The sequence below is a fragment of the Nuphar pumila genome, chromosome 15, assembly GCF_984573655.1.
Source record: "Nuphar pumila chromosome 15, dmNupPumi1.hap1.1, whole genome shotgun sequence".
In the NCBI taxonomy this organism is placed as follows: Eukaryota; Viridiplantae; Streptophyta; class Magnoliopsida; order Nymphaeales; family Nymphaeaceae; genus Nuphar; species Nuphar pumila.
This window is the reverse complement of record NC_143263.1, coordinates 38,004,059-38,076,147: the sequence shown is the minus strand read 5'-3', so window position 1 is coordinate 38,076,147 and position 72,089 is coordinate 38,004,059.

The window sequence follows — 72,089 nt, the reverse complement described above, 5'->3', positions numbered from 1 at the left end:
AGTCGTTTTTATGTTTTTGTCTTAAACAATATTTCTTTAAAGAGGGAAACTAGAGTCTTTTCAAAAACATATTTTATTTGTTTTCTCCATATAGTCGATGTTATGTTTTTTGTCTTTTTCCTACATTCCTTTTTTCATGTTGTCTTGTATATAGTGTAAGGTACAATGACAAAATGTCTTTTTCATAAAAGGTTGTAAGAAGGTACAATTATTATATGACAAAATATCTCTTTCATAAAAGGTTGTAAGAAGGTACACTTATTGGTTTTCAAAAAAGGAACTTTTTGAAACTATCGTATACTTTTATGATATAGTTTTTATGAATGAGTATGTAATATGCAATATGCAAGTTCCTGAAGGTTCTGTTACATATGACTCTAAAGAAGAAAAAAATCTTCAGCTTGAGGTAGCCGATTTCTTCATTTGAACTTTAGGAAAGCATGGCTCATCAAGCTTTTTCTTCAAGGAGTATGATTGCACCATAGTTGTACTTGAAGAGGAAGTCTCCATTCTTATTGGGTGAGATATCCTTGCATCAAATACTCGTTAGATTTAAGGCAAAACATATTCAGTCATAATATAACATTATTTCAAGAGAACATATTATCATATCATATAAAATCAAATGAGACAGTGTATCATATTATGTGACATCAAAACCGAGTTTCTCAACAGTTTTGACATCCAACCTACAAATTGAAGCATCACAGGGGATTAGGGTCAGTCTAGACCCTGACAAGGAAAAATTAAGATTTTTACAGGTTTCGGGAAAATTCAATTTTTAGCAGAGACCAAACTTTATTGGAAAAATCTGGGAAAATACTTAAAAACAATAGATTTTAACAGGTATCCACTGTATTTTTTTGAGGAGGATTTGAATCATCCATCTAGGAGATCTCAGATATTCTTGTCTGCTAAATGAAGATCCAAAATCTTCACAGGATTAAAAATCAGGTCCAGTTTTGGATTTTTAAAATGGAGTTACCGAACCTAAATTGCTCTAGGTTTTTGGCAGAAGATCATAGACACATATAGGTGTCCATAACAAAAATTTTAGGATTTATTTAACAAAAAACTAATCATGAACTAATAACTGGACTGTTCATAGATTAAAAACTTACCAACTAACCATCTAATTTTAATGAAGCTAACTAGATAAATGAAATACATGCAAAATGATAAAGCAAAACTAAAAACAATGCCTAGAACCTGAAATCTATATGTCAATGATAATAAAATATGAAAACCCTCGGGGAGGTATGATACACTTTTGCTTTTTGCTCTTTAAAAGAGAGATTTCAATCCATTGCGTGGATGAATCTCCTCTTTGGTGTAGCATACATACATAGGATAAAAGAGAAGAACCTTACCTTGGGGTTTTGATGCAATTTGGTCTTGCTCTTCGCTGCTGTGACTACTACTCAAGCTGGAGCTGCCGTGGTGGAGGAGGATGCTGAAGATGGCGGCAATGGAAGTCGATTGAAGAGAAGCTGGTACTGTCCCTAATGGAGGTTGCAGCAACAGGTGGTAGGCGTCCCCTTTGGTCTACTAGGCATCAGCTTGGAGATGGTTGGGCTATACCTTATTGAAGGGGGCTTGAAAAGGACTGCAGCAATGTGAGAGAGAATAGGAGAGAAGGGCTCAAAAGTGCCCAGCCGTGTGGTGTTAGGGTTGACAAGAGAGAGGCTTTCAAGCCTTCACCGTATGGTGTTGTTGAAAATTAAAAAAAAGAAACTTAGGTTTTAATGATGTCTAAACTTAAAGATTGAGAAGGGTTAATCAAATCATCCCAAGAGACCCAGCCGTATGGAGTAACGTGGATTAGAAAAGGAAAAAGAAGAAAGGGGGAAAGAAGGAAGGGAAGAAAAAGGAAAGAAAAGGGGAAGAAGGAAAAGGAAAGAAGGGAGATACGTGAATGAGAAGGAGAGAGAGGAAAGAGAAGGAAGAAAAAGAAAAGAAGGAGAAAGAAAGAAAGAAGAAGGAAAAGGGAAAGAAAAGAAAAAAGGAGAAGGAAAGAAAAGGAAAATGGAAAGAAAAGGAGAAAAATAAAAGGAAAGAGGGGGAGAGGGTTGGTCGACCCCTCTTGTGGGTCCCACCACTTATAAAAAAAATGTAATAAAATAAAAAATAAAATAAAATAAAAAGGGAATAGAAGAAACAAAATGTTTTTTTTTATTAAAAGGAAATGCAAATGGATAAGCCATCTCAGAGTGAGCCCATTTTTCAATTTGGAAATTCATTTTGAAGATCATAGGGGTAGAATGGTCTTTTAGAAAAATTTTGGATGAAATGAGCTATTTTTGGCAGTTTTTGAAATAAGTTTCGAATTTGAAGTTTCATACCTTGTTGTGAAGCAAATCCAATTTAGAATTTGAAAATTTGAGTTTGAAAGAAATCCAGATTATTTTTCTCGAGAGAATATTTCCAAATTTAGAATCCTGAGGGTAAAAATGTCAATTTTGGAAACACAGGGTTTGAAATTGATTTCTGAAAACTTTTAAAACTCAATCTGAATTAGAATTTATAAAACTGGAGTTCTGGATCTCGAAAATAAAATGGAATGTGATGAAATGTTATGAAATGATATGAAATGCCATGCAAAATGCAGACCCTGAATGAAGAATTTTAGATATCGGACCTTGATTGACACTTGTACCAGTTCAAAAAGTGACAATTTTGATAAAAATCACAAAATGTATTAAGAAATGGTTTTCGGGCTCTACCGGGCTAGAGTGACACTAAAAATTGGGGTTTAAACTGATTTAAACTAGAATAAACTAGATTGAGCTGGGTTTTAAGGTTTCAGAACTCAAGTGAATTGACAAGACACTGACTCAACTGAACTCCCGGACTGAATTGTCAAGAAAAGTTTCCATTTTTAGAGAAATGGTGAGAAATGGTCACTGGAGTGAAGTAAATTGCAAACCAGAGATGGGTTTAACCTGAAACAAAGATCAGTAATACTGAGATGAACTAAAATTGAAGCTCGAACACTAGCTCAACTGACTGGACTTAGCTCAATTTCAGCTAAATGAGCTGAAATGGGCTCCTGGGCACTTGGAAATGGTTTTGAATTGAAACTGGAGCACTTGAACTTCTAGTGAGTTCAAGCTAGACTCTGGGGAATATGACTGACTGAGAATGACTGACTCGGAGACAATTGGCTTGGATTTGAGTGAGAAATGAGCTCATTTTTGAAGAAATGATCCCATTTTGGCAGGAATGATCAGAAATGGAACCGGTTTGTTCATTGTGAGCTCAGATGAGTTTGAAATGACTGATATTCTAACTGTTTTGAACTGACCAATGAGCTTAGTTGACTCCAACTGATTGGGGTTCGAGTTGACCTAGGGGTAAAATGGTAATTTTTCTAATAAAAGTGGGTAAAATGGTAGTTTTCTGACACAAACTTGGGGTTTGACTCCTACACTGACCTACCAGAGTTGGCACTGCACAAGGGGTGTGTTCGAGAATGGATGAGGAAAATTTGGGGTATTTACAATGGTGCATGGCATTATCGCTCAGTGTATCGAATAAGGCTCATGCCTTGTCCTCGCTCTTGAGCATGAGCGTGCCTTCACACGAAGAATCAATCATTTTCTTATCATTCTCGGTCAGGCCATCGTAAAAGTACTACACCAGTTGTCAATGGAGCACCTGGTGGTAGGGGCACTTTCGAAGAAGATCTTTCATCCTCTCTCAGGTCTCATGGAATTGTTCTCCCTCAATCTGAGAGAAATTGGTAATGGTTTTACGAAACTGGTTTGTCTTACCAATTGGAAAATACTTATTAAGGAACTCACGTTGCATGCATTCTCAAGTGGTAATCTGAACAGTATCGAGGGCCTTCAGACAGTGCTTGGCTTTATCCTTGAGAGAGAACGAAAACAACGTCAACCTCAATGCGTCATCTCTAAAATTATTGATCCGCATAATGGAGCAGATTTTGAGAAACTCATCGAGATGACGGTAGGGGTCTTTGTTGTTTAAGCCATAAAAAGATGGAAGCATTTGGATTATGATGGCCTTGATTTCAAATTATGGCGCTCGTATAATGAGTCTAGTGATGCAGGAGGTGAGAGTATATTCATTGGGAATAAAATACTTCCTCAGAGGATGGGTCAATTGTTAATCTTGAGCCATGGGGCCGGATCGACAGGCTCTCCTAATAAGGGACCCAGGGTCCGCAACTAACTCAACAAGCTCAGGGTCAAGCGAGCGTCGCCCTTGCATGCACCTGAGGGTAGATCAGTGTAGCAATCGTCCTAAAAAATTGGTTTTCTAACTGCCTAACATGCAAAGTAGCCAAACCACAGCAAACCACAAAGCAGGTAAAAGAAAAATAATACTAAAAAGCAATAAACAAGCATCACACAATTGTACTCAACAGATATCCTGTAGAAAATAAACTAAGAGCACGGTACCAATCATGTGCAGTCACATCTAAGGGTATCCTAATAGGTGGGCCGTGCAAGAAAGGTAAGCTGATATGTAGGATGTGAAAACACGTGGTTTTAAACCTAAATACTGAAAAGAAGCTAAACAATCCTAAATAATGAGCAAAAAAAGTAAACTAAACAGTCCTAAATAATGAACAGAAAGTAAACTAACAACCTAACAAAATGTGAACAAACAATGGTAATAAAGTGAATACTCATATTAATTATCTTTTCTAGGCAACAACGCTAAGAATTTGATGCAACTTTTTCAATGGAGTATTTTAAAACAATATATTTTCAATGAAAATGGTTGTTCAAACCGTGCATCAAATAATAAAAACCGAATTGCATGAGTGGTGGAGTCCGGGTCGAACTCAGAGAATGAGAAATACTTTGTATTCAAGCATACAACTAACTACTCTTTATTGCCAAAAATAAAAATCAATTAATTGAGTAAATAAGGAAGACAGTGCAGCCCTCTGCGGAGGACTTTAAACAATAAAATAAATGGCCTTATTACAAACCCAATTAATTGAATAAAATAAAACCTAATCTATAAAGAAGAGAAAAGTCTTCAGTATTTTGAGTCTTTAGTCCCTTATTCGATTCTTTGTTCACTTTTGTATGCATTTGATTAATTGCTTTCTGAGGGATCCCAGAGGGCCTGAAGGGCCTCAGAGGAGACTTTCGAGAGCTCAAAAAAGGGCTCACCGCACATGTAAAACCTGAGATTTTTTTTTATAATTAAAATAAATAAATGATGAATTATTTCTATATTCATGACTATAATCATAAATTCTTGATTTTCTTGATTTTTTTATTTTCTTGATATTCTTGATTTTCTTGATTTCGATTAATTATGAACTTTTGTCTCAAGTTATGAAGATTATTTCAAGAATAATTAAAAATGCTAAAATATGTGTATTAAACAAGAAAGTAAATGATTTGTATATTTTTAGATTATGGATTTTAGAATTTGAATTTAAATTTAATAAATATGTCTAAAATGTTATAATTAGAGTTGAGCTTGATTCAAATCTAAATTAAGACTTAATTGAGTGTTAAATTAAGGTTAAAAAAAATATAATAAATTATATTTTTGTTGAAATTAAATCTATGATTTTAAATTTAGTTCAAAAGTCGTACATGTGATTTTTTAGGGCATTTCTAATAAATAAATAATAATTTTTACAACAAAGAAGCTTAAAAATATAAATTAGCCAGTCGATTTAACTAATGATATTTAAATCAATATTGAATATAATCCATAACATTTAGATCAATTAAAGGATAGATTATATGGGATATAATTCAGTATATCTTGAATCATATATCATTGGATTTGACCCATAGAGTTGGACGCTTAAAAAAATTTGTTAGTATTGTTTCAATAAAAATTTCAGCCAATCAGTTACTCATCTATTAAATCAAAGTTGATCTTGACGTTTCTCATTTCGAGGGCATCAAAATCGACTATTTACATGCCCAAATTGGTGTTGATTTGAGCATTTTATTAGTGACCGAAGTTCATGCCTAATTATAGGTAAAAAATTAACATGTTTTGATATTGATTAAATTTTCTTGCTAATTCGTATATGCAAGATTAAATCTAAGACTACCATGATAATCTATGTTTCAAGGGCTATCAAATTGATTATTTAAACATCCAATTCTGATGAGTCTTTGGGTCTGTAAGCCTCTTGGAAGGTTACCATGTCACTAGAGCCCAAGCCAAGGTAAAACGACCCTACTTTTCTTTTATAACTTAAGTAATTTTAAAATTTAATTAATTAGGTCTCATAATTTATTTTTCTATTTTATTAATAATTTTTTTTAATAAATATTAACCTCTTATATTAGAGATGAAACTATTGTCTAAGCCCATCTATAAATAAAGGCTCTCATGAGAAGGGTTAATAAGGTTAGTTTTCTCTTCTTCTTCCCTTCTCTTTCTTAAGCTCCTTTTTCTCTTTTTTGGGTTTAATATCAACCTTCACGTAATTCCAGGGGATGTATTAGATCTTTTTCAAGCTAGTAGAAGGTGCGGATCATCCGGATTGTGCAAAAAGACCCACCAGAATCTTCAAAAAATGTTTTTGCGATAAAAAGTAGAGTTTTTATGCTTTTCTTGCAAAAATGGAGTTCTTGGCCTGGATTTTAATGCTTTTTCATGAGTTTAGACCATGATCAGACCCTTCTAACCATGAGTTTGACTTAGATCTAAAGATTCATGGAAAAAGAACATTTTTTCCAAAGGAAAACCCTCTTTGAAATAAGGTTTTTCATAAAAAACCAGTTTCTTAGAAAAGAAATTTATAAAATTTATAAATACTTGAATTGTGCTATACTTTTCTTGCAAGTATCAATTTGTATTGATAGGATATGTTATTGTAGACCTTTTGTAAAAAAAATTGAATTTCTATAGTCAAAATCTTAAGATAATGCGATTTTGGCATTATTGGTTTTTTTAGAAAAAAATCGATAAATTTAGAAAGAAAGTAGATTTTTGTGGTTGGATTCATGCAAGATTTGATGGTTTCTGATATATTATGATTTGTTAGATATTTTGTGAATTTTTTGGATTTTTTTGAATTTTATTTCATGAATATTGCATATTTTAGTTAATTTATTATGTATTTTATCAAAATTATTCTTAAGAAAATAAAGCATATGTGTATCGGGTATATGTTTCTGGCCAAAAGGCTGAGAAAAAATATGATCTATCTCAGATAAAATATATTTGATTTAGCTATGTATTTTATTCTAGTTTTTATTTAAAATATGCAAGAAAATTATGTGTGTACGAATTCGGATGACTCGGTTTAGTCCAACCCGAATGCATAGACCCGAAATTAAAGTTTTCAGGTCTGACCTCCCTCGTCCTGTATCTCCCTCGTTTAGAGAAGTTTTGATGAACGGTTTATTGCGTTGGAAAGTTAACAAAATTTTGGGCTCTGTTCATAGACTGAGCACGACCATATGACAGTCGAAACAGAATATGGTATGTCTGCAGTAAAATATTCATAACTTCCTCATACGGAGGAATTTTCATGAACAATTTACTACTATGAAAATCTAACAAAATTTTATTTATAATGTGGGAATATCAGCTCTGTTTACTGAACATAACATTTTCTGTAAATTCTATAACAGTCTGACAGAGTTACTGGTTTCATAAATCAAGACTGGTCTTTGGACTGAGGGTCGACCTATGCATAGTTCACATATTTTTATGTAAATTTCTTTGTTTCGAATAGCATGCAATATGTGAATAAGTATGCAGATCTGATCCTATGCTAAAGCTTATATGAATATGCCTATGACCTGAATAGTTAATAAAATTTACATATTAAGATCAAGGATCAAAGGGTCCAATGAATGCAAGTTTATGTTTTAAATTCTGAATATGTGTTGTCTGCAAGTATGCTTATGTTATGATGGTGACATGAATGTTTCACTGAGATGGATGCTTATATTCATATTCTTTATTGCATTGGCCATGTACATGCATATGTGTTAGCTAAAGTATGAAAATGAATATGATTTTTATTTACGCATATGCTCAAGTTTATGTTACAAGTATGATTAAGTTAATTTTCCAATGCTTTATAAGAATGCATTCATGGCCCATAAAGAGACTCAAGTTTTGATATTGCATGAAAAATGTGTATGTAATCAAGTAATCATGTGATATTAAAACTCAAAAATACTTGCTGAGAGAGTGGCAGGTGGTACAAAACTTCATGGGGCAAGTATGTTTCGAGCACGAAAGGTTTCTCCTTCCCTCCTACAATTTTATGGAGAAACATCTGCATTAGACTGCAACATAGAGGATATAAGGTAGTCATGAGGAAAACTGGTGCATCGGTTGAAAGGTGTTGAGAATCTCTCTCATATTAACGTCCCTCATCCTGTCCTAGTGAATGGACCTGGCCAGGCTAAAGCAACCCCTATATGAAAAATACGTCCTGAGCCATAATTCTAATATGAGAATATAAGTTTGTGTCGTATCAGCAAGGCTAATAAGTGATAACTTAAGATGTATGTGCATTAGTTAGGCATTGCATGCATCATTTAAGAAAGAAAATGTAATTAAAGATAAGAATATATGCACGCATTGAAGGGTTTCTCCATATGGTAAGTCATGCATATTAACTGCTCATGCATTTTAATTCTTGAATGTATGAATTGATGCGCTTTTATTAAAATTATAAATTTTGAACATGCAAGATTAGTTGTGTAATTGTTTCAGTTAATTCCAAATGCTAAAGTATGAAATTTCTATTAAAATTTCTGCTTTGAATTTCTATCTTACAAGCTTAGGATATTTCACTCTACTGAGACATGTTTTGTCTGACCCTATATGGTTTAACATTTTTCAGGTAATGAGGAATAACTTACATGTGAAGGTGGGAGGTTGCGACGGGAACCGAGTCTACCTTTCCTTTAAATTTACAAGATTTTCAAACTCTGATTTATTATTTGATTTTTATGGCAATGAACAATTTAATTAATATTTTGCATGATTATGGACATTGATTTATTTTATGCAAGATGAAATCTATTTATTTTAAGTTCCCACAATCGTATGGTTATGTATGAATTTGAAAAGTAGCACACCAACTTTTAGAACCTATGAGTTTTTCCGCTGCTATTTGTTAAAAACTTTTAAAAGCATTTAAAAAAAAATCACCATTTTTTGGGTTATAAAAATTGGGGTGTTACAAAATTGGTATCAAAGCTTAAGGAAAGAATGACTCGAAGCTCGTCCATCTGACCACCATCGTTGTAAGTATGTTCTATGTTAGTTTCAGTTTGATGATATGTTATGCTTAAAAATTATTTTATTTATTGATGATTGTAAGATTTACATAGTTGATGTTTTTACACCCTTAGAGCATGTACGATTGAAGTATTTTGATTTTTAGTAACTTTTAATATGTCCTTGATCTGTTCTACTTATTTTCTTGGTGAAAGAAATCGTTTCTTGAATAAAAAATATAAATATTGCATTTTTAAAAAAAAAAATTTGAGAAACATGCAAAATTAGGGCATTGTTATTATTTCAGATTAGATCTAATCATATTATAATTCTTTTTTATGTTATTCATGTATTAACCTATGTTAAGTTAGATCAAACAAAACATAATCAGATTCTAAAGGTTTTATAATCTTAAAAAGGGTTTTTACAAAATCATTTTTTGAGAAACCTAAAGCTGTGATGTCTGATAAATTTTTTTGACCATTTAAAAAACAAATTTGATAACTCTATGAATACTAATATGAAAAATCCAAATAAAAATACTACGATCATCTACACACCTTGATCTTGAATTTAGAATCTTGTTTCGCTCATTTTGGATTTGTATTGATGTAGATATGCCCGTTTTAACAGAGCCCAATTTCTAGCTCTGTTTATAGGATGATTTCAACCCATCTTTGATAAACATTGTAAACGCCTATGAAAAAAAACTCTAAATATTTTATAAAAAGCTTAGGTGAATGGCACATCATGCCTACAAATAACTAGGTTGACTTATTAGGTGAATGACACATCGCGCCTATATAGTTTTGTTGCAAATGATTGCATTATGATTGTTTGATTTGAATATATCACAACCACTCAGTAATCTGGTATATCACTGTAAGTATTTTCTATTTAAATTATTTGCTTTCGATAGTTGTATTAAAAAAAAAGTAATTGAATTATATTGTGAGACATCACACAATAGTCTTGACTATAGGGCCTTGGAACTCATATAGATTTTATTTTTGAAGTTAAATTATTTAATTAGAGTGCGCAGTGGAAGCATGACGAACTATATTTGGGTAGTTCTTTTGTTTTATGCTTATATCAAATTTTGAGGATGATTTTTTTTAAGGGGGGTAAGATGTAAAACCTGATATTGTTTTTTGATAATTAAAATGAATAAATGATGAATTATTGGTGTATTCATGACTATAATCATAAATTCTTGATTTCGATTAATTATGAACCTTTGTCTCAAGTTATGAAGATTATTTCAAGAATAATTTAAAAAGCTAAAATATATGGACTAACAAAAAAGTAAATGATTTGTATATTTTTAGATTATGGATTTTAGAATTTGAATTCAAATTAAATAAATATATCTAAAATGTTATAATTAGATTTGATTTTGATTCAAATATAAATTAAGACTTAATTGAGTGTTAAATTAAGGTTGAAAAAAATATAATAAATTATATTTTTGTTAAAATTAAATCTATAATTTTAAATTTAGTTCAAAAGTCATACATGTGATTCTTTAGGGTATTTTTAATAAATAAATAATAATATTTACAAGAAATAATTTTGAGAAACATGCAAAATTAGGGCATTGTTATTATTTCAGATTAGATCTAATCATATTATGATTCTTTTTTATGTTATTCATGTATTAACCTATATTAAGTTAGATCAAACAAAAAATAATCAGATTCTAAAGGTTTTATAATCTTAAAAAGGGTTTTTACAAAATCATTTTTTGAGAAACCTAAAGCTGTGATGTCTGATAAATTTTTTTTGACCATTTTCGAAAAAAAAATTGATAACTCTATGAATACTAATATGAAAAATTCAAATAAAAATACTACGATCATCTACACACCTTGATCTTGAATTTAGAATCTTGTTTCGCTCATTTTGGATTTGTATTGATGTAGATATGCCCGTTTTAACAGAGCCCAATTTCTAGCTCTGTTTATAGGATGATTTCGACCCATCTTTGATAAACATTGTAAACGCCTATGGAAAAAAACTCTAAATATTTTATAAAAAGCTTAGGTGAATGGCACATCATGCCTACAAATGACTAGGTTGACTTATTAGGTGAATGACACATCACGCCTACATAGTTTTGTTGCAAATGATTGCATTATGATTGTTTGATTTGAATATATCACAACCACTCAGTAATCTGGTATATCACTGTAAGTATTTTCTATTTAAATTATTTACTTTTGATAGTTGCATTAAAAAAAAAGTAATTGAATTATATTGTGAGACATCACACAATAGTCTTGACTATAGGGCTTTGGAACTCATATAGATTTTATTTTTGAAGTTAAATTATTTAATTAGAGTACGCAGTGGAAGCATTACGAACTATATTTGGGTAGTTCTTTTGTTTTATTCTTATATCAAATTTTGAGGATGATTTTTTTTAAGGGGGGTAAGATGTAAAACCTGATATTGTTTTTTGATAATTAAAATGAATAAATGATGAATTATTGGTGTATTCATGACTATAATCATAAATTCTTGATATTCTTGATATTCTTGATTTTCTTGATATTGTTGATTTTCTTGATTTGGATTAATTATGAACCTTTGTCTCAAGTTATGAAGATTATTTCAAGAATAATTAAAAAAGCTAAAATATATGGACTAACAAAAAAGTAAATGATTTGTATATTTTTAGATTATGGATTTTAGAATTTGAATTCAAATTTAATAAATATATCTAAAATGTTATAATTAGATTTGATTTTGATTCAAATATAAATTAAGACTTAATTGAGTATTAAATTAATGTTGAAAAAATATAATAAATTATATTTTTGTTGAAATTAAATCTATAATTTTAAATTTAGTTCAAAAGTCATACATGTGATTCTTTAGGGTATTTTTAATAAATAAATAATAATATTTACAAGAAATAATTTTGAGAAACATGCAAAATTAGGGCATTGTTATTATTTTAGATTAGATCTAATCATATTATGATTCTTTTTTATGTTATTCATGTATTAACCTATATTAAGTTAGATCAAACAAAAAATAATTAGATTCTAAGGGTTTTATAATCTTAAAAAGGGTTTTTACAAAATCATTTTTTGAGAAACCTAAAGCTGTGATGTCTGACAAATTTTTTTTGACCATTTTTGAAAATTTTTTTGATAACTCTATGAATACTAATATAAAAAATCCAAATAAAAATACTACGATCATCTACACACCTTGATCTTGAATTTAGAATCTTGTTTCGCTCATTTTGGATTTGTATTGATGTAGATATGCCTGTTTTAACAGAGCCCAATTTCTAGCTCTGTTTATAGGATGATTTCGACTCATCTTTGATAAACATTGTAAACGCCTACGAAAAAAAAACTCTAAATATTTTATAAAAAGCTTAGGTGAATGGCACATCATGCCTACAAATGACTAGGTTGACTTATTAGGTGAATGACACATCACGCCTACATAGTTTTGTTGCAAATGATTGCATTATGATTGTCTGATTTGAGTATATCACAACCACTCAGTAATCTGGTATATTACTGTAAGTATTTTCTATTTAAATTATTTGCTTTTGATAGTTGCATTAAAAAAAAAGTAATTGAATTATATTGTGAGACATCACACAATAGTCTTGACTATAGGGCCTTGGAACTCATATAGATTTTATTTTTGAAGTTAAATTATTTAATTAGAGTGCGCAGTGGAAGCATGACGAACTATATTTGGGTAGTTCTTTTGTTTTATGCTTATATCAAATTTTGAGGATGATTTTTTTTAAGGGGGGTAAGATGTAAAACCTGATATTGTTTTTTGATAATTAAAATGAATAAATGATGAATTATTGGTGTATTCATGACTATAATCATAAATTCTTGATATTCTTGATTTTCTTGATATTGTTGATTTTCTTGATTTCGATTAATTATGAACCTTTGTCTCAAGTTATGAAGATTATTTCAAGAATAATTAAAAAAGCTAAAATATATGGACTAACAAAAAAGTAAATGATTTGTATATTTTTAGATTATGGATTTTAGAATTTGAATTCAAATTTAATAAATATATCTAAAATGTTATAATTAGATTTGATTTTGATTCAAATATAAATTAAGACTTAATTTAGTGTTAAATTAAGGTTGAAAAAAAATATAATAAATTATATTTTTGTTGAAATTAAATCTATAATTTTAAATTTAGTTCAAAAGTCATACATGTGATTCTTTAGGGTATTTTTAATAAATAAATAATAATATTTACAAGAAAGAAGCTTAAAAATATAAATTAGCCAATGGATTTTTCTAACAATATTTAAATCAAACCCAATTAAGTTGAATATAATCCATAACATTTAGATCAATTAAAGGATATATTATATGAGATATAATTTAGGATATCTTGAATCATATATCATTGGATTTGACCCGTAGAGTTAGATGCTAAAAAAAAATGTTAGTATTATTTTGATAAAAATTTTGGCCAATCACTGACTCATCTGTTAAATCAAAGTTGACCTTGACGTTTCTCATTTTGAGGGCATCAAAATCGACTATTTACATGACCAAATTGGTGTTGATTTGAGCATTTTATCAGTGACTGAAGTTCATGCCTAATTATTGGTAAAAAATTAACATTTTTTTATATTAACTAAATTTTCTTGATAATTTGTATACGTATGATTAAATCTAAGACCACCATGATGATCTACGTTTCAAGGGATATCAAATCGACTATTTAAAAGTCTAATTCTGATGAGTCTTTGGGTATGTAGGCCTCTCGAAAAGTTATCATGTCACTAGAGCCCAAACCAAGGTTAAAAGTCTCTACTTTTCTTTTATAGCTCAAGTAATTTCAAAATTTAATTAATTAGGTCTCATAATTTATTTTATTATTTCATTAATAAAAAAGCTTAATAAATATTAACTTCTTATATTAGAGATGAGACTCTTGTCTAAGCCCATCTATAAATAGAGGCCCTCATGAGAATGATTAATAAGGTTAGTTTTCTCTTCTTCTTCTTCCCTTCTCTTTCCCATGCCTCTTAAGGTTTCTTCCTCCTTCTTGGGTTCAAGATCAACCTTCACGTGTTTTCAAAGGGTGTATTAGATCTTTTTTAAGCTAGTAGAAGGTGTGGATCTTTCAGATCATGCAAAAATACCCACAAGAATCTTCAAAAAATATTTTTGTAATAAGAGGTAAAGTTTTTATGCTTTTCTTGCAATAATGGAGTTTTTGGCATAGATTTTAATGTTTTTCATGATTTTAGACCATGATCAGACCCTCCTAACTGCGGGTTTGACTCAGATCTAAAGATCCATGGAAAAAGAACGTTTTCCGTAAAGGAAAACCCTCTTTGAAATCAGGTTTTTTAGAAAAGAAATTTATAAAATTTGTAAATACTTGAATTGTGCTATAATTTTATTGTAAGTATCAATTTGTGATAGGATATGTTATTGTAGAGCTTCTGTAAATTTTTTGTGAATTTCTATTGTTGAAATCTTGAGATATTGCGATTTTGGCAATATCAGGTTTTTTAGAAAAGAAATCAGTAAAATAGAAAGAAAGTAGATTTCATGGTTGGATTCATGCAAGATTTGATGGTTTCTGATAGATTATGATTTGTTAGATATTATGTGAATTTTGTGAATTTTTATGAATTTTATTTCATAAATATTGTATATTTTAGTTAATTTATTATGTATTTTGCATAAATTATTCTTGAGAAAATAAAGCATATGCGTATCGGGCATATTTTTTTGGCCAAAAGGCTGAGAAAAAATATGATCTATCTCAGATAAAATATATCAGATTTTACTATGTATTTTATTCTAGTTTTTATTTAAAATATGCAAGAAAATCATGGGTGTACGGATTCAGGTGACTCGGTTTAGTCCAACCTGAATGCATGACCCAGAATTATAGGTTTCTGACATGACCTTCGACCAGTAAAATATTTGTATCTCCTTCGTCTAGCGGAATTTTGATTAACAGTTTATAGCGTTGGAAAGCTAACAAAATTTTGCATCTATTGTGAAATTTTGGGCTCTTTTCATAGAATGAGCACAGCCCTGTGATAGTCGGAACAAAATATGGCATGTTTTTAGTAAAACGTTCATAACTCCCTCATACGGAGGAATTTTCATGAACGATTTGTGACTATAGAAAGCTAACAAAATTGTATTTATACTATAGAAATATCAGCTTTGTTTACTGAATATAAAATTTTCTGTGAACACTGAAATAGTCTGACAGAGTTATTGGTTTCGTAAATCAAGACCGATCTTTGGACCGAGGGTCGACCTATACATAGTTTGCATATTTTTGTGTAAATTTCTTCATTTTGAATAGCATAAAATATGTGAATAAGTATGCAGGTATGATCCTATGCAAAAGCTTATATGAATATGCCTATGACCTGAATATTTAATAAAGCCTACACATTAAGATCAATTATCAAAGGGTCCAATGAATGCAAGTTTATGTTTTAAATTTTAAATATATGTTGTCTGCAAGTATGTTCATGTTATGATGATGACATGAATGTTTCATTGAGATGTATGCTCATATTCATATTCTTTATTGCATTGTCCATGTATATGCATATGTATTAGCGGAAGTATAAAAATGAATAAGATTTTCATTTATGCATATGCTCAAGTTTATGTTACAAGTATGATTAAGTTAATTTCAATGGTTTATAAGAATGTATCTATGGCCCATAAAGAGGCTCAAGTTTTGATGTTGCATAAAAAATATGTATGTAATCAAGTAATCATATTAAAACTCAAGATACTTGTTGGAAGAGTGACAGGTGGTACAAAACTTTGTGAGACAAGTATATTTTGAGCACGGAAGGTTGCTTCTCCCCTCCTACGATTTTATGAGGAAACCTCTACATTAGACTCTAGTATAGAGGATATAAAGTAGTCATGACGAAAACTTGTGCATTGGGTTGAAAGGTGTTGGGAATCTCTCTCGTATTAATATCCCTCACCCCGTCCTGGTGAATGGACTTGGCTAGGCTAAAGCTACCCCTGTATATAAAACATGTCCTCAGCTATGGTTCTAATCTGGGAATATAAGCCTGTGTCGTATCAGCAGAGCTAAGAAGTAATAACTTAAGATGTATGTGCATTAGTTAAGCATTATATGCATCATTTAAAAAAGAAAATGTAATTAAAGATAAGAATATATGCATGCATTGAAGGGCTTCTGCATATGATAAGTCATGCATATTAACTGCTCATGCATTTTATTTCTTGAATGTATGCATTGGTACTCTTGTTAAAATTGTAAATTTTGAACATGCAGGATTAGTTGTGTAATTGTTTTAGTTAATTCTAAATGCTAAACTATGAAATTTCTATTGAAATTCCTACTTTGAATTTCTGTCTTACAAGCTTAGCATATTTTACTCTACTGAGACATGTTTTGTCTGACCCTATATGGTTTAACATTTTTCAGGTAATGAGGAATAGCTTACATGCGAAGGCGGAAGGTTGCGACGGGAACCAAGTCTACCTTTCCTTCGCATTTACAAGATTTTCAGACTCTGATTTATTATTTGATTTTTATTGCAATGGACAATTTAATTAATATTTTGCATGATTGTGGACATTGATTTATTTTATGCAAGATGAAATCTATTTATTTTAAGTTTCCATAATCGTATGATTATCTATGAATTTGAAAAGTAGCACGCTAACTTTTGGACCCTATGAGTTTTTCGGCTGCTATTTGTTAAAGATTTTTAAAAGCATTTAAAAAAAAATTCTACCATTTTTTGGGTTATAAAAATTGGGGTGTTACAGCACGTCCAAATGCTTTCCTGCAAAAATCAAAATCATAAAACATAGCAGAACGAATACAACTAAACAAAATCTAATAGTTAATGAACTAAAAATTTAGCAAGGAAGATCTAAACTACACAAACTAACTACACTAAAAAATAGAATAGCAAAACAAACTAATTAACTATGTAAAACGTTAATTAAAGTTAACTAAACCACCACTAATGACATAGAATAATCTATGGAATAAACAACCTAATAAATTAAATATTAAATGAGATACCAATGAAATAAAATGACATAACGTAAACTTTGGGTCTCAAACAACTAATGCAATAAACTAATGAACTCACGCACCAAAGAAAGAATGACTAATAACCATCAAACACTAGCTGATTGAAGAACCTATACGAACTCAACTAATTAACTCTATGTTAATTACATAACTCAATTTATGAAAAGGGGTTTAACCTACGTTAAACAATTGAATGACTAAACGGTGCTGCATATAAAAAGATTTATGATCCGGCTAAACAAATTATTGAATTCACACATTAATGAAATACATGATCTATAAAATAAAATACACAACTAATGCAATCAACGACTAACTAAAACAGCCAACGTCTAATGCAGCCAATGACTAAACTATGAAATAAATAACTATGAAATATACAGCACACATGAAATAAGCTACCTGCAAAATAAATCACGTTAACAACTAATGAAATATGCACCCTACTGAAATAGAAGACATGCAATTCTATGTTGCTGAATAAAAAAAACGTTAATGTTAAAACTGCATTTACATAATAAAAAGTGAAGTCAACTAAATGGGTAATCCTTATGCACAAGGGTTATCAACGATTCATGGCTGGTGCTTTGACAGCATCAAACATGCTGTAGCGTGCTTGACGTTGTTTGAGGTTTGGGTTACCAGAAAAAAATGCAACACTTACACGCTATTTGGCCTTGATTCTTCTAATAAAGACAATGCTAAACAGTTTTGCAGATGTTGCAAAACGACTAACAAAAAACTCGTTAATGTGCTGAAGCTTAATCTAATTTACCGATTTTCCCTAATCTAACATGTATTGACCAAAAACTAATTTAATGTTAATGGAAGATCAAGGGGATGCAACACAAAGAGAATAAACTAATCGCATGCTGAATGTAAAAGAACAATCAGATATACTTAATGCAAATAATGAAAATCCAGATTATATTAGATGCAATGAAGATGCAAAAATCGAAGACAATGCATGCAATGATATGATTCTAAACTACGAAGATGGGGGAGAAGAAGCAAACCATCGGATTCACTTTTGATTGAGGGGTTGAAAAGAAGGTGGCTTTTTCCTTGATCAGCGCGCGCCTCCGTCGAGTAAGGCAAGAAGGACGGGCGACAGAGATACGTTAGAAGCAAGCCAAATACAAGGAGGAAAATAAGAGAACAGGGGAGAAAGGTTTGCATTTTTTCAAAAAGGAAAAACAGCCTCCATGACTGGAAAAGTTTTATTTATAATAAAAATTAGGTTAAAACACATTTTCTATGGAAGTCCAAAATATTTTCAAAAATTCTAAAACAAGTCTTCCTCAAAACATGTTTTTCAAAAAGGCTTTTTCCTAAACTAATTAAAATTAGTTAATTAAAGCCTAATCTTACTAAACTGTAATTAAGAAAAATTCTAAACTAATAAAAACACTAAACAATGCAGGGCTAAATCAGAAAATATGATTTTTCTCAAAAATTCAATTTAAAACAATTTCTCAAAAGCAACGATAAAAATGGGTTTTTAATGTGATTTTATCATGGATCATGCATATATAGATATGAATAAAATATAAATATTATGCATGATCAGCTACTTTAATACTCCAGAGGTATTGAATATAGTTTGACTTCACTCTCAAATGAGTGACTACCTCGAGATATATGTCTAATTCCCTCATCGGTAGACCAAGGAGTTTCGCAAAATCAAAAGACACCAAGGAATGAGTGGCACCTGAGTCAAACGACACACATGCAAAAAAGTCTACAATGGTTAGAATACCTTTAATAACCTTGTTGCTCGGGCCCGCCTCCTCTACAGTGGCCATGTATACTCGTTCAGTTGGCCACTGCCACTGCTGGTTCTGTGGAGGTGGCTAGTGTTATAGTTGTGGTTGCTGGTACTGTTATCCTTGAAGTAGTAGCAGTGTTGTCCTCTTAGGGCACTCCCTGAGGAAGTGTCCTAACTCTTCACACCCCAAACACGCTCCAGTCTTCAGCAGATATGGATGACAACTATGTTTTCTATGACACCTTTGGCAAACCTCGGTTGTGGCCTGCCTTTGTCTGTGACCTCCTCTCTAAGCACACAATCTCTTATATGGTCCTGCTTTACCTTTGTTCTTCTGGAATGGCCTTCTGCCATCCCTCTTGATTCTGATGCCTCTAAGCACTTCTGGGGTTTCCTCAAGGAAACCCAGTCTTCTTCCATGATGGTGGCCGCATCAATGGCCTTACTCAACATTTAAAAAATGCGTCAACACCTTGGTCCTAAGTCTATCAGTCAATCTTCGTGTGAATTTCATCACTCGAGCATGTTCGATCATATAAATGTTTAGACAGTAATACTCAAGGTCACAAAATCTTCTTATATACTCAAACAGTGTCAGTTCATTCTATCGTAGCTCTAAGAACTCTTACATCTTACATTCTCTAACATGCACTGAAAAATAGGCATAAAAAAATGCCTCCTTGAAATCTTTTTAGGCGATCACCACTACTCTCACAAAATTGAACTCTCAGGTGGTCTCCCATCACCTCTGAGCATCATCCTTAAGTCTATATGACCCTGTGAATGCAAAAGGATGTAAGTTCATCGAGTAAGGCAAGAAGGACTGGTGACAGAGATACGTTAGAAGCAAGACAAATATGAGGAGGAAAAGAAGAGAACAGAGGAGAATCGGTTGGGAACGAAGAGGATGAAAAGAAGAGAAGAGAAGAGGTTTGCATTTTTTCAAAAAGGAAAAACAACCTCCATGGCTGGAAAAGTTTTATTTATAATAAAAATTAGGTTAAAACACATTTTCTATGGAAGTCCAAAATATTTTCAAAAATTCTAAAATAGGTCTTCCTCAAAACATGTTTTTAAAAAAAAAAATCCTAAACTAATTAAAATTAGTTAATTAAAGCCTAATCTAACTAAACTATAATTAAGAAAAATTTTAAACTAATAAAAACACTAAAAAATGCAGAGCCAAACCAAAAAATGTGATTTTTCCTCTCTAAACCAATAATCTACCTTCTCGAGGGCCGACATTCCTGTGAACGCAGAAGGATGTAAGTCCATAAAATATCAACATGAGACCCCCTGCATTTGTGCTTGTGCCTGAACGATTTTGGTCAGTGTGTTGAGATCCCCCATCATGAAGTCTCTATGTTTAGTCAATGCTGAGGCTAACAAGCCCTCTACTAACTCCAATGCAGAAATATGTGAGACATCTATTGATGAAAAGGAAAGAACTCGGCATAAATCCTCAACTAAGCTAGATTTTTGTGTAATCAAATCAAATTATATACGTGAAAATTATAAGTTAAGTATCTCAGGTCAAACATAAATCTCACTCACAGATGGCAAAACGTCGGTAGAACAAGGAACTCAGACTTTTGGACTGATTTGAAACTACTCTGATACCAAGAATGTAAACCCACATGATATTTAATGTAAAATTTTTACTGTTATCTTTTTTCTTAATTTTTTCTTTTTTGAAAGCATAGTGGAAGACTGTTCTTATTTTAAATCTACCTTTTTAATGATGGTTTTCAAACCAAGATCCAAAACTCACAAGACAATTTGCATATTTATGCAAAGCATAAGAGTCATTCATTTTACAAAATGTATTTTATACAAAATGTTTATCATTATTTACATCTTTGTACAAGGTTCCAAAACAATAGAAGTAGTCCTAGGTCCATGTCCATGTCTATGAGCTGCTCATGTGTCCTTTGCTGCCATATTTGCCTATCATTGGGCACCTAAAAATAGTAATCATTAAAGGGGCGAGACAACACATGTCTCAATGTGATCCAACTGCTCAACACGAGCGTCATAAGGTAGTAGTAAGAGATCAAGTCAGTTAGGAAAGTCATTTGGCCAAAACTTTATTTTTCCAAACAAGAGGAGTCGACCCTTAACTCATCAAGTGTTGACCCTTAGGAGCACTCACACTATGAAAGAGACTCGGGAGGAGTTGACCATGCTGAACCAGGGGTTGACCCACAACTGGGGGTTAAGTCTCTCTAAAAAAGAACTAGGAGGAGTCGACTCCTTTAACCTAGAAGTCGACTCTCAACATAGACAAAATCCCAAAATTTAGAGTAGGAGTCGACTCTCCCAATCTGAGAGTCGACCCTCAACTGAACAGAACCAATACTAGCTGCAAAGAAGGAATCGACCCACCAACCTAGTGGTTGACCTTCATTAAATAATGTAATATCAATGTAAAAAAGGCATTGACCCACCTGACTCAAGGTCGACTCTCAGATTAAAAACTTAATACTATAAATGATGAGGAGTCGACTCTCCCAACTCTGGAGTCGACCCTCAGGTGCACCATACACCAAGCATACAACCCATGCATGAATATTTTATTCATATTTTATTCAGTTACTTTTATATTATATGTCATGCGCATAAATAACTTTAGTTACGATCCTGTTTACACCAAAGGGGCACCACTCCCCTGGAAATTGTGGGCATCTTCGACCCATCCAAGGGTGTTCATACATATATTTACTTGTGTCTTTTAACCCTTGGAGGATACTAGGACACATGCACCAGAGTTCAGGACCCTTCATCAAGGAATCCCTCTCCCTAGTACCCAGAGTCTAAGACCTTATCTCTCTCCCTGAAGTCGACGTAGTGCACTACTAGGCATACTGCAACAACTCCATCTCTGCCTCGAATATCAAAGTCTAGTGACTCCTAAGCCCCATGGTGTAAAACCCAAGATTTTTCTTTGGAAATTAAAATGAATAAATGATAAACTTTATGTGCATCTATCACATGAGTACAATTTCTTGATTTTCTTGATTTTCTCGATTTTCTTGATTTTCTTGATTTTGAGTTATTATGAAATTAAGTCTCAAGTTATGAAGAATATTGCAAAATTAATTATAAAATTTAAAATATGTAGACTAAATAAGAAAGTAAATGATTTGTATATTTTTAGATTATGGATATTGGATTTGAATCTAAATCCTAGTATTCAGGTCCAATATGGATTTGAAGTAATAATTTGGATTGAATCCAATACAAATAGATTGGACCATTAAGGTGGGACGCTCTAAACAATGTCATTATTGTTTCAATAGTAATTGCGTCTAATTGGTAGCTCACCTATTAAATCAGAGTTGACCTTGACATTCCTCATTTTGAGGGCATCGAAATCAACTATCTACATGCCCAAATTGGTGTTAATTTGAGCATTTTATCATCGATCGAAGTTCATGCCTAATTGTAGGTCAAAAATCAACATTTTTTGGCATTGATTAAATTTTCTTGCTGATCCGTATACATACAATTAAATCTAAGACCACCACGATAATCTATATTTTGAGGACTATCAAATCAACTATTTAAACATCAAATTCTATTGAATGTTTGGGTTTGTAAGCCTCTAGAAAGGTTACCATATCACTGGAGCCCAAACCAGGGTAAGAAGTCCCCACCTTTCTTCTTTAGCTTAATTAATTTCAAAATTTAATGATTTAGGACCCATAACTTATTTACTTATTTTTTTAATAAAAAAATAATAGATATTAATCTCTTATATTAGAGATGAGACTCTTGTCTAAGCCCATCTATAAATAGAGGCCCTCATGAGAAGGATTAACAAAGTTAGTTCTCCCTCCCTCTCTCATTGTCAATAGAGTTCTCTAATCTCTCTCTCTCTTTTTCATCATCTTCTTCCTTCTTCCATCTTCTTAGAGATTTTTCATCAGCCATTGAAGCTCATCAAAGGTTTAAAGACGGGAGACAAAGGTCATTCTTAATTTAAGAACCTGATTTCCTTTCAGTTTAGCGAATCTATCAATTTTTTAGGTAAAGTTTACGTAGTACATGCTTTGTACATACACCAAGCATATATATATGTATAATATATTATCTCAGCTATGTATTTGCCTTATTAGATCAGTCATACACATTTTCTTTTATGAGAAAATTAATTATTTGGATTTGCAAAACATAAATCATGGGTTTTTCATCAAAACATTTTTGAAAGACATATCTAAATAGGGTTTCATTGTTGATTCAGGTTAGATTCAACCATAACGTATTTATTTTGGGTGATATTCATAAGTTAGTCCTTTTGAAATCTTGTTAAATCTAAAATACTGAGATTTTAAAGGTTTTATGGCCCCAAGAAAGTTTTTAGCAAAAACGCTTTTTGAGAAACTTTTGTTTGAAATGACTGATACAATTTTTCTGACCAGTTTTGGAAACAATTATGTATCTCTTAGAATATCATTCTGCAAAATCTAAATAAAAATATTGATTTAATCTACACATCTTGGTTTTAATTCTAACATCTTGTTTTACTTGATTTGGATTCATATTGAGAAAGAAATGTCCATCCTAACAGACTTCCAGTTTCAGGATCTGGTTACAGGACTGTTTCGACCTATCTTTTTGAAAGGTATGAAAGCCTAAGAAAAATCACTCCAAATAATTTATACAAAATTTAGGTGAAGTCCAACATAAAATAAAAGGTTGTATAAAAAAGGTTTTATCAAAAATATTTTTTATAAATCCCAAGAAAATCATCAATCTGATAAAAACTTCTTGAGTTTACAAAATCGTGAAAGTGCACTAGGATCGAGGCAACGAGCACTAGAGGGGGGGTGAATAGTGCTTTTAAAACTTTCTGCGGAATATTGAATGATTTTGCAAATCTCAAAGCAAACACACAAAGAACACAAGATTTTATCCTGGTTCGGTCAAACCCGACCTACATCCAATCCCCAAGCAAAACCCGCTTGAGATTTTCCACTATCAACCTTGTAAACTACAAGATCACACAGACCATAATCGGTCCCACTTTCAGTAACAACCCAACTGAAAGCAAACAACTCCTTTACACCAAGGAGTCCTTCTTTTTACACAAAAGAAATAACAACTTACAATACAACCTATGAGCCTTCCTTTTGAATGCAAATGAGATGCAATTGGCTTTTGAGGTTGTTGAAACACTCTACTCACGAATTCACTATCTCTCAAAGTGATTTGAGTGAAAAACTGAAGTGAAAATATCACGTGAGTGAGAAAATCAATACTTGACTGAATAAGAGTGAAAAGCAAGATTCAAATCGATTGAATTGTTGTTTTTGAGTGTAAAATGCACTCATATTTATAGTTAAAAGATTCCATACGTTGAGAGTATGAAAGGGTGTCAAAACGGTCCATTTCGAACAATCAAAACGTTTGAAAAATGAAAAGACACGCCTTTTTGAAGTTTCAGGAAAACGGCAAAATTAGTCGACTGAAACATCAGTTAGTCGACTAATAGTTAGTTATTAGTAGACTGACAGTTATCGTCGGTCGACTGATCTGTTAATCGAGCCGTTTGAAAATCTGAACTTTTGAAACTTAGTCGACTTAAGAAAAGTTAGTCGATTGATAATATCATCAGTAGACTGAAAAACCTTTTAGTCGACTGCTGCTAAAAACTTCTGAAAAACAAACATTTTGTTCGGTCGACTGATAAAAAGCATTAGTCGACTGCTGCTAAATTTTCAGAAAACACATGTTCTGTTCAGTCGACTGAAAAACCATTAGTCGACTGCTGCTAATTTTCCAGAAAACACATGTTCTGTTCAGTCGACTGAAAAACCATTAGTCGACTGCTGCTAATTTCCAGAAAACAGACATTCTGTCCAGTCGACTGATAAAACCTTCGGTCGACTAATTTGACAAGAATGACTTTTTAGAAAATATGGCGCGAAAGGATTAGTCGACTGATAAGTCTATTGGTCGACTAATAAACATGAAAATTTAAGAAAAGAGTTTTCTAAAAAGATTTTCAAAAGAGTTTCTTTTAGAAAAGTTTTTCTAAAGACTTTTAAGGTGAAATGCAACCTAAATATGCACTCTAAGTAAGGCTCTTACAAGAATCTAAGACTTTTAATGAATTAAACATTTGCACACTAGTCTTCAAGGATTCTTCACTGAATTCTTCAATTTCTTCATAGCCTTAGCTGAAATGCAGTTGATTCCACTTGCTCATCATCAAAACCTTGTACTTAAAGTATCATGTATGGCTTCATTGTCGTAACAAATCGGGGTTATAACTCTGTCAGAATAGGGTTCAGTAGAAGAATTTTATTTATTTTTATACTCATTATTTTAAAGATCGGTTTGTTGAGTAGTAATGGCAACTACAATAAAAATATGATGATTTTATATGTGATCTGCAATTTTTTGCGGAGTTTATAAAATCAGGTTAGTAGGAATCTGAATTTTATTGATGACTTGTATTTATGATTAGATAGTAATGTATTTGGATATTATTGTTTCACTATTTTTCTGTCATATTCTGCATATTATCAGTGTTAAGACATCTTATTGAATCATGAACAAAAACCCAAACATTGGGAAAGATCTGAATTCGAATCTGTGCAAGTTGTATTTAGAAGATATTGCCAAAGTTTGATTGTTATGTGAATTAACTATTTGGTTGATTCCAAAGAAGAGTATTTTCATATGTGATTGTATTCATCATGTGTAGCTTTTAAAATAACTGAAATCATGCTTGCCTTATCTAAAATTGAATGGTTTGTATTTAAGAGAATCAAAACCCTGATTTCTTAGAAATCGATTTAGGGCTTAAGGTCTTTCTTATAATTTGATTCCTATAAATGCATATGCTATTGGGATTTGATTTTTTTTCTAAGTTATGTGCAACATAAACTGAATTAAATTGGTTATTTACCTTGGGTAAGCATAGCTACAACTGAACATAATTAAAAAAAATATGAGCCTTTCGATTTGGTCTTATGGGGGCCTTGACCGAAAAAATCAACTTGTGTGTTTTTTGTTATAGATTAGTTGTAGTAAACTCTCTAGGCCCTTTTTTTTTATGCTTCGAGGGGCAATGCCTCGACGGCCCCTCAGCTCAGAGAATTTAGGGGGCTAGAACTACCTCTTTTATCCTAAGTGGGTATGTCCTTGGGTCTTCTACAGAAGTAAGTGATCGATCACCATATGAAGCAAAGTCATTCTCCATACAGTGTCTCTCGGTGCACACTGCTATGTCTCACAACCTAACTCCGCTCATGGGGGGTGACTCTGTCAGTTACTCAAAAAATTAAAATACATAGCATAACAAACACCCGAGTAGTCTAGTTTGTTTTGTATACACATACCTGATAGGCTTTTGGTAATAAAGTGAAAACTTAAAATACTTGCTCACTTTACTTTTTTGTACTTTTATATATGCTCATATGATTATGTGGATGCATGCATGTCATTAAATGTCTTAATTTAAATTATATTGTTGTTGTGAATGCCTTAAGTGGTGCTATCATGCTTGTATATAATTTGGAAATCAAGGATTCATGATCTTTGTTGTTCAGTAATTTATCTGCATATTAAATGTAGAATTTGTATAATATGATTGATACATGTTATGCAAGCTTAGTGTGTTGTATATTTGTGTTATCTGTTTGAATCTTACTGACTCTTAAAGTCTCATGTTTTCAAAATATAATATTTTTCAGGTAACATGTGATCTGAGAGAGTGAAAGCAGGATGTTGCGAGTGTGTTGTGTGAGACTGATAATTTTGAGATCTCGGGGGTTATCTGTCAAACTTTAATTTGATATTATTTGAATATTTAATTATTGATTTTTGGATAGATGTATCAATGGTTTGTTAATTAGATAGATTGTTTAACATTTCAATTAATTTCTTTTAAGTATGGTCGAATGAGTGTATTTCAGAATCTAATGCGTCTGATGGGTTTAACCAAAAATTCAAAATATTTAATTGATTTCAAATCAATATTTTCCACTGTGTTTTCTCAACATAAATAAAGAAATTTGGGTTTTGTCATTTGGATGCCTTTTTCTCTAACTTTGTTCTAAGAAGCTATTAAACATCGGTGCATGTGCAGGCTGACTCTTTAGAGCTTAATTCGGTTAGTGCAATGCCAATAATGAAATAATTAAATTAATAATTCTTTTATATAATGGTTTAATTGGTTTGTTAATGATGGTTCTGTACTGGATCTGGTATTGAGAGGCTAAGACACACTCATGCTTGCTCTCGGATAGGTCGTCTAATACTTGGTACGGTTGGAACATGTCCATTGGTGAAACTGTTGCATTATTACATATTAGAAAAAAAATTACTGGTATTTTTGGGTTGAAATCTGTTGGAGTGTTACATGTGGTGGGGGACATATCCCTTAGATCCACATGATAGGCGCTCACTTAATTGTCCCAAAAACTTCTCACGAGGTTAGTGTGGGCTTGTTCACATCTGACAAGCTAGCTCAAACCATACTGACGAGCACATGTCACTATTCGTGATAGCATACAGTATATCTTGTTTTAATTTGTAGTTCTCTTATGCATCTCATAATTTCTCAATATACCACTCTTCATACCCCAAGTAAACACCCACAGATGTTCTTGTAACAAGATACCTTTAGGGTCATCACTCTAAAATACAAACGTAATGTATACACATTTCTTTCTCTTTCCTTGATATTACCAATTTGAAAATGCTCATAACTGGAAATCTGTAGGATTCCATATCGCAATGCATCATACAACATGCAATATGCATCAATGCATAAAATGGGTTCCTCTTGGAGTACCCAAACTTATATTAGTGTCTCAATGTAGAAAGGATGCTAAAAATAATAAATATTGGTATTGTAGTCCATATACAACTATTTTCAGACTGATACATCGAACCTCAGGCTTAACATCTGATACCCAAAGTCAAAACACCAAGAAAACCACATTCAGGTGTCTTAAGAGTCTACTCTCTTAAGACCAAGGGGCGACTCATCTGTTCAGGAGTCAACTCTTCAACACTCATAAGTTGACTCATTGTTTAAAGGGGGTCGACTCTTATGTTCATGAGTCGAGTCCTCACATTCAAGGAGTTGACTCACTGTTACAAGGGTCGACTCTTATGTTTCCATGAATCGATTCTCTATAAAGCATGGGTCAACCCAGGCACTGCAGTAGTCGACTCTCTGAATACATGTGGTTGACACTCTGTCCCAAAAACCCAATACAAAGTTCTGAAACTGAGGTGGGTCAACCTTGATCAGCAAGGGTCAACCTTCGAGGACAGAACAAAGGCATGACCATTTAAGAGTCTACTCCTGACCAGCAGGAGTTGACCCTAAAGAGAGCTAAACTGCAAATCCAAATTCCAAAACAGAATTTCATGAATTTTTATTATAAAATACAAAATAAACATTCTAACATGCATTTCTACCAGAAAAACAATATCAAGAATGCATTCATCCTCATACCCACTGAAACACACACATGCCTACTTTTGAAAACACCATTTCCTAAACATACCATTGTCATGGGTATATGAAATTCCAAAAAAATCAAACTGAAAACATGGTTGAACAACTTTATAACATGCAACAAGTTTCTCAACAAAAACAAGCATGATACACACATTAAACACTTCCTAAACATGCCAAATTTCACCTAAGCTAGCATGTTTTTCAAACCAACTTCATCTACATGCTTACATGTCCCTAGAGTTTGTGGAGTAAGAAGATCACACCTTGTTTATCGTAGGAAAAAATAGAAAATACACCAACTATGACCTGTCAACACTCATATTGCAAAGACCCCCAAATGCATTGGTGAATCTCCCCAAATCTTGCTAACTATGACCACCAAGCAAAAACTATGAACAACGCAGCCCGTCCTCCTCCACTAAGACATGATGGTGTGAGGGAAAAAGGGGTGAAATTAGAGATAGGGGGTGTGCGGATTGGTGAGGGAGACGATAGGAAGAGTGATGAGAGGATTGAGAGTGAGGAGAGAGAGAAAAAATGGGAGTGAATGTGTAATCAATGGGAAGAGAGAGATTAAGCTAAATAAAAATGCATTTAGCCTTAATCATATCTCTCCCAACACTTGTTAATACAAGTCATATCGGTGGGGCTGAGTTATCCATGCAATTACCAAACCACCCTTATAGCCTCTTTAATTTTCCATTTCATTCTTTCTATACCCATTTTAACCCTTTTTGTTAACCTATATACCATACTGTCATCTCCCATTAAAACCAACATCTTTTTAACAAATCCCTAACCTATCTTCTTGCCAAAACAGTCATTTACCTTTTTAAAAAAAATTGGGTATGTCCCTTGCTTAAAAATTTTGTTTCCCTTGGATCAAATCAAATCCAAATCCATTTTTGATTTTTTTTGGGTCCAACCCTCCCGAAATCAAATATACGATAATATAAATTATGAATTACGCATAAAATTCACTTTAATGTATTAAAATATCAAGATTCTGGTTACAAAAATTAGGATGTTACATTTACACCAACTTGTTTCCAGAAAATAACAACGTTGAAGTAGTGGGAGCTGTAAACACCCCAAATTTTCCTCACTCATCCTCACACATCCATTTCAGTAAATGCAAATCCCCTTAGGAATCTAACCCTAAGTCTGTCTTAGTTTAGGTATCATTTTGCCTTTTTTGTCAGTAAAAATCCCATTTTACCCTTAGGTCACCTTAGATCTCAGCCAGTCAGAGTTGACTAAGCTCATTTTAAGTTCAAAACAGTTAGAATGTTTGTCATTACTAGCTCACAATGAGCGAATCCTATTCATTTCTAACTATTTTAGCTAAAATTGATTCATTTCCTGAGAAATGAGCTCATTTCTAGCTCGAATCTGAGCCAATTGTCTCTGAGTCTATCAATTCTAGTCAATCTTGTTCCCTTTTGTCTAACTTGAGCTCATCAGGAGTTCAAGTGCTCCAGTTCCAGCTCAATTCCATTTCTCATAGTGTCAGAATCCATTTCAGCTGAAATTGAGCTAAGTCTAGTCAGTCTAGCTAGTGTTTGAGCTCTAGATTTAATTCATCTTAGTATTACTGACCTCCATTTTAGCTCAAACCCCATGCATTTTTGTGTTCCACTTCACTCTAATATGCATTTCTCACTATTTCTCTGAGAATTATGACATTTCTCAATCATCCAACCTAGGATTTTAGTTAAGTCAGTATCTTTTTAATTCATCTGAGTTTAGAAACCTTAGGACTCAGTTTAAACCAGTCAAAACCAGTTCAAACCTCAGTCTTTAGTGTCACTCCATGCCCTGCAGGGTCAAAACCATTCCTCAGAATTTTCCTGCATTTTAAAACAAAGGTGAGTTATTTTCAAAATCTTTTTCAAAAGGTCAGTTTGACTTGCAAAAGTAAAATTTTGTGATGAAAACAATGCATCATGTTTTCAATCAATATCACAGCACATGTATGATTCTTCGTGCATTTAGGAATAGAATAACGATTTTGTTAGTTGAGAAAATCAAAGCACAAGGTTGATCCTTGGTTTGATTACCTCTAGTTATGGCACCAGGAATGGTTGGACCTTGTACCGACAGGCGAGTCCCATTTCCCAATTCTTCCCATATTTTTCAAAACGAAGGCGAGTTTTTCTTAAATCCTTTTCAAAAGGTCAGTTGACTTGCAAAAGTAAAATTTTGCGATGAAAATAGGTTTGGCGACCGTGATGGGACCTGTCTTTGCCTAATCAATCTAGTGCTTTGCTCTATTCAATTTGTCAAAATCGTGTTCTACAATGTCAACTTTATATCTTGTGAACCTAGGAGCCTAGAATCAAACCCAACTGACATGGATTGCATGTAGACTTAGGCATGGTTTGGTAGGACCGATTGAGGAGGCATTATTCATGCTCACATAGACTTAGGTCTCATACAATCCTCCTCAATCTAGGATCTGATTGAAAACAATGTTTGCTTCTAATAATTTTTTTTAAATTCTACTTCTTTAGGTCATTAGAGCCTTCTATTTTCTTCCATGTTGATTCATATTTAAAAAACAACCCAACCTATTTTTACCTGGCCACCACATTGCTGGGCTTTCTTCTAGCACCATAGTTCGGGACAAAGCCTCACAACTGGGCCACCTATTTGGGTTGATCCCCCCTTTCATGTATCGAGGGACATAGTCCAAAGTGTATTGATAGGCGCTCAAGGATATTGGAAAACATGAGCCTAGAACTAAAGAAATTCTTTTTATGCCATATACATCAAGCCTTGGCTCGAGTATAATGGCATAGCATGATTGGACATAGATGATCTAAGCCTTAGAGTTAGGGTCAGGGTCCTACAGCTATTTTAAAGTTTTTGCATGTAGAGTCAACCTTTTAGGGAATATTGTATGTGCATACTTGATTATGTAGGATGTGATTGAATGTATCTTAGTTATTTCCCTTTATTCTCTTTGTTTTTCTCATATTTTTCAACAATTTTATAAAACCCTAGATGTTTTTTCAAAAAACCTCTATTTTCCTTAAAAAATGCCAGGCAATTTCCATCCTTCCGTTCCTCTGGTTCTTAAATTCCCAGCCTTGTTTTGATACTGCTTGCAAATTTTTTTCAGAAAATCGTGTATATTTCTCAAGTCTGGTACTTTTTTATTTTCCAGTCTATCCTGGTGGCATCCAATCAGCTTGATTCCGTCTTTCTTGAGGGTCATATCTCTTATGAGGTGCGGCAAGGTCTTCTTGAACATCAGACTCTTAACACCGAACCTTTTCTTCCCTACTGGTATTATTTCTGGCTCAAAAACTTCTCTCGTTTGTTCCTGGACCATCTGAACGACTGCAGACTGGAACTGACTTCATCAGTGGGAAAACAGATTGTCAATGGCAATTTGATTCAAGCACTGGCAGAGCGGTGGAATCTGTGCACCTGCACCTTCTGGTTCCCGTGGGGAAAGATGACTCTACCACTGGATGAATTTTTAGAGATTATGGGTTTACTCGAATCATATTCAAAAAATGAGTGTAGCTGAGATGCGTATGCTTAGATGGATGTGTGGAAATACAATAAAAGATAAGATTCGGAACGAGGAGATACGTAAGAAGGTAGGCGTTGCACCCATTGAAAATAAGATGAGAGAGAATCATTTACGATGGTTTGGACATATTCGGCGAAGGCCTAATGATGCTCCAGTTAGAAGGATGGAGAAATGGGAAAATATATTAGTTAAAAGAGGTTGGGGTAGGCCTAGAAAGACTTGGATGGAGATGATAGGAAAGGATATGAATGCTTTGAACCTCACTTAGGACATGGCATTGGATAGAAATGATTGGAGGAGAAGGATTCATGTAGAAGACCCAGAATGATTTTCTTTGTTGGTTCATATCGCCGACCCCAATTGTTTTGGGATGAAAGCGTAGTAGTTGTTGTTGTTGTTGTATGGGTTTACCTGAACCAGCTGGTCAGTCAGAAGATCCATTAGAGCAGCAGGTTTTTATCAACGTCAAGGGACTCGACCCCTGAGATGCTTTAGCCCATATGACTAGACGCAGATCCTGGCCGCTGATAGACATATATGAGAGCCAATGTGTCAACTTGTTTGAGCTATACCGACAGTATGAAACATTTAAAGAAGTTGACTCCTTATCCTGAGTAGCGCGAGAAAGGATTCAGCATGCAATGGTCTTATGCACAGTAGGACTAACCTTTTTCTAGGACAGACAAAACTATGTTGACATCAGAATAGTACAACTTTTGCGAAGATGGGGAAGTCGCCAGACCAACCGTCTCTCGATCGCCATTATCGCACTTGCCTTTTTATATCGTGGTTTGACCCCACTTCACGCTCAAAGATTTGATCTTAGTAGAAAGGTGCATCTACGCATTACAGTTTTGGTTCTTTCGGCATGTGCCAACTTGAGCAAGTTCCTTCAGATATAACGACAAAGCGCCATTACCCACTCCTCAGTACAGATTCTTGATCGAGAACCTCTATGAAGAAGAAATCATGTGGGATTACTTCGACTGTCAAGAGTCACCCCCTTGATACACTTATGCGCCTGGCAAGCGACTCAAGTTACTCGGATCATTCTTCTCTATCTATTACCAGCCAGAGCGATGTGTCAGGTAGTTCTTATAGAGGCAGAAATGAATTGATACTCGCTTATTATCAGGCATTGTGCTAGAATTCGATCTAAAGTCTGCTCAGTGGTCCGAAATATATCATTTCGCTAAATATAGATGGGATTCTTTTGTTGTTCTCAATGTTTTTCCTGATCCTTGAGTGTCCTCTGATTATCTTGAGTGGTGGCAGATTATTTGTCTACCCCCTCTTTGTCAAGTTTATTATCAGTAAAATTATTTTCTTTCAATAATTTTTTATTTTATCATGGTTTGACGACCTCGCCTAGGTAACAAGGCATATCTTAGTTGCTCACTTCTTTCATTAAGAATGGCAACGCAATTATCGTAATTCCTGCGATGACCTGATCCCTGGTAATGGGATATCCTTTAAATTGTCGACCTGATTCTTACCAGATATTTTCCCTCTATTCATTTTTATCCCAAATCATTCTTCAAGTCTAATTGTTTGTCTTATTCTACAGAGAGCATCAGTATTCCCAAGTGGTTCAGACTAGATCAGGCGAGAATACTACACCATATTAGCACGTTAGTGATATCAGCAGCAAGCAAGAAAAGATGAATTCTCCAAGATCTGTTAGAGGACAAGGTCTGACAGATAGGGATGACATTGATCCCACCACATATCAACTGTTCAAGAAAATGATGATTAAAATGATATCTGAGCAAGCTAAAGCCAGTTCCAGAAAAGTTCCCATCGAGAAGAAGGCACCTGCCACCTTCTCCATAAGCACTACTCGCAACAACAACGACAGCAGTACAGGATGTTCTAAGCCTAATAGCAGCAACAAGAAAGATAAAAGGGGTGATGCCCTCCAGCATGATAACAAGCCTTCTGCCCCCCCCACATAAACTAAGCACTCGAGAGAAGATAAAGCATGACGGTTGGGGCTATAACCGCGAGTTCATTCCCCTGGATCAGTCGCATGAGAAAGTTCTCAAATACATATTGACTAAGGGATTGACTAAGCTCCCAAGGGTCTCTGATCCTCCCACGGTCATGAGAAGATTTAAGGATCAATTCTGCAAGTTTTATCGAGCAATGGGACATGACACCGAGTACTGCTTCGTCCGGAAGAACATCATTCAAGATTGCATTGAAAAAAAGTTTCTTGTAGAAGACAAGGAGGAGAGTCAACCAGCTATCTTATTGACACCTTTCCCGACCACTGAAGAAGAAGAATAATGCCAATGCTCCCTCATCTCTTTCATTTTGCTTTTATCGTTTTGAAGGGACGATATAATCTCAATTCTTTCCTCGATTTATTGTTCCTCTTCCAATGCATCAATAAGACATCAATTTTTCTCATAGTTGGTGCCATCTTCTTTATATATTATTGCTCTTTGTCCTTTGGCAATATGTCTTTTATGAGGAGCAATCTCTTTCAGAGTGCCTCCCAAATTAATCCAAAAGTGCATTGCCAATCTTTCCTTTGTTACCTTCAAAGAGTGTTCGTCAATGTCAATTATCCTTTTTCTTCTTCTCCTGTTGTACTGGGGCATTTTTTTTTTAAATATATCTTTACTTCAAAACATCCTGTATACAGGCAAGATCAAACAATATCTCACCATCAATTTGCATCTATTTGCATTTGTTTACATTTATTTGCATCAAATTCATTACCCATTCAGGATAAGGGATAATTCTGAGACCCCAGCAGTTGTCCAAGTCATCATGAGGGTGAAGATTGAAAATCTCTCATCATAATCATCGAGTGCTTTTAAAACACTAGTCTTTTTCAAATTTGACCATCGGGTCGAGTCTTTTATCGAAGTCATTTTTGTCGGTCATGTCAAAATCAACCTTCAGGTTGAGCCCATTTCCAAAATTGTCTCAACCGGTCTGTTTTCAAGACTCAACCTACAAGTTGAGCTATTTTACCAATCAGACCTTCGGGTTACCCAGTTTCATCAAGCATTATCATCAAACATTATCAAGCATTGTCTTTTTATTTGCCTGATCTACATTCATTTGCGTTGATCGGCCTTTGTTTGCCTGATCCTCATTCATTTGCATTGATCGGCCTTTGTTTGCCTGATCCGCATTCATTTGCGTTGGTCAGCCTTTGTTTGCCTGATCCGCATTCATTTGCATTGATCGGCCTTTATTTGCCTGATCTGTATTTATTTGCATCGATCAACACCTATTTGCCTGATTTGCATTCATTTACATTGATCAGCTTTTAATTTGCCTGATCTGCATTCATTTGCATTGATCAGCATCATTTTACATCATTTTGCATCAATTTATTACCCATTCAGGATAAGGGATAAATCCTGAGATCTCGGCAGTCTCTTATGACAACTCATAGTGAACGCAAAATTGAAAAATTTCTCGTCCCAATTCTCAAATATTTTCAAAGCAGCCGCTCCTACCAAACCTAGCTTTAGTACTGAGTTCAACCTTCAGGTTATCAAATCTATCAAAGTCAATTAATTTCCAATCTTCGGGTTGCATCTGCCAATCATGGTCTTCCAGGATCCGACCTTCGTGTCAGACTCGTTCCTAATTGGCCCAATATCAAATATTAATCATTTTCTTGCAAGGGACCCTGTTTCTTAGGAGAGTTTGAGGGAGCTCGTTCCTTTCACATGCAATTATTATTTGTTCATTGAACCCCTTTTTAGGAAGAGTTTGAAGGGACTCGTGTCTTTTCGAATAGTTTGCAAAATAATCTTTATTGACACACAAGGAACCCTTCTTCCATAGAGAGTTTCGACGGAAGCTCATTTTCCTTGTGACCCCCCAATGTCTTTTGTTAGGCCATCTCATCATCAAGGACCCTTTTTCAGAGAGAGTATGATGAACTCGATCCTCTATGACAATTCATCGACCTTATCCAAACAGCCACATTTTCATAAGAAAAGCCTAAAGTTAGGGAGTTTTGACAAAAACTTAATTTCTCTTCGAAAGTTTATTTTGCAAACACCTCCTCTTCAGGGAAGAGAGGAGTATTTTTTTTATTACCCCTTCAGATAAGGGTCAAGCCTGAGTCTCACCTTTGGGGAAAGGAGAGGATAATCTAGTCATGGATGTGTCAATCGTATGTCAAGCGCTTTCTTTCACCAAGGATTTCGAGAATATTTTGCCAATTTGCTATCAAACCATTTGTTGATCTCAAACTTTTATTGCACAAAATTTCACTTCATATCACCTTTGGTATTCCTTCCAAAAGGACAAAGCTCTTGCGAAGAAAGAATAAAATTCAAAACCTTTTCTATTGGTCAACCAAAAGGATGAAAAAAAAAATCCTCGATATGATCGGTAAAGGAAAATTCAATGATGTTGAAAAGCCATAAGTAAATTGATATTGATCATAGCTATGACATATTTTTAAAGACTATTCTTCTGGTAATAAGGCAGTGGAAATATCCTGAGTGAAAAAGAATCCACTCAATCTCAATATATCTTCAATCGTTCAAGCTACAATTAACTATCTGCAAAAAGGATCTCTCAACTATCGTCAAGTTGAAGACTGATGGATGAGTTAGACCCCTGTGACTAAAGAAGACTCTGATCATCTTCAAGTTGAAGGAGCATGTGACGTATCCTTTCAGAAAAAGTTTAAATCATCGCCAAGTTGAAGGCTGATGTGACGAACCTCCCGACAAACTCTAAAAGATATTTGATTTATGTTATCATAAAAAGATTTCTAACCAAAGAGACAATATAATAAATCTAATTCTTGGGACTAACGAAGACTCGGATCATCTCCAAGTTGAAGGAGCATGTGACGTGTCCTTCCAGAGAAAAATAGAACATCACTAAGTTGAAGGCTGATGTGATAAAATTCTCGCCAAATCCTAAGAGAGCTCAATTTTCATGTCTCAAAAAAGTGCAAAAGATCATCAAGAGATTTCAATCAGAGAGACAATATAATCAATCTGATTCTTGGGACTAAAGAAGACTCAGATCATCTCCCACTTGAAGGAGTATGTGGCATGTCCTTCCAGGAAAAAATAGAACATAATCGAGTTGAAGGATGATGTGATGAAGTTCTTGCCAAACCCCAAGAAAGCTAAATCCCTACATCTCAAAAGAGTGCAAAACAATCATCATGGGTAAACCCTAGATATCAAACTGCCAAATCTACCAAGAATTATCTTTATTCATGTAAAATTCTTTTATCAATATCCTTTTCATAAAACGCTTTTATGATACTAAGAACAAGTTTCCTCTCTTTTCATATCAAGGAAATGGATAGCTTCCGTGAAGAAACTCAACAACAATAATTTGATTTTGATTCTAGATTCTATGGAGTTAGCCCAGTTGGAGGTAATACTCTAGGTAGAAGAGAGAATATTTTTCGCACAAAGGTGCACATTTCATCATCTTTGAATCAACTATAATTTTTATTATTTTGGCAATATTTTCTAGCTATCCCAACATGAAGTGAGAGCCTGATGTCCATGTTGATATATCCTGACATTGTTGTTATCCCTCTTTAGGACTTAATAACAGGAGTTTTTAAGATCCTTTCCTTTTTTTTTTTAATCTGAGTGCCCTGGCTCTCAGATTCGCACACTTCCCTGTGTTCCCCACTCTCTCGCCATAGACAGTTTATTTTTTTGTTTTAAGTTCAAGGCAAGCCAACATTTATATTTTCTAGCGAAAGGTCATCTCTTAAAAGCTATTCAGTCTCAGCAATGAGGCACCTAAGATCAATCCCTTTTCGAAGCTTTAGGGAACCCCATTTTCTTCCTTTTGCAAACCCTCTCGGATTTATTATGCAAAATCCGAAGGTTCCATCATGTTTTTTCATTCGAGGATTCTGATATCCACACCTGTTCAGGTTAAGGGTTACACCTGAATCTCATTTCATGAGATATTATCCATACCCGTTTAGGTTAAGGGTTACACATGAGCCGCATTTCATGAGGTATTATCCATACCCATTCAGGTTAAGGGTTCCACCTGAGCCTCATTTCATGAGGTATTATCCATGCCCATTCAAGTTAAGGGTTACACCTGAGCCTCATTTCATGAGTTATTATCCATGCCCATTCAAGTTAAGGGTTACACCTGAGCCTGATTTCATGAGGTATTATTCATGCCCGTTCAGGTTAAGAGTTACACCTGAGCCTCATTTCATGAGGTATTTTTCATGGTCGTTCAGGTTAAGGGTTACACTTGAGCCTCATTTCATGAGGTATTATCCATGTTTGTTCAGGTTAAGGGTTACACCTGAGCCTCATTCCATGAGGTATATCCATGCTCATTCAGGTTAAGGGTCAAGCCTGAACCTCGTTCCTCCACGAGGTATTTTTCTTCCCGTTCAAGTCAAGGGTCAAGCCTGAGCCTCATTTCGATGAGGTGCATATTCTTTTCCATTCTCCATTTTATATCTACCACTACTGTCACCAGAATCAATTCTTTCATACCTAGTCAGATTCTTCTAACTAGGGCATTTTTATAGCTCAAATTTGTTGTGTTTTTCTTTGCCACTAAGCTCGACTTTCAACCAACTTAGTAGCAAAGAGGGGCATCTATAAACACCCTAAATTTTTTTCACTCATCCTCAGACATCCCTTTCAGCATATGCAAATCCCCTTAGGAGTCTAATCTTAAGTCTGTCTTAGTTTAGGTATCATTTCATCCTTTTTGTCAATAAAATTCTCATTTTACCCTTAGGTCACCTTAGATCTCAGTCAGTTAGAGTCAATCAAACTCATTTTAAGTTCAAAATAGTTAGAATGTCTGTCATTTCTAGCTCACTTGAGCTCATAATGAGCGAATTTTGTTCATTTCTGACCATTTCGGCTAAAATTGATATATTTCTTGAGAAATGAGCTCATTTCTAGCTCAAATTTAAGCCAATTCTCTATGAGTCTGTCAATTCCGGTCAATCTTGTTTCCTTGTGTCTAACTTAAGCTCATCAAGAGTTCAAGTGCTCTAGTTCCAGCTCAATTCCATTTTTCATAGTGTTGGAGTCCATTTTAGCCCATTTCAGCTCATTTCAGCTAAAATTGAGCTAAGTCCAGTCAGTCTAGCTAGTGTTTGAGGTCTAGATTTAGTTCATCTCAGTATTACTGACCTCCATTTTAACTCAAACCCCATGCATTTTTGTGGTCCACTTCACTCTAGTGTGCATTTCTCACCATTTCTCTGAGGAATTATGACATTTCTCGATCATCCAGCCTAGGATTTTAGTCGAGTTAGTATCTTTTTAGTTCATCTGAGTTTAGAAACCCTAGGACTCAGTTTAAAACAATCAAAACCAGTTCAAACCTTAGTCTTCAGTGTCACTCCATGCTCTGTAGGGGCAAAATCATTCCTTAGAATTTTCTCGCATTTTAAAATGGAGGCGAGTTATTTTCAAAAGGTCAGTTTGACTTGCAAAACTAAAATTTTGCGATGAAAACAATGCATCATGTTTTCAATCAATATCACAGCACATGTATGATTCTTCGTGCATTTAGGAATGTAATATCGATTTAGATAGTTGAGCAAAGCAAAGCATAAGGTTGATCCTTAGTTTAATTACCCCTGGTTATTGCACCAGGAATGGTTGGACCTCGTACCGACAGGTGTGATCATTGTAAAATTTTTCCTCTCGTAATATTCTCTCTCTTCCTTCTCTTTTTCCTTTCCTACCTCTATGTCCTCCTTTTTGAAGGGAGAAAATAGAAGACGGAAAGAGAAAAGAAAAGGAGAGAGAAGAAGAATTATTTTGCGGGGTCTCACTTGACCTTAATTTTGAAAATATTTTGAAAATATTTTGAAATAACTCGCCTCCGTTTTTGAAATATTTGCGGGAAAACTGGGAGACGGGATCCGCTCGTCGGTACGAGGTTCGACCGTTCCTGGCGCCTTTACTAGGGGTAATCGAACCAAGGGTCCAATTTATGCCTTTTGCTTTGCTAAGAAATTATCTAAGAAATTATTCTAAGTCTAAATGCACAAAGAATCATGTTTGTGCAAATGCAAAGATGTATGCTCTTTTTGAAAATGTTTTGAAGAATTTCCAAGTGATTCTGATAAAGTGAAGAAACGATTTCTAACTTAGAACTTAAGATAAAAGTTCTAAGTCTTTAGAATAATCATGAGCTTGGGAAAATAAATCTGGATTTTGGAAAATGATTTTGAAGTTTTGAGATAAAAGGAATTTTCAAAGTCACAAATAGACTTTGAATCAGAATAGAAATGAAAATGGAATTGAATCAAAAGGAAAAGATAGAATTTTGAACAAAATTGAGAAATGGAATTGATTTAAAAGTTGGATTTTCAAGATGAAATCTGAATCCAATATCTAGATTATGAATAGAGTTTAAAGTTGAATTTTGAATTTAGGATCTGAAATGAGAACTTGGTTTGAAATCTGGAATGAAATGGAATTGGCTTTAAGAATTTGGAATTAAAGTGGAATTTTGAATGAAATCGGATTCAAGATTTGGAATCCAAGATGGAATTGGGATCAAAAGTCGGAGATCCAAAGTAAAGTTGGATTCTGGATCCTAAATGGATTTGGATCTAAAGTCTGAGATCAAAAGTAGCATTGGGTTTTGGATCCTAAATGGAATTTGGATCCGTAATCTGAGATTCAAAGTAAAAGTCTGGATTTTGGATCTTAAATGGAATTGGATCTGAAGTCTGAGATCCAAAGTAGAATGGGGTTCTGGATCCTATATGGAATTTGGATCTGTAATCTGAGATCCAAAGTAGAATGAGGTTCTGGATCCTATATGGAATTTGGATCTGTAATCTGAGATCCAAAGTAGAATTGGATTCTGGATCCTAGAATGGAATTTGGATCTGTAATCTGAGATCCAGAGTAGAATTGGATTCTGGGTCCTAGGATGGAATTGGATCTGAAGTCTGAGATCCAAAGTAGAATTGGATTCTGGATCCTAGAATGGAATTTGGATCTGTAATCTGAGATCCAAAGTAGAATCGGATTCATACTTGGAAATCTGGATCCAAGCTGAGATTAACTTTGGATTTTGGGTTTTGAAAGTCCAAATGGGTCTTTTGAAGATGGATCTGGGTTTTGAAAACCCAGATTGAACTTAGGAATGTTTGGATTTTGAGATTTAGAGTCAATCTCAACTTTGATTTAAAACTTGAAGAAAACTTGATTTTGAATCAAAAGATGAAACAGGAACTATTTAGATACAGTAAAAGGAAAAGAAAGGAAAGTACCTTAGAGTGATTTGATAAATCCAAATGGAAAAAGGAAACATGGCTACATCATACCATATCAAACTGGATACTGGATGTATCCTTCGCGCAGTACAAGATGCTTCGAACACAAGGTTATTTAAGATGAACAGAAGTCACCAAATCGCTGAAGACAAATTCAAGACATAATGACACATAGTGGATGCGGAGAATCATATACAAAGATGTATATAAAATAAAATAAAAATGAAACCAAATGAAAAGTTATGCGAATCAGGAGATGCTGATGAAGGAGATGATGCAGATAAACATTATGAGACTAAATTAAAACAGAAAATTAGATAAGTGAAATGGATGATGCTTAAACAGAAATGCAACAAAGGATGATGTTGATGATATTGCCCACAAGGTGAAGGATAACAAAAAAAAAATGATGTAGCATAACCCTGTTATCCTTGTAGATGACATTCCACCAATCAAACATCCACTGATATAATGTAAGTGGATACATGGAGGAGTAAGGGACCTGAATCAAGTAAAACGATGGCCTACTGGAGTAGCATCTGGATATATGAAAACACAATGAAGCGAAATGTATTTAAAACAACCTAAAAAATACTATCAGCAAGCAGGAAAAAAAATGTATGCTAGGTGCTATCATATTTAGAACATGATTGATGCAGAAAATCACATAACTTCTGTTTCAATGGGCAAAAACCTTCAGAGAACAAAGAGCTAAAAACCCAGCTGATAGTCCTAAAGCTCAATTTGAAACATGGTATATTATTACAGATGAAGTAAATAAAAAGACAATGAAGCCTGTTATAAAAATGAAATGTTACTAAACTAAAAAAAAATTTAAAGAATCCAAAACTAAATACCTTGGGAATCAGATGAAAATAGATCTCCCAGTAAGTGCAGAGAGGATGAGGCAGAGCAAAGAATATATATATATATATATATATATATATATATATATATATATATATATATATATTTTAAAAGACCAACTCCAGTAACAGGGAATCGCGCCATTCAAAGGCAAACACAGGGGCATTGCATCCGACGATGGTCATATGCTGATTCCTGACTAGCCCAAGCATACTGTGGGTTTTCAATAGATCCATTCTACTCTCAAGGCAGATCCAGATATGATGAACAACAATAAAATAAAAAAAAAAGATTGTAATGGACCGGAGAATCATATGCACAATATAACAATAATGGAATTGAAATATGATTGCTAGTGAATATAATACGGTGAGCATAAGATAACAAAATATAATCCGATGTTATTATCATGCTAAAGAGGTAATCACCAGGGGTTTGTATATGGCAGAGGACCAGAAACCAATTATATGGGGATGGCAACGATGAAAACAGAAATTGCAAATAAAAGTGTAACAACAAAATCAATAACGAAAGGGAAAAATGGTCAGCAGAGCAAGAAATCCAGACATAAACGAATCATTAGAGTAAATAGGGAATAATGAATGAATGGAAGCAAGATTCAAACACAAAACACGCTGAACTAGTTAATTTTCAAGTTACTTAAACTAAGGAAATTTTAAGAATAAGAAAATAGTTGTTGGAACCAGGGGTTCCGTTATTGTGGCACCGAGATGGGTCAAGACTGTACAAACAACTCGACACCATTGATGGTGCGATAAAACGATAGCCCCAAAAATAAGAAAATAAAAGGAAAATCAGAAAACGGAAGAGAGTACTCACCTGGTTTGCAGAGACTCCGAAGAAAGGGGAAGGAGATTTCTCCTGTGGCTTTGGGGTTCTGCTAACATTCAATCGATCCTCCACTAAGTGAGGAGGAAAGCACCAAGGGCTTGGATGGTGGCTAGTAAAAGATGTTTCTGTGACTACAGGTGCTTCGTAATCGTCCACCGGATTGCTTAGGATTCCTGGAGTAGAGTCGACTCCGTTCAATCGGTGGAGAAGGAAATCAAAGAAAGAAGAAGCAAAGAAAGATTGAAGAAGAGGAAAAAGGAGAAGAATGCAGGTGGGGTAGAAGACGGTGGATGTAAGAGGAAGAGAAGACGATGGCAGGGTGAAAACAGATGAATTTAGGGTTCCCATACGCGATTCCTTTATAGGGGAAGAGGAGGTTCGAGAAGGGAGGTGCCGTTAGGCATCGATGGCGGAGAAAAAGAAAGGGTTTGGAGATGGAGGGTGATGGAGAGAAGAAGCCATCTGAGAAGAGGGGGTTTCAGTGTGATCGACCATGGAGAAAAGAGAAAGAGAGGGGGGCGATTAGGGTTTATTTGTGAAAATTTTTGGTTTTTTTCAAAAAGAGGCTCTCTTTAACAAAATTTTTCATAAAAGTGGTTCAAAATGATTTTTTTAGCAAAATTGATTTTAAAAAGCTTAAACTCATTTGTTTTTCTCATAAATTTTCCAATTTTTTGAATTTTATGTTATTTCTCAAAAAAAAAAATTGTATTTTTAAGTAAAAATCCTAAGATTTGTGAGAAAACAAAGATAAAAATCAATTTTTTTGTATTTTTGCAAAAATATTTACAAAAGAGAAATTTTCTGAGAATTAAAAGCTATTTTGAGAAAATTTCTTCAGAAAATGGTTTGGATCCGGATTTTGAGAAAATATGGATTTAAAGTACTGGATTCGGATCCAAAATTAATTTTGAATATACCAATATGGATTTTAGTTCAGAAAATTTGAAGAAATGATTTGATTTTCTCAGAAAATGGGGTTAGGGGCAAAAGGGTCATTTTTATAAAACTTTGAAAAATTTGGGGTGTTCACAGATGCCCCTCTTTGCTAATAAGCCGGTTGAAAGCCGAGCTTAGTGGCAAAGATAACACTCCAAATTTTGAAAAATGCCCCAGTCAGCAGATTTGAACTGGGTGTGGAAGAATTATTTTAAAAATATGACTTTTCAGGCTTAGAATTTTGTCCTGAATGGTTTTGGGGAGACGAAATCCTCGAAGATGATGTAATCAAATAATAGAAATGAGGAAATCGTGATGGGACTTTGGGTGAAAATCCCGAAATGGTGGGAAACGAGAATTTTGATCAGGTCTCATGGATGAGACAAGATACTCTTTTTTTTTTGGAATGATTCAGGTTTAGCCCTTAACCTGGATGGGACGAAGATATATCAAGATGAATTAGATGAGGAAAGGAATACATGAGAACCTTGATGGGACATTTTGAAAAATGCCTCGTGAAATGAAGTTCAAGTGAAATTCTTTCTTGGATGGATATACAAAGCATGGATTTCTTGACGGGAAGAGCCATGATGGGACTGGAAGAAATCATCTCGTCCAAACGAGGAATTTCGTTGGAACGAGACTCAGGTTTAACCCAAACCTGCAAGGAAGATACCTCGAGAAGCGAGGTTCCGGGTTAATTCTTAACCTGGATAGGAAGTCTACCATACGGATTTCTCAAATGGAGAAATCATAATGGGACCTTTGGAACTTGGACGAACAAATCCGAAAGGGGTTTTTGCGAAAGGAGGAAATATAGGGTCCCTAAAGCTTCGAACAGGGGAAGAAATTGGGCGTCTCTTTGTTGAGACTGAAATAGCTTTTGAAATCAAATGGTCTTTCGCAAATGGTTCAGGTTTGACCATTATCCTGAGTGGGAGAAATCTACCATACAGGTTTCTCAAAAAAATTGAGAAAACCATAATGGGACCTTCGGAATTTGGACGAACAAATCCGAAAGGGTTTTTTTTTTTGCGAAAGGAGGAAATATACAGTCCCTAAAGCTTTGAAAAGGGGAAGAAATTGGGCGTCTCATTGCTGAGACTGAAATGGCTTTTGAAATTAAATGATCTTTCGCAAATGGTTCAGGTTTGACCCTTATCCTGAGTGGGAGAAATCTACCATACAAGTTTCTCAAAAAAATGGAGAAAACCATAATGGGACCTTCGAAATTTGGACGAACAAATCCGAAAGGGTTTTTTTTGCGAAAGGAGGAAATATAGAGTCCCTAAAGCTTCGAAAAGGGGAAGAAATGGTGTGTCTCATTGCTGAGACTGAAATAGCTTTTGAAGTAAATGATCTTTCGCAAATGGTTCAGGTTTGACCCTTATCCTGAGTGGGTCATCCATACGGAATTCGTTAATGAGAAAACCGTGATGGGACAGAAAGAGATACTTCTTCTGAGGCAACTCTTTTTGGGAAATATAAACAATGCTAGGTTGCATCAAAATGGATATTGAATGTTTATTTTATTCTTGAAATAGCTAGAAAATTTTGCCAATAAGATAAAATTGTAGTAGATTCAAACGCTTTTAAATGTGCGCGTATGTGCAAAGATATTCCCTCTTTTACCTAGAGTATTTCCTCCAATGAGGTTAACTACTCAGTTTTAAGAGTCAAATTCAAAATTTTAGCACTGATGATTTTCTTCAAGGAAGCTATCCATTTCCCTGATATGAGAATAGAAAAAATATTCTTAATTTCATAAAAGCAAGTAATGAAAAGATATTGATAAAAGAATTTTGCATGAGAAAAGATGACTTCTGGCAACTTTGGCAGTTTGATATCTGGGTGTTTTCCCTACGATGATCTTTTTGCACTCTTTTTGAGTCACTTGGGTTTTCTCAATTTCTCACATCATCCTTCATTTGGATGTTCTGACTTTTCTCTCTTTTTTTAGGGAAGGGTACGTCGCAAACTCCTTCATCTTGGAGATGTTCCGATCCTTCTTTTATCTCAGGGATGTTATGAATGACATTGGCTCAAAAGGTCTTTAGATGGTAACAGAAATTAAATATCTTTTAGGGTTTGTCGGTAGGTTCATCACACTCGCCTTCATCTCGACGGTGATCTGAACTTTCCCTGGAAGGATCCGTCACAAACTCCGTCATCTTGGAGATGTTTCAAATCTTCTTTGGCCCCGGGGGTCTACTCGCTTAATTCGCCTTCATCTTGACGACAATTGAGAGATCCCTTTTGCGGATATTTGATTGCAACTTTTTAAACGAAAATGAGAAGATATGGGTTGAGCGGATTCTTTTTATAGCTCGAGATATTTCCACTACCTGATTGCCAGAAAGTCATTTTAAAACATGTGCCATAGTCACGATCAATATCAATTCGCTTCTGGCTTTTTAACATCATTGAAGATTTCTTTCATTGATCATATCGAGGACATTTCTTATATCCTTTTGGTTGATCAACAGGAAAAGATTTGAATTTTACCCTTTTTTTTCGCAAAAAGTTTCACCTTTTGGAAGGAAATACATGAGGTTATCTAAGAAAATTCTTTTTGTGCAGTAAGAATATTTAGAATCAACAAATGCTTTTAGCAAATTGTCAAAGTTTTCATGAATTCTTTGTGAAATAATCACTCAATATAGATTTTGATACATCCTTTAGCTGAAATTTTGGAGGAAATAACATGAAAATATTGGTTTTATCACACAACATTGGCTCAACAGGGACTCAACCTAAGAGTCGCAAAGAATATTGGATCCGTATGGATTCATCCTACAGATTGAAATTTTGAAAAATGAAGTTTTATTCAATAGGAATTCAACCTAAAAATTTTGCAAAAGAATTTGGGGCAAATAAGAATTTATCTATAGACTGAATTTTCGAAGAACGAATTTGGTTCAATAGGATTTCAATCTAAGAACAACAAAAGAAATATGGATCAGTAGGAATTCAACCTACAAATTGGATTTTTGAAAAATGAATTTTGGTTTAATAGGAGTTCAACCTAAGAACTGCAAAAGAATATAGATTGGTAGGAATTCATCCTACTGACTGAAATTTTGGAGAAAAATGAATTTTGGTTCAGTAGGAATTCGACCTAAGAACCGCCAAAGAATATATATCAGTAGGTTTTCAACCTACAGGTTTACTTTTTTAAAAGATGAATGCGGTTTGATAGGAATTCAACCTAAGAACCGTGAAAAGAATATAGATTAGTAGGAATTCAGCATACAAATTGACTTATGAATGGTCTGAAGGGGATTTTAAAATGAGAATGGCGAATTAGTAGGAATTCAACCTAAAGATCGCGGATCAGTAGGGGCTCAACCTAAAGATCGATGGAAGGAATGGTCCTAAAGGATTTCATCCTAAGGACTGCAAAATCAGTAGGATTTCAACCTAAAGTTCGCTGATCAGTAGGAGTTCAACCTAAAGAACGATGGAAGGAATGGTCCTAAAGGATTTCAACCTAAGGACTGCGAATCAGTAGGACTTCAACCTAAAGCTCGCTGATCAATAGGAGTTCAGCCTAAAGATCGAAAGAAATGGTCCTAAAGGATTTCAACCTAAGGACTGCGAATCAGTAGGACTTCAACCTAAAGTTCGCTGATCAGTAGGGGTTCAGCCTAAAGATCGAAAGAAAAAGGTCCTAAAGGATTTCAACCTAAGGACTGCGAATCAGTAGGACTTCAACCTAAGGCTCGCTGATCAGTAGGGGTTCAGCCTAAAGATCAAAAGAAATGGTCTTAAAGGATTTCAACCTAAGGACTGCGAATCAGTAGGACTTCAACCTAAAGCTCGCTGATCAATAGGAGTTCAGCCTAAAGATCGAAAGAAATGGTCCTAAAGGATTTCAACCTAAGGACTGCGAATCAGTAGGACTTCAACCTAAAGTTCGCTGATCAGTAGGGGTTCAGCCTAAAGATCGAAAGAAAAAGGTCCTAAAGGATTTCAACCTAAGGACTGCGAATCAGTAGGACTTCAACCTAAGGCTCGCTGATCAGTAGGGGTTCAGCCTAAAGATCGATGAAAGAAATGGTCCTAAAGGATTTCAACCTAAGGACTGCGAATCAGTATGACTTCAACCTAAGGCTCGCTGATCAGTAGGGGTTCAGCCTAAAGATCGAAAGAAATGGTTCTAAAGGATTTCAACCTAAGGACTATGAATCAGTAGGACTTCAACCTAAAGATCGACTGTTTTGAGAAGGAATTTTAGTTCAAGAGGATTTTAACCTGTGAGCCATATTGGTTTGACAGGGGTTCGACCTATGGGCTTTTGATTCTATAGGAATTCAACCTAAAGATCTCAATTTTGAGAAGAAAGGATTCAACTTGTGGATTGAAATAGACCATCATAGTTTAAGCTGTGTGTGGTCTGGTTTTCAGGATTAAACCCTTATCCTGAATGGGGCAGAAATAAATTTTTAGCAAGAATTGATAAAAGGTATGATAAAAGAATCAACGAAGCTTGAAAATTTGATAAAGAAAAAGATTTGGCAGAGATTAATGAAGCTTTAAAAGAGGGGGAAAGACATTCAAGACTATCCCTTGTTTTGAAGAAAGGAAGACCTCGTAGGATGAGGTTTCAGGTTTATCCCTTAACCTGAAGGGGGGGAGAAGAATAAAAAATAATACCTCATTAAAAGGAGGCATCAGGTTTATCCCTTAACCTGAAAGGGTATTTTTGAAATAAGAATTAATAAGAAGATAAAAATGGATGAATAAAATTTAATAAAATTTGATAAAGGTAAATAAAACTGATAAAGACTGAAAGAAGATTTGAAATTTTTTTGAAAAAGAGTTTGATCTTGCCTGCATGTGGGATCTTTAAAATGAGAGAAGAAGATGAGCAAAATCATTCTTGGAAAGAAGGATTAATCACGAGAGCTAATCTTTAAAGGGGATCATTCATGAGAGATCATCATGAGGGTTAATTTTTTGAAGCAATGATTTGAAAACCAATTTTGTAGAAAATATGATCAACACGAGGGTTGATGTTTGAATGTAATGAAATCAATTTTTTGGAAAATGAGATCAACACAAGGGTTGATGTTTGAATGTAATGAAATCAAATTTTTGGAAAATGAGATCAACACAAGGGTTGATGTTTGAATGTAATGAAATCAAATTTTGGAAAATGAGATCAACACAAGGGTTGATCTTTGAATGCAATGGTTCGGAATCAGTATGATCAACACAAGGATTGATCTTTGAAATGTAATGGTTTGAAAACCAAATTTTTAGAAAATATGATCAACACAAGGGTCGATCTTTGAAATGCAATAATTCGAAATCAATATGATCAACACAAGGGTTGATCTTTGAAATGCAATGGTTCAAAATCAATTTGTAGAAAAATATGATCAACACAAGGGTTGATCTTTGAAAAAGGTTGTAATAAAATATTTGAACTAAAATTTTCATGGTTTTTGAAAGACCCTCATAGGTAATATCATTTCTCTCATGAATGATGTCAGGATTGTCTCGTATTTTTTGAAAAGAATAGGAATTTGGTGGCAAAAGAATACTTAAAAGTGTAAATAAAAATTTAAACAATAAAAGGTGCCTCAATATTGCGAAAAGAAATAAGAATTGAACCTCAAAGAAAGGAAATTGACATTTCATTTATAAGCAAAACTGATAGAAAAGACTGAAATATTTACAAGTATCTTTGACCAAAAGGTCGCAAAAGACTCGGGCTGACTTGCCCTTACAGGATGGTTTGATAAAGAAAATGGAGGATAACAGAAAAGACTCTAGTGTCATCAGCCTTTTGAACGATCTGAAAGAGGTTATGCCAAGACGGCGAGCTGCTCTTCAGTTTTCTCCTCTATCAGAAGGTGTTTATCGATGCAGTCCTTGACGATATTTTTCAGAACGAAGCAATGCTCTGTGTCGTGCCCCACTGCTCGATGATACTTGCAGAACTGTTCCTTGAAGTTGCCCAAGACTACTGAAGGATCGCCAGCTTTTGGCAGACGAATCATATTCTTTGTGAGCATATATTCCAGCACCTCATCGAGTGTCTGCTCTAAAGGGGTGAATTTGCGGTCAGGACCCCAATCCTTGCGCTTTGGTTTTTCCTGATTCTTTTCTCGCTGCTGAGAATTAGGTTGGGAAGGCTTATTGTTGTTGGAAGACCTTTCTTTTTTACCCCTGAATCGTTCTGAATTGCTAACATGATCATCCTTGTTACCCTTGTTGTCGGATGAGGGACCAGCGGAAAGAGTGAAATGGGCTTTCTTCTTTGCATCTTTATTGCCCCTTGCCAGAGTGGTGCCATCATAGACTCCGTTATCTATTCCCATTTCGAGTCATTCAGCTCGCTCAGTCAATTCAATAAATGACTTGGAAGGGTATGGGAAAATGAGGCTTTTCAGAGGTTGAGAGAAGTTATTGAGGATGAGTTGAAGGGCATGCTCTTCTGAAATGGGGATTCTCATCTTGTTGCAGGTATCTCTCCACCTACAGATGAAATCTATGGCCTTTTCGTTGTCATCTTGCCTCAAATTGCATAAGTGATTGAGGGTTGGCGGTGCCTCAGTATTGAACATGAACCTCTCTACAAACAGGTTGACAACTTTATCAAAATCACGCAGCTCGACAGGGTTGATGTGCTCTGCATACCACTTAGCTGCTATGCCCTCCAAACTGCGAGGAAAGCATAAGAAGAGGGCCCGATTGTCTTCACTGAACCTGGCACATTCGACGAAGAACATTGCGAGATGAGCCTTTGGGTTGCCGGACCCATCGAACTTAATAAATTTTCGGGGGAGATCTTCCAAGTTGTTGTCCCCATCTAAACCAAGGTAGAAGTCTCGTCTAATATACACCCTCTTCCCCTTATCTCGAGTCTGCAGAGCTTTGACCATTTTAGTTAATGCTTGAACTGAATCTTCTGTCGGGACTCCATCTTTAGGTTTGTTGACTGATTCAGGTTCTTCTGCCACTTTCTTGGGCTGTCGCAGATGTTTTGGGATGAATACAAACTGCTCTTCTTCGGAGTCCTCATCTGCTGATTTCGTGCCCTCAGATGTGTTGTACTGCTGGACCCTGTTTTTGTTAATTCTAACATGCTTCTTTACTGGATTTCTCTTGGTCTTGCTCTTAGAGGATGTCTTCTTTGAACTCGCCCCTCCTTGCTCAGACATCATCTTTGCCATCATTTTTTGAAAGATCTTATACATCGCCGGGTCAACATCATCTTCCTCTGATTTATGTTTTCGAGACAATCTGGAAGAGTTTATTTCTTCCACTTCGTTGTCATTGTGCTGCTGAGCTGCCCTTCTTCTTGCTCTCGTTTGAACCATGATGAAACGTTGACGTTTTCACTGTGAATAAATGGAGGGTTTTTTAGAAAAGATCTAGGAAGGAAATTTTAATAAAGGAGGAAATCACAATTTGACAATGAAAATATCCCATTACGAGGGATCGGGTTGTCACCAAAATTTGTGACAACCGCATTGTTTTTCTAAAAAAGGATAGACAAGTAAAATGTAAATAAAGATAAATTTTGAAAAGGACATATCCTGACAAAAAGATGTTTTATTGAAAAAAATAAGGGTAAGAAATAGAATATAGAAAAGAAATTTTTTTAAGAAATGCAGGCAGGATCAAAAAAGAATTAGAAGAAATTAAGAGAAGAAAAAGGAAAATACACCTAGGTTTTAAAACAAAGAGGAAATTTTGAATAATATATACCCAGAGTTTTGAAAAATATAGGGAATATAAAATATCATACAATCATAGATATACAAACAAGGATGCACAAACAGCACTCCCTAGAGGCTGACCCTAAATGCAATATTTTGAAATGGCTTGTAGGACCTTAATCCTAACTCTAGGGTTCAGATCATCTGATTCCAATCAAGATATGCCGATATACCCAAGCCGAAGCTCGAAGTACGTGGCATAGAAATATTCCTCCGCTTCTAAGGTAATGGTTTCCCAACATCCTTGAGCACCTACCGATATACCTCGGACTATGGCCCTTAGGTACGTGGTAGGGGGCGCAAACCCAAATAAGTGGTCAAGTTGTGAGGCTCTCTCCCGAACTATGGTTCAGTGAGACAGCCCAGCAACGTGAAGACCGGGATAATATAGGTAGGGAGGTTTTCAAAATATGCTCAACATGCAAGAAATCAGAGGGCTCTAATGCAAGTCCTAAAGAGATAGATTAAAATGAAGAGAAGCATACACTTGCATACATTGTTTTGCATTCAATCTCTAAAATTGAGGAGAGTTGTATTTAAGACCTAAGCCTAATGTGAGCATGGAATAATCTCCTCAATATGGTCCTACCAAACCATACTTAAATCCTATATGCAATGATGTCAGCTTTAGGACAGAATCTAGGTCCCTAAGGTTTGCATGAAAATGAAGCTGACATTTATAGAATAAAGACTTAGATAATATCAAAACAAAAGAAAAGGCAAAAATTCAACCGGACGGAGACGAGTCCCATCACGGTCGCCAAAACTGTGATCATCGCAAAATTTTTCCTCTCGTAATATTCTCTCTCTTCCTTCTTTTTTTCCTTTCCTACCTCTATGTCCTCCTTTTTGAAGGGAGAAAATAGAAGACGGAAAGAGAAAAGAGAAGAGAAAAGAAAAGGAGAGAAAAGAGGAATTATTTTGCGGGGTCTCACTTGACCTTAATTTTGAAAATATTTTGAAATAACTCGCCTCCGTTTTTGAAATATTTGCGGGAAAACTGGGAGACGGGATCCACTCGTCGGTATGAGGTTCGACCGTTCCTGGCGCCTTTACCAAGGGTAATCGAACCAAGGGTCGAATTTATGCCTTTTGCTTTGCTAAGAAATTATTCTAAGTCTAAATGCACAAAGAATCATGTTTGTGCAAATGCAAAGATGTATGCTCTTTTTTAAAATGTTTTGAAGAATTTCCAAGTGATTCTGATAAAGTGAAGAAATGATTTCTAACTTAGAACTTAAGATAAAAGTTCTAAGTCTTTAGAATAATCATGAGCTTGGGAAAATAAATCTGGATTTTGGAAAATGATTTTGAAGTTTTGAGATAAAAGGAATTTTCAAAGTCACAAATGGACTTTGAATCAGAATAGAAATGAAAATGGAATTGAATCAGAAGGAAAAGATAGAATTTTGAACCAAATTGAGAAATAGAATTGATTTAAAAGTTGGATTTTCAAGATGAAATCAGAATCCAATATCTAGATTCTGAATAGAGTTTAAAGTTGAATTTTGAATTTAGGATATGAAATGAGAACTTGGTTTGAAATCTGGAATGAAATGGAATTGGCTTTAAGAATTTGGAATTAAAGTGGAATTTTGAATGGAATCGGATTCAAGATTTGGAATCCAAGATGGAATTGGGATCAGAAGTCGGAGATCCAAAGTAAAGTTGGATTCTGGATCCTAAATGGATTTGGATCTAAAGTCTGAGATCCAAAGTAGCATTGGGTTTTGCATCCTAAATGGAATTTGGATCCGTAATCTGAGATTCAAAGTAAAAGTCTGGATTTTGGATCTTAAATGGAATTGGATCTGAAGTCTGAGATCCAAAGTAGAATGGGGTTCTGGATCCTATATGGAATTTGGATCTGTAATCTGAGATCCAAAGTAGAATTAGATTCTGGATCCTAGAATGGAATTTGGATCTGTAATCTGAGATCCAGAGTAGAATTGGATTTTGGGTCCTAGGATGGAATTGGATCTGAAGTCTGAGATTCAAAGTAGAATTGGATTCTGGATCCTAGAATGGAATTTGGATCTGTAATCTGAGATCCAAAGTAGAATTGGATTCATACTTGGAAATCTGGATCCAAGCTGAGATTAACTTTGGATTTTGGGTTTTGAAAGTCCAAATGGGTCTTTTGAATATGGATCTGGGTTTTGAACACCCAGATTGAACTTAGGAATGTTTGGATTTTGAGATTCAGAGTCAATCTCAACTTTGATTTAAAACTTGAAGAAAACTTGATTTTGAATCAGAAGATGAATCAGAAACTTCAAAGTTTAAATTGAACTTTGAAATTGGATCTTGAATTGAGTTGGAATTTTGGAATTTCAAAATTGATTTGAGAATTTGAATTATAAATGAATTTTAAAGTCAATTTGGACTTTGAATTTGGAGCTTGAATTTGGAATGAATCAAGAATATAAAGATTGAATTTTGAAATTTCAAAGTCAAATTGGACTTTGAACTTGGAATTTAAATCTTTGAAATAAGATAGAAGAATGAATTAAACTATAGACTGAAGAAAGATATTTGAGATCACTTGGATTTTGGAAAAGAATTTTGAAAAATATGATGTTGCTCTATCTTAAATGATGAATGAATTTGAATAAGTTTGAAATTGGATTTCAAAAATCATACTTCATTCTTCAAATGAATTTAAATAAGATTAATGATATAATACACTCCTGACTATGGTCATTGAATGTATTATATAATAGTCATATCTAAATTCAAATGAAGGATAAAATACCTTTTTGGTGCTTTTATAAAATTTAAAATGAAATTAACCCTCAATATACCCTGACTATGGTCATTGGTATATATTTTGAGTTAATTTTAAGTTAAATTCTGATAAAAGAAGAAAATATTTAAGGAAAATATGATGAATTTTGAAAATGGATCCAGTGTGGATCCAATGTTATTTCGTAAAAGATAAAAATGCTAAGTTTTGTCCACACCCTGACTATGGTCATTGATGTGGATCATCAACTTAGAATTAATTTACCTCTTACGAAATGGTGCATGTGCCATTCGTGTTTCACCATTGTGGGAATTTGAGAAATAAAGGAAAAAAATGCATGAAAACAATTAATTCATGGTATTCATAATGCTCATTCATTCTATCTAAGGCAGGAAATGTAAATTTTATTGATATCTAAGTTATTACAATCTTTGAAACTAAAATTTAAAAACGACTTCTCTAATCCGAGAAGATTTTCCATGACTTTCCTGCAAAGAAGCATAATATAGGAGAAAACACTTTGCTGAGAACAAAATTGTATATGATTGTATTGGTTCGAATATCAGATGCTATGTCTAAGCTGAATGAGAAAGGCACATACCATGGGTGAAGTCAAGAGCCAGGATGGTCCAAGATGAATCAACCTAAAATATGGTAGTTCCTGATGACCCACCATAGAAAGGAAGGGACATAGTGGTTCATTGTGAACCACTATGAAAGAAAAACCATTATAGCAGTTCTTAATGAACCACTATAATAAGAAAGGTTTGCAGGGGTTCTTTGTGAATCATTGCAAAGGACAACTACTGTAGTAGTCCCTAATGAACTACTATAAAAGAAAAGAGACCACGGTGGTTCCTGGTGAACCACCATGAAATATAACTATGGTGGTTTTTGATGGACCACTACAGAAATGAAAGAATATGGTGGCTGTGGAGGGTGGTTAGGTAGTAGATGGGTAATGTTGTGTATATGGGATGTATGATGCTGGAGCTAATGTAGGATTAGCACAACATACAATAATGGTAAGGTGCAGATGGTGAGAATTACAGTAAACAAGGCAGGTGCTGCTGTGTAACTAGTGTGAAAGGGTGCAGCCGTGAACAATGAACAATGTGTTATGGAGTGCAGCAGGGGTGATCTGGAATGTACAGAATGCAGGTTAATTGTACAAAACATATCACAGTAAATGGCAAATAAAAAGAAAAAAAACCAATGTGAGCAACCTAATATGCAAAGTTGTCATTTCTGCATATATAAGCTGGAGAGCCAATGTTTATAAAAGGAGAACAATTCCTCAAGATTCCAGGCATTTCAAGAGTTCATTCAACCAAGCCAAAGATATTTGATTCAGCTAGCTTTGGTAACAGGAGATGTGATACCCCATTAAGACCCATTGACGTTGATAGCTCATCTTCTTTCTTGTCCCATCACCATTGGAAAAAGATGACAGGTACTGCAGCTAAACATTGATGCCAAATGACACAACCTGCCATGGAGTGTTTTGGGTGCAAAGGATCCATTGTACTACGTAATGGGTATGCAATGGCTGTGATATTGGAAACAAAATCTTAGAGGGACTAGATATCCATGAAACTGCCGATCATATGGGGATTATGTACAGAGTTACCAGCGACCTGATTACTATAAGTTGAACTCAACAATAGTAGGACCAACATACCAACTACAAATCGGCTGGCATCAGATTTTGAGAAATTCAAAGTCTTGGTTTCTCTGATTATCCCTTATTTTTATTTCAGAAATCCTCTGAAGAGAGCCAAATACTTCAAATCTGAATTGAACCCATCTGCAACAATGCTCTGTTTTGCCACAGAAGTACCTGGAATTCTATCTGATATGGTATCTCTATGCATTCTGGTAGACTTGGTAACTTTTATTACCACATGCAAGTGGCATATTTCTGAACACGTCGTCATCTAACTTGTGGATGATATTACACAAAGTGGTATGTAGGTAACAAGTCAAATGCAACATGGTTCACACGATAACATACATTGAATCAACCCACTTTATCCAGTGACGGTGATATGTGTGTGCCAATGATGATAATCAGACTTTTAAAAACGAAAAGATAACAACAAAACATTGGAATCCAAAATCAAGATAATATAACTTAGAACATATGGAATATTGACTACAGTAAGCATGAATATACAAGTGGCTATGAAACAGGAACTATTTAGATACAGTAAAAGGAAAAGAAAGGAAAGTACCTTAGAGTGATGTGATAAATCCAAATGGAAAAAGGAAACATGGCTACATCATACCATATCAAACTGGATACTGGATGTATCTGTCGCGCAGTACAAGATGCTTCGAACACAAGGTTATTTAAGATGAACAGAAGTCACCAAATCGCTAAAGACAGATTCAAGACATAATGACACATAGAGGATGCGGAGAATCATATACAAAGATGTATATAAAATAAAATAAAAATGAAACCAAATGAAAAGTTATGCAAATCAGGAGATGCTGATGAAGGAGATGATGCAGATAAACGTTATGAGACTAAATTAAAACAGAAAATTAGATAAGTGAAATGGATGATGCTTAAACAGAAATGCAACAAAGGATGATGTTGATGATATTGCCCACAAGGTGAAGGATAACAAAAAAAAAATGATGTAGCATAACCCTGTTATCCTTGTAGATGACATTCCACCAATCAAACATCCACTGATATAATGTAAGTGGATACATGGAGGAGTAAGGGACCTGAATCAAGTAAAACGATGGCCTACTGGAGTAGCATCTGGATATATGAAAACACAATGAAGCGAAATGTATTTAAAACAACCTAAAAAATACTATCAGCAAGCAGGAAAAAAAATGTATGCTAGGTGCTATCATATTTAGAACATGATTGATGCAGAAAATCACATAACTTCTGTTTCAATGGGCAAAAACCTTCAGAGAACAAAGAGCTAAAAACCCAGCTGATAGTCCTAAAGCTCAATTTGAAACATGGTATATTATTACAGATGAAGTAAATAAAAAGACAATGAAGCCTGTTATAAAAATGAAATGTTACTAAACTAAAAAAAAAATTATAGAATCCAAAACTAAATACCTTGGGAATCAGATGAAAATAGATCTCCCAGTAAGTGCAGAGAGGATGAGGTAGAGCAAAGAATATATATATATATATATTTTTTAAAAGACCAACTCCAGTAACAGGGAATCGCGCCATTCAAAGGCAAACACAGGGGCATTGCATCCGGCGATGGTCATATGCTGATTCCTGACTAGCCCAAGCATATCGTGGGTTTTCAATAGATCCATTCTACTCTCAAGGCAGATCCATATATGATGAACAACAATAAAATAAAATAAAAAGATTGTAATGGACCGGAGAATCATATGCACAATATAACAATAATGGAATTGAAATATGATTGCTAGTGAATATAATACAGTGAGCATAAGATAACAAAATATAATCCGATGTTATTATCATGCTAAAGAGGTAATCACCAGGGGTTTGTATATGGCAGAGGACCAGAAACCAATTATATGGGGATGGCAACGATGAAAACAGAAATTGCAAATAAAAGTGTAACAACAAAATCAATAACGAAAGGGAAAAATGGTCAGCAGAGCAAGAAATCCAGACATAAACGAATCATTAGAGTAAATAGGGAATAATGAAGGAATGGAAGCAAGATTCAAACACAAAACACGCTGAACTAGTTAATTTTCAAGTTACTTAAACTAAGGAAATTTTAAGAATAAGAAAACAGTTGTTGGAACCAGGGGTTCCGTTATTGTGGCACCGAGATGGGTCGAGACTGTACAAACAACTCGACACCATTGATGGTGCGATAAAACGATAGCCCCAAAAATAAGAAAATAAAAGGAAAATCAGAAAACAGAAGAGAGTACTCACCTGGTTTGCAGAGACTCCGAAGAAAGGGGAAGGAGATTTCTTCTGTGGCTTTGGGGTTCTGCTAACATTCAATCGATCCTCCACTAAGTGAGGAGGAAAGCACCAAGGGCTTGGATGGTGGCTAGTAAAAGATGTTTCTGTGACTCCAGGTGCTTCGTAATCGTCCATCGGATTGCTTAGGATTCCTGGAGTAGAGTCGACTCCGTTCAATCGGTGGAGAAGGAAATCAAAGAAAGAAGAAGCAAAGAAAGATTGAAGCAGAGGAAAAAGGAGAAGAATGCAGGTGGGGTAGAAGACGGTGGATGTAAGAGGAAGAGAAGACGATGGCAGGGTGAAAACGGATGAATTTAGGGTTCCCATACGCGATTCCTTTATAGGGGAAGAGGAGGTTCGAGAAGGGAGGTGCCGTTAGGCATCGATGGCGGAGAAAAAGAAAGGGTTTGGAGATGGAGGGTGATGGAGAGAGGAAGCCATCTGAGAAGAGGGGGTTTCAGTGTGATCGACCATGGAGGAGAGAGAAAGAGAGGGGGGCAATTAGGGTTTATTTGTGAAAATTTTTGGTTTTTTTCAAAAAGAGGCTCTCTTTAACAAAATTTTTCATAAAAGTGGTTAAAAATGATTTTTTTAGCAAAATTGATTTTAAAAAGCTTAAACTCATTTGTTTTTCTCATAAATTTTCCAATTTTTTGAATTTTATGTTATTTCTCAAAAAAAAAATTTGTATTTTTAAGTAAAAATCCTAAGATTTGTGAGAAAACAAAGATAAAAATCAATTTTTTTGTATTTTTACAAAAATATTTACAAAAGAGAAATTTTCTGAGAATTAAAAGCTATTTTGAGAAAATTTCTTCAGAAAATGGGTTTGGATCCGGATTTTGAGAAAATATGGATTTAAAGTACTGGATTCGGATCCGAAATTAATTTTGAATATACCAATATGGATTTTAATTCAGAAAATCTGAAGAAATGATTTGATTTTCTCAGAAAATAGGGTTAGGGGCAAAAGGGTCATTTTTACAAAACTTTGAAAAAATTGGGGTGTTCACAACAGGCGACTCCCATTTCCTAATTTTTCCCATATTTTTCAAAACGGAGACGAGTTTTTCTTAAATCTTTTTCAAAAGGTCAGCTGACTTGCAAAAGTAAAATTTTGCGATGAAAACAGGAGTGACCCTGAGTCGAAGTCAGGAGGTTCATCCATATGAATCAAGGAGGCAACCAAATGTTATATTGATTCCTTAAGTCATTTTTGATTAAGAAGACTTCAAGAAATTCCAAGTCATCCTGAAATAGAGCTTCATACTAGTTATCAAAGTGGAGCTGAAGGTTGAGCCTAAGTTGTCAAGTTAGCAATAATAGGTGAATGCCATGTACTTGAATCAATGCACTAGGGAAATTGTCGAATCGTCTAAACCTAGGAGTCGCCATTCATCAAAAAGCACTCTCTGCCATTTTCCTCCCTTTGGATCATGTCCCCACATAGGGGTAAGTTATATTACAGGATCTAGGAGAGTCTACCAGCTAGAGCATCTCAGAAAATGTATTCTTCTTTTCCCCCATGAGATTGGATCTAGGCCCTATCTAGAACCTGAGACAGAAATCCTAGCTGCTCTAATAGGGACAAATTCCACCAAGAAAGGGCAATATGACATCTAAAGTAGTTTGTTCAAACTCATGGCTCCTATTTCCATTCTTGAGCTCATTCGGGTATGAAGTAAGCATTGACAAGCAGGGGAAGACATCCTCAACAAAGTTTGGGTTCCTTCATCCATTGAACCGAATAGTCTAGCAGAACTAGTCTCACAAGTCCTGACCCACATGGATAAGTTTCTCGAAAGATGTTGCACTGTGTCCTCTTTTCCCTCACACCAAGGCCTTGCACATCATTGTGCAAATTAATGGGTTTTTTATCCCTAATTGTATTGTTGATGGTGGGGGTGGTTTGAACATTTTTCCCTACATTATCACCAGGAAATTGGATATCACTAGATAATAATTTGGAGACCATTTGATCCAAATTAGTAGATACGATGGCAATGAAAATGTGACTAAGTGTGAACACCCCAAATGTTTCAAAATTTCAAAATTTCCCTTTTTGCCCCCTAGCACCCACCTGTTGAATCAATCAAAAGGGCAATTGGGTCAATTTCTAATTATTTCTCTGATTCACTTCCTTGTTGAAAGATCTGAAACCCAATTTTATTTTATTTTGTACTTGATCCAACCTCTGATCCAGATTAGATATCCAAATCTGAGTCTGGATCTCCTATTTCCAATCCAAATCTAAAAATTCAAAATCAATTTTCTGTATGAGCTCAGGTATTTCACCTAGATCCGATCCTCATTTGGATCCATTCCACTCATTTCATTTCCTCAGTTCGAGATCCAAACTCTATATTTGCTCAAAATCTCAGATCCAGCTCCATTTTTTAAACTCAATTTTTAAAATTAACTCTGTTATTTCACAAAACTCTCTTTTTGTAAAATCCTCAAAATTTCAAATTTAATACTTGCATAAATTCTTCAAAAACCTCATCGAGATCCCATCTCTTAAATCCCTCATATTATCCTCGTATTTTAGATTTTCTTTCAGAAATCACATAAAGGGGGCAAAATTTCAAAAAAAAGTAAACCTAAGGCTTTTGAAAAAACTTGTAATTAAAACCTTCCTTTTGAAATTTTTTGAAACTTTGAGAAACCATTTCTGAAAATGAATATAACGGCTTCCTCCTATATAACAACCATCGAAGGAGGGCTCTATCCATCGAGCATTTTCAAAGGAGAAGCATCAGAGCACTGCAAGGAAAACTCTCCCGACTTCTCTTCTTCTCCCTCTTTTCTTTCCTTCTCCCCTTCCCCTCTTCTTTTCTTCCTTTTCTTTTCTTGTTGGTTTTTGTTCAAGTGAAGGAGCTTGATCCACTCTCAGCATTGAGAGGAAGCACTTCTCTCCTCTAAACCAATACACGGTGAGAATTATCCCCTCTCCCTTTTTACTTTTCTTTGAATTTGCCTTTTTCTTCTTCTATCCTTTTGATTTTCTTTATATAGTATCGGCTTTCTGTCTCTTCTCTACTGAAGCATCATATGCAATATCGATCTGCCTATAGCAGCATCAATATGCATTTTGCAATAGGATGTTGACCTTTTCTTTTTATCTTCCTTCTCTTCTTTGTTACATTTTTTTGTTGTTGGTTCATTCTCTGCATCTGATGGCAAACTCGTATCACTCATTCATTGCATCTTCATCAACTTCAGTATCATCTGCATCCTCTGTGCATTTTTTTCATTCATTTTCTTAGCATTCATATGTTTGATTCAGTATAGCATCGTTTGCATCCTCTATGCATTTCTGCATTCATTTTCTTAGCAACTCGTGTGTTTTGATTCAATAAAGCATCATATCCCTCTCTGCGTTGATCTGAGATTTCCCTCTGAGTTCATGGTCCAGCGGATCAAATCTGCTATGCATTGAGCAAAGGTCGATTTGTTGTGCGTCTGAACAACAGAGATCAAATTTTTTTAGATATACATTTTACATCAGCATCTGGTTGTATTGATTTTCAACTACCATATGCATCTACAATCTCTGTGCCACGATTTGTTATTGAATTCTCACTGTTGTGCATCGTATCATCATATACATCTTGTTTATGCTTCAACCATCTTAGAATCTGGCATTGTAATCTTCATCACATAAGTCTCCTGCATCTCATTTCACAGTGGATTCGATCCAGGATTAGGATCATATCCTTTATGATATTCAATCCCATTAGCCGTGTCTTCATTTACATTCAATTTCCATCAAATTTAAGCGTGCGCTCTATATCCATCTCAGAGAGTTGTGCATTTGCTGTGTTATAAAACCTTTTGCAATACATCCACATCTTAGATTTCCTGTGCGTTTGGTTCAAGTTGCATCAGCACATCCTCTGCTACATTTCCCTCATATCACATTCCATTTGCGTCATTTGCTTTCTCATACTTAGTTCATCATCGGAAATTGCATAATCTGATCCCTCTGCATTGGGTTTCACAAGTGAAATCCCCATCCATATTGATCTCACTATGAAATCCCAAATTCATGTCTGTTGTGAACACATTATGTTCTGAAAATGGACCAATATCTGCTGAGAGATGTGTCTTCATTCACCTATTCAGTTGTGCCTCACAGCACCCACCATCACTCATTACATGATTTATGTTCTGCTGCATAGCATCGCCTCATCCATTGCATTTTAGTTTCATAAGCACCATCAATCTAATGTTTGCAACTGTTATCATCGCAAAATTTTTACTTTTGCAAGTCAAACTGACCTTTGAAAAAGTTTTTGAAAATAACTTGCCTCCGTTTTAAAATGCGGGATAATTCCGAAGAATGGGACTCGCCTGTCGGTATGAGGTTCAACCGTTCCTGGTCCCTTTACCATGGGTAATCGAACCAAGGATCAAAAGTGTGCTTAGCTTTGCTCAACTTGTCTAAATCGTGTTCTATTTTCTAATTGCACAAAGAATCAGGCATGTGCTATGAATTTTCTGAAAATTGCAGATTTGAAAACATGATGTTTGCTTCTGAGATTTGAAATACTTGGAAAATTCTTGGAAAAGATGTCACTTGGAAAATTGTGAATCATGGTGAAAGAATATTTATGAGAAAAATGGAAATTGATTTTTGAAGAATCCAAGTGTTTTGTGAAAATGGATTTCTGAGGAATTTCAACTTTGAAAAACTTGATTTTTCTGAATTCAAACTTTGAAATTGAATATATAACTTGGAAAATCATGATTTGAACTTGATAAATACTTGAAATACCATTTGAAAGCTAAGAGTTTTGAAAAAATTGATTTCTGAGAAAGACTTGAGAAATTTTGAGAAAATCGATTTCTCTGAATTGGAATTTGCGAATGAATGAAATGAGTGAAGATGGATTTGAAAGACTTGATTTTGAGGAATTGAGAAAATCCTTTTGTATTTTTGAAAAATGCAGTGCATTTTGAAGTTAGCCTAAGAGTGTAGGCTGAATGTGGCTAATACGAAGATCACAAATCTGGGTCTCATTCGTATTCTGACTATGGTCATAAATACAAATTCCACCGAGTTTGTCAAGCCCCTAAGAGCTTGTGCACGTGCCGTTCGTGTAGACCATAGTGGATTTGTAAGAATATGTATGAATGATACATTCATCAGATATTAAAATTTGCAGAATTAAACTATATGCAATGCATCCTATTCTAAGCAGAAAATGTAAATCTTATTCCAAATATTACAACTTTGATATTACATTGAATTGAATAAAGGAAAATAAAGAAAAATCCTCTTCTTGAATGTTTCTGCAAAACTAGAAAACTTGTTAGTGAGGATATGTCAGCTTTTCTAGGTTTATTCAGCAATATCTGAAAATTGATGGATTTTACTAGATATAAGCCTTTTTCCATAATTCCTTGAGATAAATATAATGAAATATGAAATAAAATTGAAGAAATAATGAAGATGGGATTTGAAATTTCGAAATTGTGGTCAAAATGACCAAAATACCCCTGATAGCAAGAATATGGCCTTGAAATCAGGGTTTTCTGAAATAAATTTTGGTAAAAACCTTGGATTTAGGATTGAAATAAACATAAAATCAACCATGAAGCATCCTAATATGATTATAAACATGAATAAACCCTAAAAATATGAACTTATACATGAAAATCAAGAAATATCATGAAAATCATGATTTTAGCAGTGTTTCGGGATCCTGCGGGTACCCTGTTTTGCAATTTGATTGATTCAAGCATCAAATGGGTTTCAAAATTGATAAAAATTGGCACCTGCACTTTTTATCACCCTAAAATCAGATTGGAATCTTAAAAATATATTTTTGACATTATTCCAATTCAAAATTTTCATTAAAACCCTAAAATATGCTATTTTTACCCATGGTCATGTACTGTTTTCCGTGTCTGACCCAAATCAGAGGTCAATTTACCATAGAAATTTCTTAAATTTTACAGAGACAAAATAGACAAAAAAACAGAGAATATCCTTTTTACAGATCGGAAAAATCATCTTCGGTTAGGGAGATATCATTCCGACAATCTGGACTTAAATTTAATGAATATAAAATTGATTAAAGCAGGCACTTTCGGTTGAAAATACAGAAACAAATAGTCGTTTTCATCAAAAATTTCTGAACTTTAGGCAGCAAATAGTAGACAAAAAAATAATGAACTTCCTTTTTTACAGATCATGAATCAAATCTACGGTTTGAGATTTATGATCAATACAATTCTGATTAGGGTTTTGGTAAACCCTAACAAGTTTTAAACTTTGAATCCGACTTTCTGACAAAGGAAAAATACCAAACAGAGGCAAAAAATTATCAAAATTTCACAGTAAATAGTTCACATCAACATAAAGCCACTGCACTTTACGGATCTCAAATTAGATATCGGATAAAAGAAATAACACAACTGCAAGTTATATTTGAAATTAAACAATGATTTTTAATTAACAGAAATCCCAATTTAACTTTGTATTTTATTAACAGAGTTCCTGAATCTCAAAACGTCTGAAATTTTTACAGTAGTTAACTGACATATTCGTGTATCACATATAAAAACATCAGACATTTACAATGAATATTTCAATATGAACTAACATGCTCTTTATTGATCAAAGCTTAAAACACACAGAAATTTAAGAAAACTTAATAAAACATGCTTTAATCAATGAAAACAATAAAAAAAATACTTAAACAGTAAAACAAAATTAATTTCTATGCTGGAACATATGTAATAAACATTAATATGTAAAATAATAAATAAAACACAGGGAATCCATGACTGGAATTAATTTTTACCTTTGAAATCACGGATTTAACCCATTTAACGGGTAAATCTCATGTTTTCTTGGTTAAGAACATGAAAACCAATGCAATAATCGATTCTAACAGATTAGAATCCCTGGAAAAACAGTAAAACAGGGTTAGATAATCTTCTTGGACCAATCTTGAGGCTCTTGATGGTGTTTTTATGGTTTAATCCATGAAAGGGAAGGTGCCAATGGCTAAAATTTCATTAAAATGTGAAAAAGTATTAAATAAAACTCAAAAACTTTAAGAAATTCTTACCTTGAAGTTGCAGCAATGGAGGAAGGGATGGAGAGGAGATAGAGGCTCCAAGAATCCAAGAGGGAAGAGATAGGGGGGTTGACCTCCTTATGGGCTTATTTATAATAAAAAATTAGGTTTTTTTCTACTTAAGTCTTTTAAAAAAAGTGGACTCTAAAGGGGGGGGGGCGATTTTGGTGGAAGATTACCTATATACCCCTAAACTAATTAACCTAATTGAACTCCTAACTAGACCTAAAGACCCCCAAATGTGGCGCCACTTGGCATATTTCCACATTGGGTTTTTAAAGTTTTAACTAAAACCTTTAAAAACAATAGTTAAAAAAACAAATTCTAAAATGGATTTTCAAAATAGATTTTGACTCTTCTAAATTTCTAAAACTAACCAAGACACTGACTAACCCTAGTCTAACCCTGACTTTCTCAAATGTGGCGCCACCCTAAGTGGGCCCTACTTGAGTTTTTCAAAAATGATTTTAAAACTTGAAATTGAGAGAATTTTCAAAAGATTTTCAAAAGTAAACTTGGAATTAAAAGTTTTGAAATGGCATAGAGTTCTAACTGGGTCAGAACTCCTCTGGATATGGCGCCAACTGAGTGGGCCCACATCAGGTTTTGAAAAATTTGAAATAAACATTGAAAATAACTTTGAAAAGGGGTTAAAATCAATAACTGAAGTTCAGAATTTTTGAAAATAGAGTCTCAGGCAAACTGGAACTCCAGGCTAGAGTCCTGAAACTTTAGATCTCTGAGATTTTGGATTTTAAAAGCCAAATGAATGAGTTTTTGAAAGGTTTTATCAAAAAAATGATAAAATAAGTCAGAAAGTACAGTCAGGGTTAGACTCCTAACTCAATCAGAACTCTGAAATAGAGTCCTCAATTAACTGGACTCTATAAAATGACCTAATTTTTGAAAACAAATAGAAAAGAATAAAAATGGAGGTAAAAACAGACTCTAGAACAGACTCCTGACTGGATTAGGACTCTGGGACGGAGTCCTGATTGGACTGAAACTCTAGATTTTTTTGGTATTTTTTGAAAAACAGATAAAAGAACTTATGAAAACAGTGAAAATAATAACAAATATTGAAATAAAACAGAATCCTGATTCAATTGAGACTTTGGGGACAGAGTCCTAATTGAACTAAGACTCTCAGATTTTAGGATTTTCTGAGAAAACAAATGAGAGAATTTTGAAAAACAGTTAAAAATAGGATAAAATTGAAGTTTTGGTTCAAAGTCGTCATCTGATTAAGACTCTGAAAAAGAGTCCTAATTCGATCAGAACTCTAAGCATTTTTAGTTTTCTGATAAGCAAATGACAAAATTTAAACAGAAATTTTGAAAATCAGTGAAAATGGAGTGAGAAAACAAACTTTGGATAGAGTCCTAATTTGATCAGGACTCTGGGGCAGAGTCCTGATTCTATCAAGACTCTAGGATAAAATCCCAGAATTTTGAAATTCTTTGATAAAAGTGTAATAGTTTTGATAGATGGAAAGATTTTTGAAAGATTCTCTCAAAATTAAAATTAGGATCAGAGTCCTGATCCAACTAGGACCCTCTGAACAGAGTCTTGTTTTGACTAAAACACTGAGTTTTGACTCATTTTGAAAGATTTGGTTAAAAACAGGTAAAAATAGTGACAAAAGGCAAAGTCCTAATCCGACTGAAACTCTGAAGAAGAGTCCTAATTTGACTGGGATTCTTGAAGAAGAGTCCTAATCCAACTAGGACTCTGGGATTTTGGCCAAAACGAAAGATTTTGAAAGGTTTGATTAAAACAGGTAAGAATAATGATGAAAGATAGAGTCCTGATTCGATTAGGACTCTGAGAAAGAGTCCTGATCCAACTAGGATTCTAGAAAAAGAGTCTTGATTGGACTGGGATTCTGAAATTTTGGACAACAATGATGGGAATGGGAAAGGATATGACCACAGCTGGTTTAAAATCAGAATGGTGTTTTAAAAAGGTTAAAAAAGATTCAGAAAGATGAAAACACAGAGTCCTGATCCAACTAGGACTCTAAAATTTTTGAGATTTTTGATAAATAAAGGGATCCAAAAGTGACACCGTCTAAATGGGCCTCATCTGAGAATTGAAATCAATTAAAATTGAGTTTAAAATGAATCCAGATTGTTTTCTGAGGAAAACATTTCAAAATATAAGATCCTGGGGGTTGGCAAATGACAGAATGTTGATTAAAACCCAGGTTTTAAAATTGATTTTGAAAGAAAAGTTTTAAAACTCGAATCTGGATTAAATATTTTGAAAACAGGAGTGCTGGATCTCGAAAATGAGATGTAATGACATGCAATGCTATGCAATGCAATAAAATGGTATGTCAAACGCATGCAATGATATGCAGTGACACATGAAATGTAAACACTGGATGAGGGTGAAAATTTGGGGTGTTTACAGATGCCCCTCTTTGCTACTAAGCCGGTATAGGGCCGAGCTTAGTGGCAAAGAAAAACACACCAAATTTGGACTATAAAAAAAATGCCCCAGTTAGGAGAATCTGACCGGGTATGAAGGAATTGGCTACAACGGTAATGACAAATTTGGAATGAAGAATAAAGAAGAAGATTCACCTCATCGAAATGAGACTCAGGCTTGGCCCTTAACCTGAATGGGATGAAAGATACCTCGTGGAAGAACGAGATTTAAGCTTAACCCTTAACTTGAAAGGGGACAATACCTCGTGGAAAAACAAGGTTCAGGCTTAACCCTTAACCTGAAAGGGAACGATACCTCGTGGAAAAACGAGGCTCAGGCTTAACCCTTAACCTGAAAGGGGATGATACCTCGTGGAAAAATGAGGTTCAGACTTAACCCTTAACCTGAAAGGGGACGATACCTCGTGGAAAAATGAGGCTCAGGCTTAAGCCTTAACCTGAAAGGGGACAACAAACGGAATCCTCAAATGAAGAAACTATGATGGGACCTTCGAATTTTGCACAATAAATCCGAGAGGGGTTTGCAAAAGGAAGAAAGGGGGTTTCCTAAAGCTTGAAAAGGGATTGATCTTGGGCGTCTCATTGCTGAGACTGAATGGATTTTAAGACAGATGACCTTTCACAGAAACAATTCAGGTTTAACCCTTACCCTGAACGGGAACTGTCTGTGGTGGATTAGTGGGGAACACAAGGAAGTGTGCAAATCTGAGAGCCCAGGTACTCAGATCAAAACAAGAAGGGAAGGATCTTGGACAACTCCCATCATCCGATCCTAAAAGGGATAAAAATAATGCCTGGATACCTCAAAATAGACATCAAGCTCTCACTTCATGTCAGAATAACTTGAAAAGATTGCCAATAAGATACAAATTGTAGTTAATTGAAAAATGATTAAAATGTAAGTATACTTATATGAAAAATATTCTCTCTTTTCTACCTGAAGTATTACCTCCAACTGGACTTAACTTCTTAGAATCAAGATTCGAATTCAAATTGCTTGCAATTGACTTTCTTTCAAGGAGGTTATCAATTTCCTTGATATGAATGGAAAAGAGAGTATTCTTGATATTGTGAAAGCAATTAGTAAAAGGATATTGATAAAAGAATTTCACAAAATTAAAGAAGATTCTTGACAAATTTGGCAGTTTGATATCCTGGGATTCTTTTTCTCAGAATGGTCTTTCTGCATGTACTCTTTTTTTTTTTCGACAGAATTGGGCTCTCTGGGTTTTTAGGGATTACATCATCCTTTATTTTGGAGATGTCCTGACTTATCTCTCTCTTTTTTTGGAAGGGTACGTCACAAACTCCTTCATCTCAGAGATGTTGCGATCCTTCTTTCTCTCAGGGATTATATTAACGATATTGGCTCATTGGCTGGTGGTCTTTTGATGATAGCTGAAATTAAATATCTTTTAGGGTTTGTCGGGAGGCTCATCGCAGTCGCCTTCATCTTGACGGTGCGCTGAACTTTCCCTGGAAGGATCCGTCACAAACTTCTTCATCTCGGAGATGATCCAAATCTTCTTTGGCCCCGGGGGTCTAACTCGCATAATTCGTCTTCATCTTGACGACAATTGAGAGATCCCTTTTGCAGATATTTAATTGCAGCTTGGGTGATTGGGGGAGATATGGATTGGATGAACTCTCTTTTTTATCACTCAGGATATTTCCACTGCCTTATCTTTATAAGAATGATGTTTAAAAATGTGCCATAGCTTCGATCAATATCAATTACTTATGGCTTTGCGACAACATTGAATTTTCTTTGCTGGCCATATCGAGGATTTATTCTTCATCCCTTTGGTTGGCCAATAGAAAGAATCTAGATTTTGAATCCTTCTTCGCAAAAGCTTCGCTCTTTTGGAAGTAATACTGAAGGCAACTTGAGATAATTCTTTTGTGTAATAAAAGATTTTTGGAATCAACAACTATTTTTCATGACAAATTGGCAAAATATTCTTGGAATCCTTGGTGAAAGAAATCACTTGAGGTCTCAATGACACATCCGTGGCTAGATTTTCCTCTCCTTTCCCTAAAGGAGAGACTCAGGCTTGACCCTTACCTGAACAGGTAATAAAAAGATACTCCTCTCTTCCCTAAAGAGGAGGTGTTTGCAAAACGAGCTTTCGAAGCGAAATAAAGTTTTTGTCAAAACTCCCTATTTCTATGCTTCTCTTATGGAAAGGGGCCCGCTAACAAAAGTTGGAAGGATATCATAGAGGAACGGGTCCATCACACTCTCCCTGAAAATAGGGTCCTCGATGATGGGGGTGGCCTAACAAAAGACATTCAGGATTACAAGGATGACGAGCTTTCGTCAAAACTCTTCCTAGAAAAAGGGTTCCTTGTATGACAATAAGGATTGTTTTGCAAACTGTTCGTGAAGCACGAGTCCCTTCAAACTCTCCCTAGAAAAAGGGGTTCAACGAACGAACAATAAAGACATGTGAAAAGAACAAGCTCCCTCGAACTCTCCCTGGAAAAAGGGTCCCTCGTAAGAGAAAATGATTGATAATTGGTATTGGGTGACCAAAAGGTTGAAATTGAGAATTGGTTTACTGGGAACGACATGGGTTTAATAGGGATTCAGCCTAAGAACGACATTGGTTCAATTGAGAACGACATTGGTTCACTGGGAACGACATGGGTTCAATAGGGATTCAACCTAAGAACGACATCGGTTCAATTGAGACCGACATTGGTTCACTGGGAACAACATGGGTGTAAACACCCCAAATTTTCACTCACCTCCCCGACATTTTCACCAAACATCATCATCTAGCCTCTGAAATCGCCGGAGGGCAAAATGGTCATTTTCTGAGCCCGGACCTTGCAAAAGTCTAAATTTCATCTGGAACTCTCAAAATTTCTCTATTTTTAGCTCAGATGTTCAAAATTCTACTCCTGACAGGAGATGACAATCTCCAAGTCTTGGTTCAAGATTCTATTGCATAAGACATGGCATTGCATATCATTGCACGAGCATCTCATACCACTGCACAACATGTCATTTCGAGGTCCAGAACTCTTGATTTCAAAATTTTCAATCTATATTAGAATTTCAACTATTTTCAAAATCGATTTCAAAACCCTGGGTCTTCAAAATTATTAATTCTTCCCATTTTACCCCCAGGACTCTGAATTTCAAAATATTTCCTCAGGAAAACAATCTGGATAGTTTTTAATATGGATTTCAGCCACTTCAACTCAGTTTTTGCCTTTTTGTCAGCTATTTCAACTATCTTCCTTTTACAAGATCGCCCTACATGGGCTAACTCTTTTCAAAATTTCTGTTTTGCCAATTAGTCTAGATTTTATGAAAATTCCAAAAAAAGGATTTACTGTCTTGTCCTTATTTCAATAAAGAAGCAATGTGGGGCCCACATTAAGGTGGTGTCACATAGGCTTTTCTTTGGAAAAACCTGAATTTTGAAAAAACCCAAAAATATAGGAGCCTTGTTCCATAGATTGGTGCCACTTGTCTTTTTCTCTCTCCTCCCATTTACCTGCCAAGTGTCAGCGTGGGGTTCACCTAGAGGTGGCGCCACATGTCATTTTCTCTCTCCTTCCATCCTTCGACACGTGTCAGTGTGGGGGCCATCTTAAGATGCCGCCACATGTCATTAGACATCCTCTTCATTTTATGCCACGTGTCAGTGTCCACCATCTTCACCCTGTGCCATGTGGCATTCCAAGGTCACCCTGAGATGCCACGTGTCATGTGTTGCCTTGTCAAGAAAAAGTAGAGTTGTCCCCTTCTGAGGTGGCGCCATTTGAGGTATTCTCTCCTGCAGCAGACACATGTCACTCCCTGCTTTTCTCAGAAAAAGCAAGTGACACATGTCACCCTCTGCTTTCCTCAGAAAAAGCAAGTGACATGTGTCATTCTCTGCTCTTCTTAGAAAAAGCAAGTGACACATGTCACTCCCTGCTTTTCTCAGGAAAAGCAAGTGACACATGTCACTCTTTGCTCTTCTCAGAAAAAGCAAGTGACACATGTCACTCCCTGCTTTTCTCAGAAAAAGCAAGTGACACATGTCACCCTCTGCTCTTCTCAGAAAAAGCAAGTGACACATGTCACTCCCCGCTTTTATCAGAAAAAGCAAGTGACACGTGTCATTCTTTGCTCTTCTCAG